General features: G+C 40.4%; 1 protein-coding gene across 1 annotated transcript; it reads right to left on the bottom strand.

Moving 5' to 3' along the window:
* Positions 1-1,049: 1,049 nt before the first annotated feature.
* Positions 1,050-51,603, bottom strand: LOC6540503 (acetylcholine receptor subunit alpha-like). Its single transcript, XM_039373581.1, has 6 exons — positions 51,435-51,603; positions 51,231-51,367; positions 51,028-51,171; positions 45,113-45,232; positions 18,882-19,128; positions 1,050-1,924 (listed from the first exon to the last, which is right to left on the bottom strand). Exons 1-6 carry the CDS (start codon positions 51,540-51,542, stop codon positions 1,727-1,729), a joined length of 954 nt encoding a protein of 317 aa, XP_039229515.1. The 5' UTR covers positions 51,543-51,603; the 3' UTR covers positions 1,050-1,726.
* Between the last annotated feature and the right edge of the window lie 9,345 nt (positions 51,604-60,948).

Raw genomic sequence — 60,948 nt, 5'->3', positions numbered from 1 at the left:
TGACTGCTCAGGCTTTATTACCTGACGGAATTTGTTATGGAAGCAGACAACATTGGTTTCCACGTTTAAATGGATTTTGACCACTGTACCAAAAGACAAAATCAGAAAATGTACCGCAAGAGCGCAGTGTGCACTTTAAGATTTTGTGTGGGAGAGCGAGAGAGCGGGTGCACCGTGCAGTTAAGTACAAAAACAACACCAAACAGCACTACGGACAACGCACGAAAGAGAGAGTAAACAAAACGCAAAGACAGAAAGAGAACAGATTTAATTAATTTATTAAAATAATGCACTTATCACAAAAGATTCACTCGCGAAGCGAACGGAACTTTAACTAGTACGGATTACGAAATTGAATTATTAACGAATTTGTTAAATTCCACCGCTGGATTTAGCAAAACAAAAATAAATTCGGAGCGCAGAAAAAAACACGACCGTTCGCTTTGAAGCTAGAAGTTTCATCTGATACCTGTTACTCAGCTAGTGGAAGTGCGAAGGAGACCGATTTTGTCAGTTTGTGGTCGTTAGAGTGGGCGTTGGACAAAGTTTTTGCAAATCGAGAGATACTTACAAGACTAACAACAATGTGAAAAAATATCAAAATATTTTTCAAAAGTGTGGACGTGTTAATTTTGGTCGGTTTGTGGGCGTTAAGGTGGGCGTGGCAAAAACTTTTTTGACAAATCGATAATAATTTACAAGACTAATACAAAAATGAAATATATCAAAAGTTTTTTGATTCAAAAAATTTTTTTAAAAGTGTGGGCGTGGCAGCTTTGGGCGGGTTGTGGGCGTAAGAGTGGGCGTGGCAACATGGGTCAACAATTGCGCTTCGTCTATGTCTCTGGAGTCTGTATGCTGTATCTCAACTTTCTGGCTTTTTTTAGTTCCTGAGATCTCGTCGTTCATAAGGAAGGACTGACGGACATGGCCAGATCGACTAGGCTATTGATCCCGATCAAGAATATATATACTTTATATGGTCGGAAACTCTTCCTTCTGCCTGTTCATACTTTTCAAGGAATGAAGTATACCGTTTTACTATACGAGTAACGTGAATAACAACCTTGCCTGCGACATCTCGACCTTTATGCAGACTGACAAACGGACACGGCCAGACCGCCTCGGCCAGGAGTGCTGATTGGAAATTAATATACTTTATAGGGTAGAACGAGTTGCCCTGTACCTATTACACTCTACTCCAACGAATCTAGTATACACTTTTCTTTTACGAGTAACGGGTGGTTGCACTTATTCGCAACTGACTTTATACTCTATCGCTTTTCTATTATATATATTGAAAAAGCTGAACACTTTCTGGAATAGTTTAATTGTGTGCTCTTTCCCATATGCAAGATCTGTTTCAATATTAAAATTTTTAAATTTAATCCTTTAATCTCGTACCTCGTACTGGATGGCGATTCAAACAATTCATAGAATAATATTTCAAGAGCTGGCTAATAGGAGTAAATTGGTATAACGTGTTCATTTACAAGGATAAACCAAATGTCGTGATAAAACAAACTATTCAGTTAACGACCCAATAGTACAGATTTGAATATCTAAATGTGCTTAAAAAAATTGGATACTGAACTTGTTTCTTGAAGCCGTCAATACTTTTATGATTTTTAACATGTTTTCCTGCAGAAAATATTAGTAAAAATAATATTATTGTACCAATCTGATAAACCTCCGTTTTAAATTAAATTCCGCCAATATAATAATGTTATTGAGGAGGTCTACAGCGTCCGGCTGATGTTCCCGAGAAATCCAAGTCCTTTTGCTCAATAATTGGAATGCGGTCGTCATATAACGTAGGAGCTTGTAAAATTATTCCAGCGGTCCCAACTACAACTGCCAACGTAAATATCCACAGAAAAAGTCTATCCAGCACCATAGCAACGTATTTCCAATCCTCTTTAACCTTTTTAAATGAAAATGGGGGAAAATTAGCTTAATAAATTTTTTATGGCATATTTAAGTTCTTACAATTAATTATTCTACTTATATTCAATCACGATTTCTTAACTGCAACTGGAACGTTCTTTGAACTTAATAGTTATACTTAAATTTAGGATTTTATCTCCATCTTGGTTTATTTTAAGGATTCCTACCAAAAAGCATGTTATCGAAAACCAATCTAACTCCGTCTCACGGAAAAGAAAACGTATTGCCCGAAGGGCAACGCATGGCCACACAACGAAGTGCACCAATAACAAGGTCTCCTATTACAAAGATTACATAGAAGTCTTTGACATAAACCATACCGGCAAAATTGTGGTTTGATTTATATCAGGGGCAGTTATACCCGTTACTCGTAGAGTAAGAGGGTATACTAGATTCGTTAAAGAGTATGTAATAGACAGAAGAAAATGTTTCCGATCATATAAGGTATGTATATTCTCAATGAGGTTCATTAGCCGAGTCGATCGGGCCATGTTCGTCTGTCCGTTCATTCTGTCCGTCCTTATGAACGTCGAGATCTCAGGAACTATTAAAGCAAGAAAGTTGAGATTCAGCATGCAGCACTCCAGAGACATAGACACAGCGCAAGTAGATTCATGTTGCCTCGCCCACTCTAACGCCCACAAACTGCCCAAAACTCCTCAACAGGAGCAGTATGCACTGGCAGCAATGCCAGCTTGCGGATGGCGCGCTTGATGACGCCTCCTGACGTCCGAACTTCCGCCACACGCACTCTACCGTCCTCGCCTGCTGTTGTTGCCACCACGCGGCCCAGTGGACGACCACTAGGCAACCGACCTCCAGATCGCGGCATCCGACGCTCCATTTTTTGCGCTGCTGCAGGCTGGCGATGTAGTCCTTGGACCAGCTGTCCCAAAACTGCTGCGGACAGCATTCGTCACCACTTCAAATACGCGCAACTGGCCTTGCTGCAAACTCCTCCTGTGCCGGATTCTTGCGGCAGCGTGATCAGAGGCTGCCCGATTAGTAGGTGTCCTGGTGTTAGGGCCTCTCCATCGTTGGGATCGTTGCCCGGCGACGCGATTGGACGCGAATTGAGCAGCGCCTCTACCTCGACCAGGTGGGTGCTCAACTCGTCCGTTGTGAGCTTGGCGTTGCCGACTCCTCGCAGCAACCGGGTTTTGGCGGACTTGACGGCTGCTTCTTAAAGTCCTCCGAAGTGTGGTGACCTCGGCGGTATGAAACACCACTCGACGCCTCTCTGAGCCGCTTATCCGCTCAGCTCGTCCCGACTGCGGTGAAACGCTTCGCTCCTCTCCTTCAGCACGTTGCACGCTCCTACGAAATTCGTGGCGTTGTCGCTGTACACTTTCTCCGGCAGCCCTCTCCTCCCGACGAACCTTTTAAAGACGGATAAGAAGCTGTCAGTGGATAGGTCGACAACAAGTTCAAGGTGAACAGCCTTTGACGAAAAGCACACAAAAACGGCCACATAAGTTTTGATAGGAGGTCTACCGCATACCTTTAAGGACACATAAAATGGACCACAAAAATCTACTCCGCAAACTAGAAAGGAGCGCTCCATTCGGACCCTATCGGCTGGCAAATTGCCCATTATCTGGCTCATCAGCACTGGTTTATACCGGAAACAGTGAACGCAGCTACGGACAATTTTCGTTTCCCCCCCCAACTCGGATTAAGTTGAACGTCACACCTTCTAAATCGCTGGTATGTATAAAAGGATTTAAACGTTGTAGATGTGGGCTTAAACATTCAGACTTCTCCAACTTGACGTATTCTGAACTGAACTCCGCCTTTTGAAATATTTGGACCATCCTAAGAAACAACAACTTCAGTTCGTTAGCCGAAATGACGACCTCGCGTTGACGCTTCTTCCTTTGAATGAATCGATTTACGTAGGCCATGATCCGTAAGAGTTTACTAAATGATGAACATCTTCCAACAAGCTCAATAAAGACATTCGGTTGGTTTTTTGTTACGGAACATACTGCCACGCTTTTTTTGTTCTCAGAAAACTGTAACTCCGTTGAAACTTCAATCTGATGGGACCGAGGCCACTCGCTTGGATTTCGGAGTAAGAACTCCGGTCCATTTTCCCATAGAGTACACCTCAAACCTTCTATGTCTGTTCCACGTGAGACTAAATCAGCCGGATTTTCTTCCGTGGGCACATGACTACATGACCAAACTACATTCTCTGTGAGTTCTTGAATTTCAGAGACTCTATTTGCGACAAATGTTGCTAGAGTTGATGGATCCCTCTTTAACCAGTATAATGTGACTTGTGAATCCGACCAGAAGTTAATGCTTTCAAGCTCCAATTTGTTAAGCAAAGGAGTTACTTGAGACCATAATTTGGCCAGCAGATGCGCTGCACACAGCTCGAGCCTTGGAATTGACTTTGTTTTTAGTGGGGACTCTCTAGACTTTGCGGTTAAAAGTCTTGATAACCTATTTGTCCCAGCCACGGTACGAATATAAATGCAACAGCCGTAGGCGTGGCTCGATGCATCAGCAAATCCGTGGATTTGAACAGTGTCATAGCCAGACAGACAGATATATCGAGGAATGGAGTTCTTGTCAATTGCTAGTAAATTCTGCTTAAATTCGTTCCAACTGGTATGCAAGTTCATGGGAACCGATTCGTCCCAATCTAATTTCTGTCGCCACAGTTCCTGAAGCAGGATTTTTGCTCGTGTAATCAATGGACATAATAATCCCAAAGGGTGTGCTGTGACGGACAAAATGTTGCGTTTAGTTGGTGGTAAGGACTGAAACGAATCCTCCAAGCAATAATGAAACGCATCATTTTGAGGGTTCCATCTCATCCCAAGCGTTTTAACGGATTCAGAAATAAATATAAGAGATTTTTCTGATCCCTGGTTGTTTATCAAACTTGTGTGGTTTGTTGCCCATTTGGCTAGATGAAAACCCCCTAACTCCAAAACCTTCGTCACTTCTTTGCGAATTACCTCCAACTCTTCAATGATCGTCGACATAGAAGTCGCTTGAAATCACCTCTGATGCAACAGGATGTGACTCAGCGTAAATTTTTGATAGCTCAAAGAGGCAGCGGATGGCCAGAAACGGAGCAGAGGCTGTCCCATAAGTGACAGTGTTGAGGCGATAGGTTTGGAGAGCTTGCGTTGATTTTTCCCTCCACACGATAAGTTGGAAATCTCTATCTTCGTTTGCAATGTTAACTTGCCTATACATCTTTGAGATATCCGCCGTCAAGGCATATTTGTGCAAACGAAATCTTGCCAGAATGGCGTTAAGCTCCCTCTGAATAGTTGCACCCACCATTAGAGTCTCATTTAATGAGATCGAGGTTGACGTTTTACTTGAAGCGTCAAAAAAACTCGCAACTTTGTGGTGCTACTAGCAGGTCTCAGGACACATTTATGTGGAATGTAATAGTGTTTCTCTGGAGGAGGTGTTGGAAGCAGTGACATGTGCCCAAGGTTAAGATACTCTCTCATAAACTCCTGATACATGTCATGTAACTTGCGATTATTTGCAAGCTTGCGTTCCAATGCAAGAAATCTGCGCTTTGTCGATTCGAAGGATAAGTCTAAGACACTCGGATCTTTCTTAAATGGCAACTTCACCTCAAAACGACCAGACGAAAGTCTATGTACGGTTTGCTCAAAATGTTGCTCGCAAGCAAGTTGTTCAGCTGTATAAACAGCCTTCGATCTCTCAGGAACGTGTTCCAATTCCCAAAATCGTTCCACAAGAGAGTCGAGAGAACTTACATTTTCATTGCCAAAGACGCTGCATACCTGAGCGTTCTTCGATGCGCGTTGAGTGAACTTTCCCGAAACAATCCATCCTAGTAAAGTTTTCTGAAGTGAAGGATGTTCAGAAAAGGATTCTGCGCCAATCAGTAAGTCCACTTTTGCGGGCTTGTGAAAACGAGGGTCTGCCAGTTCAATGTTTGCCGGGATTTTCCATTGGGCACAATTGACTTCGTGATCGGGTTGATAAGATGAAATTGATCTTAACACCCAAAAATTGGTAGGGAAATTATGAGCATTGACGCGAGAAGTGATATTTAAATATGATTCTTTCCTGTGTAACCGCAAACGCTGTGCTAAGTCCTCTGCCATAAAATTGATTTGAGATCCTGAATCTAACAGCGCTCGTGCTAATTGAAACTGTCCAAATCTATCCCGTACTTTAACGACAGCAGTAGCAAGAATAACTTGGTCAGTACTAGCAACATGACAAGAATGGGCTTGATTATTATGATCAACTGCCACTGAAGGTGCCTGGACATGCACTTGAGGAACTGATCCCGACGAAAATGGTTGCTGCTCCACCCCGTATCTGTGAAGAAATGTGTTGTGAGGCTTAGAGCAAACACGACACTTTGTTGCTTTGCACTTCTTCACTGGATGACCTGGATTTAAACAATTTATGCAGAACCGATTGTGTTTTGTAAAATCGAACCGCTGACAACTGCCTAAACTGTGATTTGTGGCTGAGCAATATTGACACTTTGAATCCGGTATGCGGTAGCGTTTTATAATCAAGCTGTTCTTCAAATCGGGATTTTGTAGTGTGATCTACCTTGGACATTGCAATGTACATAAAAATTGCGTTATTTATGTCCTTTTCACTAAGGGCCGATATTTCGTCAATAAGGAACCTCAAGCCTGGTGCAGATGGTTTCGATACTTGAGGGAGGTCAAACAATTGAGAAATTGTGTCAAAAAAAATCAAGCATTTATTGTCGTAAACGTTTTTCAGACTATCCAATGCTTTCTCATAATTTAAATCCGAAATTTGAAACGCCTTGACAGTTCCCAATGCATCGTCTGTTAGACATGTCAGCAAATGGTTGAAATTTTCGATATTTGTTAGAGACGGGTCATTATGCACTAAGCTCTCGAAAAGACTTATAAAATTTTTAAAGTCGGAATGTTTTCCACTGAATTTGGGCAAATTCATTTTTGGTAAATAGGACGAATGACGAAACCCACTGATATCCCCGTGACTAAGTCTCGGAGCCTCGACTCGACTCATTGCCGACCGATATAAAGCCTTTGCGATTATGCACATATCCTCGACAGACGCTCTTAAATCATTTCCTGGGTTTAGCACATCAATGTCTGACTGAATATCCATTAATATTTCACAATATGTTTCGAGATGTTGCATTCGGTATTCCAGTTGAAAACTATCGAACGAAATAGTTTTTTCCTCAAATGCAGTTTTCATACGTCCAATATCGCTTATAACCCTATCGTGTTTTTGCATAGCCACTATTAATTTAGAATTAAGCTTTGCCGATACTTCCTTTTCTTTTTCCATTTTTGAATGAATTGGAATAAATAAAAATAGTCCAAATACTAGTAAATTTCCGAAACAAGGGTTAAATCACACACGTAAATGCACGCGAAACCAATTTTTAATCGATGCCCAAATATAAAAAACTTGATTTCCAACTTCAAATTCAACAATAAATTTTATTGGGTTATATGAGGGTTAACTGTGCCGAAGAACCACCGAAATGCACAAAATATGTAGTTTGTATGTGTATGTACCGTTGATGGGTAAAACCAAAGCCGAAAATGCACAAAATTGGAATTTTATGACACATAAACTGTCCGAAATATTTAAGCGGATCGGGTTAAATATGCCCACAAACACCGCCGAGAAATTCAAAAAATGTAATACAATTTTATAAGGCCAAATATCTCACTATAAATCGAATTAATGTTCACGCAAATGCATAGATGTACATACAAATGTGAGCAGGGCTTAAGTTCACTGCCGAGTTTTGCAGGAACTTTCCACTATGTACGGTTTGAGAGCCACTGCCACAGTATGTACTGCTGAAAATAACCAATGTGCGAGGTATATATGGTTGGCCACTGACACCGTGTATATAGCAGACAGATAACTGTTCTGCAACTGCACAAAAGAGAAACGAAATTGGCGGCAAACTGGCGTTATGTATTTGTATGTATGCAGGTTTACTGAACTTTTGCAGTTTGACCGTATGTATTTAACGCACATAAATTTCTCCAAATTTCCACAGAAATTAACACCACGCACACAATACACACAAAAAGTGGAGTGCTTATTATTTTTAATTTTTGGCACTGAATACCTGGTTATTATTTGGCATAATTTCCAATGACTTTCCTGTTCCACTCCACTATGTGCGCCAAATCCAAAAAAATTCGCCGAATTCCACCTGCTAGGTTATTTCGCCAACAATAGAGAAAAAACAGAGCAAGTGCCGAGACGACGAAAAATGCACTATTTTGTTCGTTTTTTCGCACGCAAAAATTAAATAAATGTTAGCCGTAGTCCCTGTTCGGGCGCCATGAAAAATCGGAGTAGTTTTCCCGAAGAAAATTTATTATGAAATTTGGACTGGCGGCTAGCAAAAAGAGACGAAAGGTTCGATTTTAATACGTTTTTTTGCGCGGGCGCAGCTAGCGGCTTCGACTTCAATTCTAAGACTGTATAAGCTTCACGGTTATGCTCACGAAACGACTGATCACACGGGCCATACCAAATTTTTCTCTGACCATAAAGCTTCTCAGTAGAAGAGTAATCCAGTGAGCACAACTACAATTAAGCTCTCATGTAAGCTGTTATGCTATGTTTACATTTCATATCTAAGCTTACAAATTACAAGTTTTTCTTTTTAACATAAATTACTGCTCCAACAGCTACGCTATACCCAAATTAGCCAAATCGCAAAACGAAGCTAAAAAAATCAAATGGGCTGTGAACTCATTTTTATAATAATCGCAAATAAAATTTTCGTGTAATATATAACCCCAGCGCATAACTGTAACAATTGACTTTTTTTACATTTTGCTTTGGCTATATATTTTCACAAGCGATAGTCAAATATAGTAGCAACAAAACAAGACTAAGATAATAATCGTACATAAAATAGGAGAGAAGATACTGACCGTTGAAGTTAGAATATGCCACTCGTGTTACAGTTTTGCTCGTCAGTGTAGCAGTTGATTATCCCTAAACACATGTACTTCGCCCCTGCGACGCACCTTGCGGCGGTATCGCTGGCCGTCCAGCACAAACAACTTGGCCCAGCGGTCTTTTTGGCGTCTTTCCGCCTGCAGCTCGCCTTCTCGACCACTCGGGGTGGCCGCTCCTCCCGAGACAGCTCCCTCCACGGGTGCTCAATTAGCGAGCCTGCCTGCTGAGGCAGGGTTGCTGCGGTGGTTAGCGTCGCCGCGAAGTGAGCTGGTGTCGAACGCCCTGCTTGTGAATTGGACTCCGTTGTCCGTGATCATGACCTTTGGAACCTCGTATCTGGCCACTATTCGCTCTCGAACAGCCTTTCGTAGCGTCTCGGTGGTTGCCCTACGCATCGGGGCGATCTCGGTCCATTTGGAGAACCTGTCCACCATGTTCAGTAGCATCGAATTTCCGTGCTTCGACCTCGGCAAGGAACCCACGAAATCCGCACACACGGGGGCCCATTATCCCTCTGGTCCCTCGGTCAGCATTTTCCGGGCTGCCTGCAGCGGGTTAGGCTTGTACATCATACGTGGCTCTCGGCCATGACGCGCTGCCTCTTCCTGGTTGGTACACACAGCTTCCATGACACCACATCCTCCCTGCCTGTTTCTGTACAACCGGCCGGCCTCCTCTAGGTAGTCTGGGAATTTGTGGGGATTCTGTTTCAGTTTCCTCCGCATCTTTTTCGTCCACCTGCATCCCTGCTGCTCGTCCTGGTGCCGTTTTTCTTTTGGTGTTATCCTGCGGCCCTTTCTATACGAGATTTCAAAATCGTACTGTTGGAGTCTTTCAAGTTGCGCTTGTGCTCTTGCAGTGTCCGTTCGATAACTATTATTTCGTTTTGATACTCCCTTAATTGAATGTAATTGATCATTGGCATTGGTTACGCTTCCTTCGCGGACATTACGTTTATTTGGCGGAAGTCCACACACAACCTCCATTGACCCGCCTCCTTTTCACCATTACTTTTGGTGAGCTGTACGGGCTCCTAGACGGCTCGATGCAGCCTTTTTGTAGAAACTCGTCGACCTTGGCGTTGATCTTTACCTGCATCTTCGGGTTCTTCGGGTAATCTCGCTGTTTCAACGGTTGATCGTCTTTCATTGTGAATTTGTGCACCGCCACTGTTGATGTCCCTTTCACTCTCAAAACTCAGTTAACTCCGTCTTCAGGAAGCCGTCAATACGCGAAGTCTATCGCCCTCTCCACGATTACCACTGACAGTTTCTTGCGTGGACTGCTTCGAACCGCCTGCCCAACTGGTAGTCCAGCGCACTCGATCTTGACTCCAACTTTCGTTAGGAAATCCCAGCTAAGCACTAGAGCGTCGATAATGTTATGGAGGATTAGCAGTTGCATTCGTACGATCCTCTCTCCAAGTCCTATTTCCATTTCGAGCAGCGATGTGACCTCCTCATACCGTCCATCAGCCATCCGAAATCCACTCCCCATGCCGCTGCTTCCTCTGCCTGACCTGGTCTGCCAGTTTAGACATAAAGCCCCTGGGCAGGAAGAATTCCTGGAAGCTCTGGATGAATTCTGCCCACGTCTCCCAGAACCTATTGTTTGCGATGAACCACCTTAAAGCCGTGCCCTTTAGCAATGCGGGCATCGCTCGTGGGATCTGATTGATGTCTAGACCATATGTCATTGCTGACCACTCCAGGAACTCTAACGGCTTTTCGTGCCAGTCGTACCGGAAGCTCCACTCCCGCACCTGTTTTAACACCTACTTTCATTGGTTGACTGTCCCAAACTGCGCCGTCCCTTTATAGGCCGCGAGGATCCCGCTATTTCCCTTTTTGCGCACGGCTCGCTCGGGTGCAAGGACCAACTCATGTCCCGTTAGTTCATGTCCTGTTGTGCTCGACCAAAGTCCTCACTATTACCGTTCGACCTCTGTGCCCTTGGCCGGTCTCTCCGCTTTTTCGCATGCCAGCCGTCTTCGATGTTGCTAGGCCGCTTTCATGCACCCGGACGCCAAGTGAGCCTGGGATTCAGGCTTAGCCCTATGTACATGGGTGTGGATACATTAGGGACAATCCCTCTCCGTTTAGTGAGACAGGAGGGCATTCTCCTCCTGGATTGGGAGGACTTTCCCGCATTCAGGGTTCTATTGCATTTAGTTGTCTTTAAATGATTATGGCAGATCCGTCTGCGTGGTAAGAAGCGGTAGCAAGGAATGCGGTGTCGTCAGCGTATGTGACAATAGTTAGGTTCCTGGAGGGAATGGTGGGAAGGTCTGCGGCATAGGGGCTATAGAAAATGGATCCAAGGACGCTAGCCAAGCTAAGCTATTGCATGTAACTTAGAACATTCTACCATTCGAGTAGGATTATAGTAGAGCAAAGTGGGAATTGGGAAGACGGGATTTGATTTTGTATAGGAGTCCAGTGTGCCCCACTTTGTCAAAAACCTGTTAAACGTCCAGCATAACGGCACAGCAATATTTTTTTTTCCTCGAGTAGGTCAACTATAAGAGAATATTTTTTAAAAACCAAGGTGCACGAGTGCAACGCTTAGCAATAGCCAATAAGACGATTATGCTACAGGAGTGCGAGCAGCAAAACCAAACCGTTAATAATGTTCCTTGGACCCCAAGAAGACGTAAAGATCATAAAATATGACCTAGGACTCTTGATGGCCAATAACGAAGAACTCTGACGGTATATTGCGGACTCTGAAAAGCACAAAGAAGACGTACCGTGAGTAAACGGAACGCACAAAGGGCTGAAGAGTCGTTATACGAGACAGATATTAGCCTGAGACTTTTTTTACATTAGGGGAAGACAGCAAGGCGCTTGTTTGGTGTGCTGCAACAACAGCTGTTCCAAAAGAAGAATTTCGATTTCAGAACAGTTCGTTACACATTATTTTGGATGGGCAGATCTGGAAGTACGTGTAAATTGTCGAATCTTTAATGTGGTGAGGCAACTTGTAAATTGTAGTGAGCTTTTGTTAGATTTTTAGATATTAAAATTCATCTCAATTTAAAATAATCTACCATTAGCAGACTAGCCTCAAGAAATATTAATTTTGATAAGAGCTAAATAATTTTTTAATTTAAGAGTTGATAGTATAGGGTAGATACAATGCGTTTACGCCAATTAAATAGAATTCAGAGTCTACGAAGGCAAATATCGTGGTTGCCTAAAGTCGGGTTTCGCAGCCGCCAGCAGTTACTAAATTTATGCGCTTATTTAGTAAACATTTAGAAAAATTCTCAACGAGATCGAAGAACTCGATTTTGACGAAATAGAAAGTAATTTATGTGAGAAGTTTTTTGACATTCTCTTTCAAAGCGCACCTTCTCCGTGTGAGTGTGGCCATTAGCAGCGTCCACTCCGGAATAGGGCGCCGTCGCTGCCCCCTCTTTAGCTTCTAAAATTCGCTGGAGGCAACGCTGATTGGCTGGATTTCTGTTTATGTGTACTAGAATGATCCTGACCTCACAAATATTAAAAAGCTAAAGCAGCTACGATCATGTCTGAGGGATACTGCGTTGGAAACCATTCGTTCACTGGAAATATCGGAGGCCAACTTTGTTTGAGCATTGGATTTCAGGAACACGTAACTAAAATTCTGGGGCTAAGGTCAGTGCAGTTTTAATACTTCGTAAGCTGCTGGATAAATTTAACGCTCATATTCGCGCTCTAAGTTCTTGTCTAAAAGCTGAATATGCTGAGTCAGGGCAAATGGGAGGAGCATTTGGAAAAAATTCCAACGTGGAAATCCATGACATAATTTCTGGAGCAGTGATTTCGGCATGGCAAGCTATGCGCCAGGCAATCAGGTGGTAGGTCCGCCCTTCCCGCCACAAGTCTCGGCCCTTCGACTTGGGCACTCCATATATTATTGTCAGAGCTTTAAAAACCAGACCCCAGCTGAAAATTGAATTTAAATGGATCAACGATATTAAAATGTTATTAAAAATTTCTAACTGCTATGAAACAAAATTCCCTAGGGGATTAAGCTCCAAGACTTTACTTTACTTTACTTAGGCTGTGCCTGAATAAACAAGTAATTAAGCTTTTAATTGAATTATGAATAATCAAAATGTACTACCTATGTACAAGTATGTCTTATGTACTTATCCGCAACGGGACTAATTTTGCACCAACCATGATTGAGAATAGCAGCGAGCCATCCATTTACAGTTCTTCCTTGCTTCGCTGCTTTGCTGATGCTCTTAACAAGCAAGTCTTCGAACAATTCAAGATTAAAACAAGAGAGAACGCTATAGTCGAGTTCCTTGACAATCTGCTAGCCGTTACTTAGCTAGGAGATATTTCATCATTGACAGTTCTTAGCGGTTTGTGAACGTAAGAGTGGGTGTGGCGAAAAGTATTTTGGAAAATCGAGAGAAATTTACAAGACTAACAAAAATGTGAAAAAATATCAAAATATTTGACAGTGTGCGCGTGGCAGTTTTGGGTGGTTTGTGGGCGTTAGGGTGAGCGTGTCAGCATGGGTCAACAAACTTGCGCTGCATCTATGTTTTTGGAGTCTGCATGCTGCAACTCAACTTTCTAGCTTATATAGTTCCTGAGATCTCGATATTCATATATTCACAAAGATGAGATACTAGGTGACAACATGCACTTGAGTTCATCGCCGTTATGTTAATGTTGCTGGAAAACAACATTGCTGCTATTGAAACAAGTAAGGATCCACAAGCGATCAGTGCAGCGACGTCGGGACCATCACCAAAGGATCGTATTTAGTATTCCGCAACACCAATGGTGCATAGCGCGGGAAACGTAGTCCGCTCAGCAGATATGAGCAGTGTATCTAGCAAAACAATCAGTCAATTAAAACTCACTTGCCTACTACCACACATAAAATAAAAGCTGGCAAAACAATTAAACAAAGAATAAGGTAACCGGTGCATTTTTATACCCGTTACTCTAGAGTAAATACTAGAGGTATACTAGGTATACTAGATTCGTTGAAAAGTATGTAACAGGCAGAAGGAAGCGTTTCCGACCATTTAAAGTATATATATTCTTGATCAGGATCAATAGCCGAGTCGATATGGCCATGTCCGTCTGTTCGTTCGTCTGTCCGTCCGTATGAACGTCGAGATCTCAGGAACTACAAAAGCTAGAAAGTTGAGATTAAGCATGTAGACTCCAGAGACAAAGAAGTAGAAATTTGTCGATTCATGTTGCCACGCCCACTCTAACGCCCACAAACCGCCCAAAGCTGCCACGCCCACACTTTTGAAAAATAATTTGATAATTTTTCATTTTTGTGTTGGTCTTCCAAATTTCTATAGATATGCCAAAAAACTTTTTGCCACGCCCACTCTAACGCCCACAAACCGCCAAAAACTGTCAGTGTTGAAGACTCTCCTTCGCAATTCCACTAGCTGAGTAACGGGTATCAGATAGTCAAGGAACTCGACTATAGCGTTCTCTCTTGTTTTATGTGGATATCAGCAAAGACAAAGTAACAGCAGTGACTTTCCAAAGAAGTGTATAGTTTAAGTAATTTGAGAATCGGATAGCGAACGAAGCGTGCCGCAGAAAAACATTCACACCAACGTACGTATATATATCGAGATAGACGACCTTTACTTAGTGAATTTTTTTTGTTTGTGTATATTACGTTATTCTTCGGTTTACAAATTATTGGCGCACGAATGTATATGTATGTATAATTCCATCAGTATATATAGCAACACCCAGGATCCAACGTGTCGAGGTCTTATCGCTCAGGATTAAAGTGGGCGGCGAGTATTCGCCTTGTTTTCGATATGCAAAGACAAGTGTTCTCAGAGCGACGTTTGTAGTCGTGAATTTTTGTTGACGTGCGCACCGTTGTACGGTGATGAATTCGATACTCCCCGTTAAAAATAATTATAGTCAACTTCTCATAATCATTGTATGCTAGCCTTTAATTTTTGTATTACACATGGCTCTAGCCAACAATTAATCAATAATGTTATGCTATTAATTTAAAATTTGCAAAAGGTGCTGACGCGAGAAGCATGACATCGGATGCCCCTCCCTCGTCCTTAGTCCTTACTCGGGACAAGGTACAACAATGTACACAACTACTGTGTAATTGTTATTAAAAATGTTCATTACATATGTCGTTTACAAATCTCTAAAAGACGGCTGAGGAAGTTTTTACACCCATTGGAATTCTGATAAACTGGAATTGACCTAACGTGGTTACAAAGAAATGGTACTTGACTTGTTAACATAAACATGAAAATAACCGTTTTTTAAGTAAATTTTTATAAAGACTAATTCAAATTTACTAGGTTGTATAATACCCTTTCTTAAGCACTCTTCTAGCAACTGCTGAAGCTTTTCGTTTTCGGGATAGGCGAGTCGCCTAGGAGAACAACTAAATCTTACAAGTTTGAAGTGACAAAAAGTGCATAAACAATTATCAAAAGTGTTACTTTTAACATGCAGACGAATCCTTGTGGTTTGTAAAATGTGTTTGTGATCGTCAAATGTTAAAATTACCTGTGGTGTCCCAATAACCTTCTGTAAGTTCTAACCCTAATAAATTACAACTCATGTAGTGTATTTTAATTTTTAAATAGAGCAACAAAGTGAATCCGGCTCACTCCGTCTCTAAAACCTGTTATATGTTGTAGAGTTATCAATTCTTAGTATATGCTATTAGTATAAATGCACACTTTCATCAAAATTTAACTTTTAAGGGTCTAACAAAACAGGGAATTGTTCGAGAAATGGATAACAGAGACGACGAGTAGTGCAAAAAATAATTTTAAAGCTTTAATTCGTGAATGACGATGAACAATAGGTGTGAAACATAAATTAGTTTTACAAACATATTTATGCTATTTTTAAGAAAAAAAGCTGTGAAGCAAGAAGAAAAACTTCTATATTTTTAAAAAACAAGGTTAGCAACCCCCTATTTTAAGAATATATTTTAAATTTTTTAGATCAAAAAATTTTTTTTTGTACACTGAAAAAAAGTTTGTTTTGTTTTTTTTTTGTTTGAAGGCAGGACCTCTCCCATTTTTCCTCAAATATATTACTATTTTTACCATGAACATAATTCAAACAAGAAAGAACGATATAGTCGAGTTCCACGACTATCTGATACCCGTTACTCAGCTAGTGAAAGTGCGAAGAAGAGTCTTCAACACTGACAGTTTTTGGCGGTTTGTGGGCGTGGCAAAAAGTTTTTTGGAAAATCGATAGAAATTTACAGGTCTAATACAAAAATGAAAAAATACTAAACAGTTTTCAAAAGTGTGGGCGTGGCAGCTTTGGGCGGTTTGTGGGCGTTATAGTGGGCGTGGCAAAGCTTTTGGCAAATCGATAGAAATTTATAAGACCAATACAAAAATATCAAAACATTTTTCAAAAGTGTGGGTGTGGCAGTTTTAGGCGGTTAGAGGGGGCGTGGCAACAAGAATCTACAAACTTGCGCTGCGTCTACGTCTCTGGAGTCTTAATATCAACTTTCTAGCTTTTGTAGTTCCTGAGATCTCAGCGTTCATACGGACGGACAGACAGACAGACGGACAGACAGACAGACGGACGGACAGACAGACAGACAGACAGACAGACGGACAGACAGACGGACGGACGGACGGACGGACATGGCCAAATCGACTCGGCTATTGATCCTGATCAAGAATATATATAGTTTATTTGGTCGCAAACGCTTCCTTCTGCCTGTTACATACTTTTCAACGAATCTAGTATACCCTTTTACTCTACGAGTAACGGGTATAAAAACAGAACTCAAATATGTTTCTTCGTTCTCGAGTTATTAATTAATTCCACAAAAAGTGGTCGTTCGCCCCATAGTGTAACGTTTTGCTAGTCGTCCACATAGTTTATTTTATACATCTCCTTGATAGTCAATTCTCTTTCATCTAATCCCTGGCTAACGTTGCCTTTATGGGCTGAATTACTTGTTTCCTTAACTTTACTGACTGTTTAACCAATTTGACTAACTGTTTTGCAATCTTTACTAACTGTATCACTAACCGTCGTAACTGTTTCAAAACCTTTACTAACTATATCCCTAAGCGTACTGTTCCAAAATGTATACTAACTCTATTACTAATCACCCAGTATTAAAACGGCTTACGCGATTTTTTTGTGGTTTATTATTGATTTCGATAGTAAGTTGCATGAAATTGCATTATTATTTTCCAGCCCAAAATAGTTTTCGGTAACCTTTCTATATGAATTTCCTTTGCTTATGTACTTAGTTTTGTAAACAAGATTGGTCTCCAAAAAAAAAAATTTTAACGTATCTTATTAGTTGTTACTAATCACCCTGTATTAGAACGGTTTACGCGAGCTTGTGGTTTATCATTGATTTCGAAAGTAAGTCGCATGAATTTGCATCATTGTTTTCCAGCCCATAATAGTTTTTGGTAACCTTTTCTATATGAATTTCATTTGCTTGCTAAAAACGTTTTAACGTATCTTACATAATTAGTTGTATTTGCGCTCTTACGCTCTGGGCATTGCCCGAGGAAGTGCTCAAAGGTTCCGCAAGCGTAGCTAGATTCGCGCTTTCTTTTTGGCTTGCGGCAATCCCTAGCGTAGTGTTCTTTGGAGTTAGGGCACCGCGCATCCTTCCTAGCTTCAAGCGTCTCCGTTGTATGTTGATGTAAGTTCGATTCCTGTTTCCGTTAGAGCAGGCAAACTGCCGCTATCGCTTTAGGATCTACCCTATTTGTTTGTTTACGTCCGTGATGCGGTGTTAATCATCAATGTCTGTCGTCTACTTTCTAACTCTAAACATGCCAATTTAAGCGCGAAGTTTTATGCTGTTAACAGCGTCGCTGTTAGCGCAACTTTTAAAGTCGTCGGCCTTCTGGAAATTTATGTCTGTGGCGACATGAATTTGGCATGCGCGTTTATGCCTGTTCTTGGTGGCGTCCTCGATCCTCGATCTCGGCATTAAGTGTACCACTTACTTTTCGCAATCTCCTCTTTTTTTTAAATTTTAATATGGCTCTTTCCGCCTCTAATTTGTACAGCTGTTCCATTCCGAGTTGACCTCCCTTCAGCGACGTAATAGAAGCTAATTCGGAAATATTTTGAAGATTATCGTAATTCGACTGTTGTCCCAGTGAAAAGGCTTCAGCCGAATCGACCAAGGCCTGTGTAACTTTTCCTTTTTCGTTCCATTGTGGCTGCTTTTCTTGCGAATTTGTTAAATAGTGTTGCTCGTTGCCGCGTGCTTCTGGTGCCACTAATTCGGCTTTTGAGCCTAAAGCTTGCAGTCCGAGAGCTGCCAGCCAGGTTGGTACATACATACATGACAAAACAATATTTTGCTTAATTCTAAAAAGGATTTGTGCTTATTTCTCCGTTGCTTCTTATTCTATTTTACTACAATTGTGTACTTCGAAGTCCCTAACCAACATAATATTCGCAGAAAATATGGCTGATTCGGGACACTGACATTGAGTAATTAAATCTTTTCTTCAAACTACCAATTACGGATTATTTTTCGTTGTGTGGAGCAGCTATTATTCCAAGCTGAAGACATTTCCGAAATGGGAGTATCACAATTAAAATGCCATTTACTCCAAGTGCCTTAATGGTGTATTTTTGAATAAGCAGCTATGGGGGATCTAAGTTTTTAAATATGGCTGCCGTATTGTACTGTAGAAAGTGGATGCGGTTCACAGCTGCAACTTTGAATGAGTATGCTTGCTTACCTTTAAATTTTATTTCACACAAATTAATATAAATTAATATACGGGCACGACCACTCTAACGCTTGGTTTTATCAACTAACTGTTGATATTGATATATACATATGTATACTTTATATCCCTTCTCTTATGTTTTACAAACTTCAGACACTATACCCTCTGGTATACATATCGAGTGTAAACGAGTCAAAAATGATTTGTTTCAGGTCAGTATTTTAACAAATAATAATATTTAACTTACTTTAGTTGAGTCTTCTTGCATTTTTGTATGCTCTGCTATAAAGCGCACACAAAAGCAGCTTTTGTGAATTTTTGGAAGGCATTTGGAATGGGAAAATGCTGGATTGTTTAAAATGGGACTTTTCATTCCAAAAGATCCTATATCCATATCCGGGACGGCAGCTATTTCGTCTGAACTACAATGCGTGAGTGGCGGAACTGGACCATGAACCTGACAGCTTCCTCCAAATGGTCCATTCGCCGTAATGCTGAAAAAAATATATATTTTGATAACAATTTATTGAAATACGAAGTTTAAGTTCAATTCACTTAATTTATAAGGATATTAATGTTTGCTAAATATTTTGACAAGAAAACTTAGATTTATTTTTTTAAGAACTAAAACTAAACCATTTCTAACAATAAACAAGTGGGCAACGAAAAAAATTGTTGAAAAATATCAAAATTAGACTTTTAAAAGTACTGTATAAAACTTTTAAAAAAGTCCACCCTAAAAAAAATACCCATTCGGCATTTTTGTATAAGTTTAAGTTGGTGTGAGGAGTTAAAACTCCGTATAAATGATCGCATGAGGAGGGCCTGCCGTTGCCAGTTACGCAACAAGGCAAAGCGTAGTAACGGCAGTGCGAAGCCCGGAGAAAGAGAGTTTGGAGACTCTGGGCTGGAGAAAGAGAGTTCGGAGACTCTGGAAGAAGAGAGCTTGGAGACTCGGAATATGGAGAGAGAGAGAGGGTGGAGACTCCGGACTTATTGAAAAGAGAGTTTGGAGAATCAGCAAATAACGGGACAAGTCAAACTTTGGACCGGGCCAACGATAAAATCGTGGATTTTGGATCCGGTGACTGGAGACCAAAGGGATGAACCGTTAGAGGAGGCCTATATAAACAGGCCGAACGCTGGAAGCGGGACAGTGGAGGAGAGCAAGGGTACAAGTCAACAACGTTAGAACGAAGTCAGCAGAGGAGCTACAGCCGTGGTAGTCAACAAGGAGCAAGATCGCTACGTCAAGACGTTCGGGACGAGAAAGTCTCCAAATTCAGACGCAGGTAGCTGAGGTCCAGTACGACGAAGCACGGGTAGCCCAGAGGCATCCAACAGGCGAAGCCAAACTAAGTAGGCTGCAGGATAACAGCAGGGATTTTGGTGTAGATTCGGTGAACTCTGTAGGAGACCGCGAATTTGAACCAGGCGATCGCCTAGGTGTGTCCGTGCAATCCAAAAAGGCGTGATACCGGCGTTGACGTATTGCTGTTCCACAGGCGTTTGCCTTGGGGATTACAGCCGTTAGCTGCCGTGAGTCTGCGTAAGACAACAACTTTCAGCCCAAGTGACGAGCGCCCAACAACGAAGGTCCGCGCCACTCAGGACGACAGGAGCAGCGAGACAGCGGAACGAGGGCGGTGGACAATCCATCCAGCACTACGGTCGGATAATCAGATTTCTTTGTAAGTCTAAGCACGAATAAAGACCCAAGAACGAAACTGCAAGTGTTATAACTGGTAACCGGGTGATCACGTTATTCCATAAATTTGGTGGAACGAACGCATAAACTCTACTGAGCTAGTCGCACGTATTCCGTAGCGAGCAGACAAAGAAAATCAGTTCGTTACATTGGTTATATCAATTTGATAAGTTGGTTGTACAGAGATTGAACAATTTTAATGCCGAAATTTTGGATTTTACCGTTGCTGTTCAATGATGCTTAATTTTGCTTTAAACCAACACATCGCTTCTAAACATTAAGAGAAAACGACAATGAAATTTTCTTCCCACTGAGTTATGAGCTAGCATCATCGCGATGGCTGAGATAACATTATTTATTATACCCGTTACTCGTAGAGTCAAAGGGTATACTAGATTCGTTGAAAAGTATGTAACAGGCAGAAGGAAGCGTTTCCGACCATATACACATTAACAGCGGTTCGTGGCCGTTGGAGTGGGCGTGGCAAAAAGTTTTTTTGCAAAACGATAGAAATTTACAAGACCAATACAAAATTGTAAAAATATCAAAACATTTTTTAAAAGTGTGGGCGTGGCAGTTCGGGTGGGTTTGTAGGCGTTAGAGTGGGCGTGGCAAAAAGTTTTTTTGCAAAAGGATAGAAATTTACAAGACCAATACAAAAATGAAAAAATATCAAAACATTTTTTAAAAGTGTGGGCGTGGAAGTTTTGGGCGGTTTGTGGGCGTTGGAGTGGGCGTGGCAAAAAGTTTTTTTGCAAAACGATACAAATTTACAAGACCAATACAAAATTGTAAAAATATCAAAACATTTTTTAAAAGTGTGGGCGTGGCAGTTTTGGGTGGTTTGTGGGCGTTAGAGTGCGTGGCAACATGAATCGACAAACTTGTGCTGCGTCTGTGTCTCTGGGGTCTGTATGCTTAATCTGAACTTCCTAGCTTTCTCTAGTTCCTGAAATCTCGAGGTTCATACGGACGGACAGACGGACGGTCAGACGGACATGGCCAGATCGACTCGGCTATTGATCCTGATCAAGAATTTATATACTTTATATGGTCGGAAACGCTTCCTTCTGCCTGTTACATACTTTTCAAAGCTGGTAGATGCACATGGTAGCCGGCAAGCCAAAGCCCGACGCCGCCACGTGGTTTTCCACCTCGTGTCGGCCGAAGGCGACAATGCTTGTGCGGGCAGAGCGATCGGCGGCAGAGACGGGTTGCTGGTCGAACCGCTGCTTGCTTATCGGGGAGTTGAATTTTGATCGCCGAGCTGAACGGATGCCTGCGGGACCCAAAATTTTTCGGAGACACCAGTGACCATGTGGACAGGAGGGGGACGCCGACCGCACCGACAGAAAGATTTCAGGAGGATCAGGACACCAGAGACTGGCAGCCAGCATGGATGGGCTGGCCACCAGCCCGGAGGAGTGAAAATGGGGGAGCCGGGCCTCGGGCCGACCACCCTGGCGGGGAAATGTGAGTGTGTGTGTAGGGAAACTAGCCGCGAATTAATTTTAGGCTATTGTGAATTCATGAGACCGAAAATCGGACAGTTTCAATCCTTCATTTCCTAATTCTTCTTTCCTTCCCCCTTGAGCCCCGCGCATCGCAGCCGTTTCTCCGCACGAGACTCCTTTCCCCCCCATTTCGAGCCCCGTTCAGGAGCGGCCCTGCGCATCGCAGCCGTTCTCCCGGGCGAGACCTTTTCCTCTTTGCCCCGTTCGGACCCGCGTACCGCAGCCGTTTTCCTGGGTGGGACAACATCTTTGCAACGCCCCAGCGGCAACCCCATCTCCTACAATCCACCTGATCTTTATATTAAAACCTTGGCCAACAGGCCCCTTTTAGACCGCCTGTCCCACATATAAATATTTCTGTGAAGGATCCTGGGCTGGCGACCGAGCAGGGACCAGGATAAAAAGGACTCTAACACCCATCGTAAATTAAAGCCCCACAATTAGAAAAAAAAATAGGGACAGAAAATTGTAGGCTAGGGACGAAGATTTTAAGGAGCACACGGGTGCAGAAGCCGCACAGACACAGACGGGGATTGTCGTCGCCGCGACACGAAACAATGGCAAGACATAGTTTCGGACACGAAAACAAAAAAACACGAAGTTGGACAACGAGACGTGCTCGGACACGAAGAACAGAATACGAAGGCAGCAACGACGCCACATTCGACGTTGCCGCCACCAGCCAGCATAGTTCTCCCATCCCTCTCGCACCCACCGTTTCTCTCCTGGGGAGGGAAGACAGGGACCGGCCGCGCCCGCATTTAAGTTTGACGCCTATCAATATTGGGGACAGTCGTTCACCAGCTCCCCGCCGAGCGACACCAAGCATATAGACCTCCAGCCGGGCAACCCCCTGAACAGTCCTCAACCAGCTCCCCGCCGAGCCACATCAATTTAATAAAACTCCAGCCGGACAACCCACCTGGACAGTGATCCATCATCTCCCAGACGAGCCATTTCTCGGGAAACCACGTGGACAGTAACATGGGGGTCACGTGGATATCATATTGCAAGAAGCACGAGCTCAAAGCCGAAGTCCGCCGAGAATTTTAAAAATTTTTTTTGCCATCCCGATATTACCAACGTCTGGAAGACAAAATCCGGACGCATTACCAGAGGAAATAGGAGCCATTCATGGTATACCTAGTCGACTTCCGACTAAAGATGCGACGCGCCAGACTTTCTTCGGAACAAGAGCTGGAACCCATATATGAAAATATGCTCCCGGAGTACCAGATACTTTACCAGAGCTGACTCAACTCGTGGTGAATTTCGAAGTTTCGCGCAGCCGCAGAGGCCAAGCCATCCGAGGCTACTCCACTGGCCGAGCGGAGACGGAGAGTTCTTCGGGCAACCATATCCCACGGAATCGAGGAAATCAAGGACACGCACCGTCCGCCGCGGTACAGCCGCCACGACCTCGGACTACTACTACCGACGTCGCCCGCTGTGACCCGAGTGGAAATCCCTCCTGCCGGAATTGTGGACGGACCGGACACTTCGCTGCAGAATGTCGGAACCCCTGGACATTATTCTGCTGGGATTGTGGACGACCCGATGTACAGACCATCGAATGCTGCCGGACTCCGACGCAGGGTCTCGAGTAACCGGGAATTACCCGAGGACCCCAACGAATGCCCAAGGAAACTGAGTATACGTGTTGGACGATCTTCTGCTTGGCATAGATTTCCTGTGTTACGGAGCAGCGACGCTCCAATGCGGTTGGCTAGAGCTCACACTCCAGCCATCCACTAGGGATCCAGGGCCGAACAGACGGGAAGCGCACACACGGAACCCCGTCCAGAAGCCGCCTCACCGGCGCACACTGAGCCACGAGGATCAGAAGCCGACTTCCAAGCACGTCCTGGGACTCCACACGGGCGCAACCTCATCACATCCGCATCATGGTCGGGACGCAAACCCACCCGTGCCTCTCAGCCACGGAGCCACCACCACGCGAACACCACGGGTTGACGAACACACCACATCGAGCTGGGCCGACGTATTGCCGCCTCGGACGCAGCCACCGTTCGGCGGAACCCTTTTCGCCGGGCCGAAAAGAGAGTCCGATTCCAGAACCCGGAATCACCGACGCCCATAAATGCGCCCGTGAATGCACCGCGTTCACCGTCCCCGTCCCGAATGGACGACAAAACAGGAAAAAGCCTTTCAAGCCTTAAAGGACCTACTCACCGAAGCAACGGTACTCGAAGAGACATTTATATTGCAGACGGACATTGGTGCCGTACTCACCCAAACAGAGGGACAGGAACGTGTCATCGCATACGCCAGCCGCCGGCTGAATACTGCCGAAGGGATCTATTCCGTCACCGAGAAGGACTGCCTGGCAATAGTTTGGGCAGTCCGCAAAATGCGCTGTTACCTCGACGGATATCGGTTTGAGGTGATCACTGACCACCACTCGCTCAAGTGGCTAAATTCTATTAACAACCCCACGCGCCGGATCGTCGGTGAGCCCTAGAGTTGCAGCAGTTCCAATATGGTGTCAAGAACCGACGCGGGGCGCAGAATCTGGTCGCCGACGCGCTGTCACACCAACCGCTGGCCACAGTACGACAGGCACAGGTGCAGGACAGGTCCTGTAAGTGGATTAACAAGATGCTGCGGAAAACCCACCAGGAACCGACGAAGTATCCAGATTTTCGGGAAGAGAACGGATCCCCGTACCGACGCATAGGACTCCGCCCGGAGGAGGAGGACTACACCCCGTGGAAGTTCTGCGTGGGCACCAACCATCGAGGACGGGTATTGGAAGAATGCCATGACACCTGGGCGTACGCAAAACGTGTACGCGGGTGGCCCAAAAGTATTACTGGCCCGGATGGTTCAGGGAGGTAGCGCTCTACGTACGACGGTGCGCAGCTGCCAGAGGTATAAGGTAAGCCAAGATAAGCCAGCCGGGAGAATGTTCACCCGACAGGTAAACGAGCCTTTTTAATGGGTCGAACTCATCCCCATGCGCCGGTCCACATAGCTGGAACGAGCCTTTCGGGAATGTGTAACATATCTACCCTATAAATATACTAAATTAATGGGTACAACATATCTTCAAAACATTGTGACACTTTGTCATAATAAACATAACGTTCCAAAAGTACCCAAAAGACCACCAACAAATACACAAGTGTTCCGGCGCTTAAGTAATATGATCTAACGCTTATACATAAGCCGATCGCGGAGCGTGGGAATGCTAAGCATGCACTTTGCAGCTTAAGTGGTCAGACCATACATGACATATGCATGCCTTCTGCATACATATGTATATGTATATGGAACTATATATATATAATAATAAGTACTATATATACGGGTCAGCTCAGCCCAAGTTGAGCGCTTAAGAAACATTCGAGCGGACGCTCTAACTCTAAAAATACTGAACCTTTTTTGGGATCCTTGCGAACATTATATGGCGACCGTGACAGGACGTCAGGACCTCAGGACGTAAGGACTTTAGGACCTCAGGACATCAGGACATGAGACTAAGTCTCGCCTCCGCCTGACAACAAATTCCTTGCCACCTTGCCAACCAAATCACTGATAAAATTTGTGCAAAAATAATAACAACAACACGCAACAATTAATGGCAGAGGAGGCACAATTTTTGAACGCGCAGCCCACGATACAAAGGGACTTGCCAACGTTAGAAGAAGCTCTGCAGCAAAACCCTGCAGATGGATCACGCCCACTCACAATAGCTGAGTACCGGGCAAGGCAGGAAAGGAAGGAACCAAAGAAGCACAAACGCTCCGGAAAAAGGGTAAAGCTTCTACAACAACGCCGACTGGTCAAGGAAATGACCCAGTTGGCCAGAGACGAGACATCCCGGCAACGCTACAAAGAGCGTCTGGAAATAATTGAAAACAAGCTTTCGCAAGGTGCGAAACAACGCAAGCGGGCTGCATAAATAAATGCCAATTTGCCTTAGTTTTAATTTCTAATTCCAAGCCGATGCGGGAAACCGCTGCTTGAAAAACACTAATATCTGTTAGGCTTTTTGTTAACAATGCGGTTGGACAATTTTTTTATTATTGTAAACAAATGTGTGAGCCAACCACATTTATTAACAACTAATATTTCCACGTCTGCAAAATTTTTTTTAAAAAATGACAAAATATAACAATTCTTAATTCTTAAACGTAAAAATTTTTATTTTTGATTTTCTAGAAGAAGAAAATAATATAATAATTATGAGAAAAATTCATTAATAGAAAATCTCACTTTTTCCTTTAAAAAAACGTTTCATTGAATATAAACTAAACAAGAGAGAACGCTATAGTCGAGTTCCCCGACTATCTGATACCCGTTACTCAGCTAGTGTAAGTGCGAAGGACAGTTTTTGGCGGTTTGTGGGCGTTAGAGTGGGCGTGGCCAAAAGATTTTTGGCGAATAGATAGAAATTTACAAGACTAATAGAAAAATGAAAAAATATAAAAACATTTTTCAAAAGTGTGGGCGTGGCAGCTTTGGGCGGTTTGTGGGCGTTAGAGTGGGCGTGGCAAAAAGTTTTTTTGCAAATCGATAGAAATTTACAAGACCAATACAAAAATGAAAAAATATTACAACATTTTTCAAAAGTGTGGGCGTGGCAGTTTTGGGCGGTTTGTGGGCGTTAGAGTGGGCGTGGCAAAAAGTTTTTTTGGCAAATCGATAGAAATTTACAAGACCAATACAAAAATGAAAAAATATTAAAACATTTTTCAAAAGTGTGGGCGTTGCAGTTTTGGGCGGTTTGTGGGCGTGGCAACATGAATCGACAAACTTGCGCTGCGTCTATGTCCCTGGAGTCTGTATGCCTAATCTCAACTTTCTAGCTTTTGTAGTTCCTGAGATCTCGACGTTCATACGGACGGACAGACGGACAGACGGACGGACAGACGGACATGGCCAAATCGACTTGATCCTGATCAAGAATATATATACTTTATATGGTCGGAAACGCTTCCTTCTGCCTGTTACATACTTTTCAACGAATCTAGTATACCCTTTTACTCTACGAGTAACGGGTATAAAAATGGGATGGCTTAGCGATTCTAGGGAGGCAAAAGACAATAGTGCCAACGTAGTTAATAACGTAAAAATTATAGATCACACAGACGATATAAATGCGTTGTGGATCTTATTGCTGATCATTACAATAGTGCTAATTCGGCAATTTCTGCTTACAATTTATGTTAAGCATAACAAAATCATCAAAAAACGAATAGGGCAAATCGTTTAGACCTGATTAAAATAAAAAAATTGAGTAGAAGAAAGCTTCATAAAAGCTTTTTTTTTACGACAAGAATGGAATGGAGCGAAATAGCGATACAAATAGACGAATTTCGCTACAGGTTTGATAAGTCTTATAAATGTATCAATAGATATGCAGTAATAAAATCCGAAACTTTGAAAAATCATATAGAGATAGTTGTAGGAGAATATAATAATATTACATTAGTAAATAAATATGCAAATAGACTCACATCTGAACATAATAACACATTTTTAAGGGTTATAAAATCCCTAACCGCAAGATTAAATAATATCAGAAAAAGAAGGCATATTCTGATAGATGTACCAGAAAGTCTAAGTCAATTGGTTGAATTCAACCCAGACCATTTCAAAGAAAGTCTGATAGTGACGTTGAAACACTAGAATGAAGCGACCGAATTGAATTTAAATCCGAAACAATAACAATTTCTGAAATGGCACAGACAGTGACAGACTTTATCAGGCTAGACAGACAAAGGCCCTTGAAGGTGCCTATGACACAGAATTGCTCCAAACATGAATGACGCCATCTCCAAATTTGTAAACAGTTATAAAATCCGAGTTAGAGTAACACTGTACTCTATTATCGACGAGGTGCAAATAATAATAATATAGGAGTCCGAGGTTATAATCGTGGATGAAATAACTACCACAGCAATTACAACCGAGGTAGCAATAACATCAACAATAATAACTTTGTAACAACCCGCATAAATGAAACCAATTGCTTGTTTATTCACTTGTTTTCGAACACAATAACACGCGTCCGTATCTGCCGGTGATCAAGTTAATACTACTCATCATCGGCTTTCCTGAGAGAGCAATGGTCTCTCTCACTGTTTGGCTGGCCGCTCTCTCGCACGGGTTCCCACATCCCTCCTTTGTTTACCAGCTTAAGCTGGTGTTGAGGTGGAACCTCTACTTCCGTGCCTGTTGGCGGTAAGTCCAGAAGATCGATACTTTTCCTGGCGTCTGGAATCTTTTTAAGATGGCTACCATCTCTGATGATTGTCTTTCCCCCACCTGAAATCTTAACAATGTTACCCTTACGCTCTAAAACTTCATATGTGGTTGTGTCATAGTTGGGTGTTAACTTGTTTGGAAAAACAACATTCTTCATTAACACCTGATCGTTAGCTTCAATATCTACCTCTTTCACACCTCTTCTTTTTTCTGCATCTACTTTTCCCTTATGTTTTTGCATACAATCATTTTTCTCTTGAACCGTGGACTTCGCCCAAGATGTCTTGGATGTTAGGAATTTTGTCTAGAATCATACGATTGAACATAAGTTCTGAAGGAGAGGTCCCTGTTGTGCTATGTGGGGTGACATTATGCATTAGCATGAAATCCTGAATCTTTTGTTGAAAATTTTCCCTATTCAGATGTGCAATTTTTAGTCTCATATTCTCGACCTCGCCGTTCGCTTGAGGCCAATATGGAGGAGTCCTTATAAGTGTAATGCCATTCGTGTTGCAGTACTGTTCGAAAACCGAACTAATATATTGTCTTCCGTTATCCGTCCTTAGATACATTGGGAAACCCAGTCGGCAAAATATTTCTATCATGGCCCCGATAATTGACTCGGGCGATATGGACTGTAGGAATTTTAGTTCCATGTACCTGGAAAAATAGTCGATAAACACGAGAACGTTTTTTCCGTTGGGAAGTGGACCTAGTAGATCACTAGCTATGGAACTCCATGGGCTCGTCGGAAAAGCTGTTCTTTGCATCGGAGCTGGACGTGGTGGTTGAGAAACAAGCATGCAATCTTTGCATGTTTTTACAAAGTTTTCAGCATCTCGATCGATATGCGGCCACCACACCTTAACTCTTAGTCGTCGCTTCATGGCCGACTCGCCAGGGTGTCCTTCATGAGCCAATTCTAGAACTCTTTTTCGTAGTCCTTTCGGAACAATTAACCGTGTGCCTCTCAAAAAAATTTTCCCGAGCATTGAAAGCTCAAAACGAAATGGGTAGAAACTGTTTGATGTACCAGTATCCCACACGTTAGAATCCAAACAAGTCATCGCGTCCACGATTTCCTCATCGGCTGCGCTCTCTTGTGCGATTTCCGAAATAGTTAATGATGTTGGGACTGTGTATTCGACAACCCGAAATAGGTTAAATTCGGTTTGGCGCCAGCTAGAATTTGTTGATGGAAAATCGCATAGTCGGGACAGGGCATCTGAAATATTTTCCTTACCCGCTCTATAGATGACTTTGAATTTAAAGGCTTGTAAGCGTAAAAGCCATCGCTCAATTCGAGCCGGAGGTTTAGAAGTTGGCTTGAAGATGGTCTCCAACGGCTTGTGATCAGTGACCAGTTCGAATTCCAGTCCAGCTAAATAAAAATAGAACTTTTCGACTACCCAAACAAGTGCTTAGCTTTCTTGTTCGGTCTGCAAGTAGCATTTTTCTACATCCGATAGGCGGCGACTTGCAAACGAAATGATCTTTGGTTCACCGGCTGTGTCGAATTGCAATAGTACTGCTCCTAGTGTCTTATTATTCGGGTCGAAATATGATAAACCTGGAATTTTCGCCAAATGGTGCTTTAGGTGTTCAAAAGCTTTTGTTTCTGTCTCGCTCCAGTTAAATTTGCTTTCTTTTTTTAGCAACCGTCTTAACGGATCAGTACGATTGGCCAAATCGGATATAAATTTCCCAACATAAGTAACAAGTCCCAAAAAACTGCGTGTTTCCTATTTGGTTTTGCGATGTCTGAATGAGAGCATCCTTGTCACCTTCTCCGGGTCTACTTCGATGCCTTTTTTCGATAGTATGTGTCCCAGAAATTTAACTTGTTGTGTTTTCCAAATACATTTTTCCTCATTCAAAAATACGTTATTTACTTTTAGAATATCTCTGATCTTCTGAACGGCGTAATCGTGATCTTTTTAATTTGTTCCAAAAATAATGATGTCGTCAATATAATTCATAACGTTTTTGCATGGTGCTAACAGCTCCTCCAGTCTTCTTTGAAAAATTTCAGCGCCAGAATTAACTCCAAACATTAATCTTTTGTACCTGAACAAACCCAGGGGTGTAATGAAAGTTGTTATGTATCGGCTGGATTCGTCTAGCGCCAATTGATGATATGCGCTTTTTAGGTCTAAGCGGGTGAAGTATTGTGCGCCCCTTAGTTTCGTCATAAACGATTCAAATACAGGCAGCGGATAATTTTTCCTTAAGATTGCCTTATTGGCAAGCTTCAAGTCTATGCATATCCTTAAGTCGCCATTTTCTTTAAACGCTATGACCATGGGTTATATCCAGGGAGAATGCCCTATTACTGGTTCGATTATATCAAGGGCAACAGCCTCTTCCAGTTTAGCAATTACTTTATCCTCAAGTGCAATTGGTATCTTTCTAATTGGTTGCTGAAAATCGATATTTGTATCAATTGATAATTTTACCGGCGGCCCCATCCATTTTGGAAACGGAGTTACTGAATCGATTTTCTTAACTTCCAGTCCGAGGCGTAAAACATTAAGTTCCAGTGCCGTGTCTTTCCCCAGCAGTGATTGTGTTCCGTTTAAAAACGAAGCCATCACCTCAGGGTTCAAGCCAATGGATATAGGGGCTTCAAACACACAAATTACATGAAGCAATTCGTGTGAAGCATATCCTCTAAATTTATTATTTGAATTTGGTCGAACGTTGAATAAAACTGTCTTTCCTGTCTGGAGATATGACCAGTCTTTCGGGCTTATCAGATTGAATTTGGAGCCCGAGTCAATTACTAGGAAAACTTCGCGCCCACCAATTCGACATTTAATAAATTCATCCTCCTCATCACTCTGAATTTTAAAACAACTTTCTTCAGATTTCACATCGCGTTCTCCCTCTACCCGACGTACTTTGGTGCGTTGGCGTTTAAAGATTTCATTATGCCCTTGGGGTCTCTCGCGTTTTAAGTTTGTTCTGCATTTAATGGCGAAATGACCAATTCGTGTGCACTTGTTGCACTTTTGATTTTTGGCTGGGCACAAAGAACTGTAACTACTGCATTCGATGGATTTATTAATGTTCATGATTCCTGTTGAGATTTTTCTTATACTCTCGGCTTCTAGGTTTTTACTTGTCCCCAATTCTGGGTTTGATCGCATCATTTCCGATTGTTTATTAATTTCCTCATCGACTTGACAGGCATCTAACATTTGAGACAAATTGTATTCTTTTACCCAACAATTTCTTTTTAAGATCTACTCCAGCCCAGCTGTCAATTATTTTGTCCTTTAGACAAATCTCCTCGACTTCTGCTTTAGTAGCCCGAAATTACACTTCTGAATTTGGTGACGTAGCCTTAATACAAATTTAGCAAAAGTCTCTCCTTCTGATGGACAGAGATTCCTAAACAGATGCCTTTCAAAACTGGAGTTCTGCTTTGGCGAGATGTATGCATTCAATTTTTCAACAAGGACCTTGTATATATCTATATTATTATCTGTGGCATTTTCTAACACCGCATCGCGTAATGTGAACGCTACCGTCTGAAGTTGTGGTTCTCCTACATGAAGTAGTTTACTTCTTTTCCGAATAGGTGTGTCAATTTCTTCAGCTATGAGATAAATTTCGAAGGCTCTTAGCCACTTCTCCCACTCGATACGTAAAAGAGACTTGTCAATAGTCTCGCAGAGAAATGTCTTGATTACATTTTCACCCATTGTTATCGGTGTACCTGAAATTAAATGCAATATCGTTATTACTGGCAAACTGCCTCTGACTTAGTCAGATCGTGATTTTAGATTCAGTCATAAATATTTGTATATGTTATACATATTATATATAATATATATATACATTCGCCACATACTCATAGTACTGGCCCTGACTTACAGTCAGAGTTTTTTTCTAATCGCCATATACTAGTAGTACTGGCCCTGACTTTGTAGTCAGCTTTATTTTATTCTTTTTTTTCAAATCACCACATACTCTCAGTATAGGCCCCGCCTCGAAGTCAGCTTGATTCTTCTCTTTCTCTCTTTTTTTTTTGTTTGCGTGTGTGCGTTGAATATCTCCTTATGCCTCTTACGCTCTTTCACGCACATTATGTGTGCCAACACATGTACCTTTCACGTGTGTTCTTTTTACACTCTCTGTTATTTTCTCTTTCCTTTTTAAACATTTCCACTCATTCGACGCTCTCACGAGCTCACTCATCGGTGCCGCTGTTGCTCTCCTTTTTCATACTCCAAAAAAAAAAAAAGAGAGAACGCTATAGTCGAGTTCCCCGACTATCTGATACCCGTTACTCAGCTAGTGGAAGGGAGAAGGAGAGTCTTAAACACAGTTTTTGGCGGTTTGTAGGCGTTATAGTGGGCGTGGCAGAAAGTTTTTTGGCAAATCGATAGAAATTTACAAGACTAATAAAAAAATGAAAACATATCAAAACATTTTTCAAAAGTGTGGGCGTGGCAGTTTTGGGCGGTTTGTGGGCGTTAGAGTGGGCGTGGCAACATGAATCGACAAACTTGCGCTGCGTCTATGTCTCTGGAGTCTGTATGCTTAATCTCAACTTTCTAGCTTTTGTAGTTCCTGAGATCACATCGTTCATACGGACGGACAGACGGACATGGTCATATCGACTCGGCTATTGGTCCTGATCAAGAATATATATACTTTATATGGTCGGAAACCCTTCCTTCTGCCTGTTACATACTTTTCAACGAATCTAGTATACCCTTTTACTCTACGAGTGAGTAACGGGTATAACAATAACGGCACCAGTGAACGTGAAGGAAGAATGAGGGTGGAAAGACGGATAACATGTAAATAACGGCACACAACGAAATTCTTCTTGAGGTATGGAAGTACATATGTGTGCATAAATATTTTAACATACTACTTTTTCATTTCTTCTTTTTGTTTTTTATATATTTTTTTTAATTTTTACCTCGTCGCCACTGTAACAACCCGCATAAATGAAACCAATTTCACTTCAGTAGAACTTTATATGTAACTGCTTGTTTATTCACTTATTTTCGAACACAATAACACGCGTCCGTATCTGCCGGTGATCAAGTTCATACTACTCATCATCGGCTTTCCTGAGAGAGCAATGGTCTCTCTCACTGCTTGGCTGGCCGGTCTCTCGCACGGGTTCCCACAAACTTTAATAACCGTGGAGGTAGAAGAGGCCAAAACCAAGGGAGAGGCCGCGGAAACTACTACCAGGGTAATAATAATAATAATAATAGCAATGTGGGAATCACGCAAAATACGTCGGAAAACTCACAGAACCCTTTAGGAAACAACCAATAAATGTTAAAGTTCATTCCATCAAATATAGTCTTAATATATTTGTAACTTTCCATAATCATTCAACTGAAAATAAACTAACATTTTTCATTTATACTGGTGCAGATATCTCACTTTTGAAGGTAAATTCTGATAACTTCCAAATTCAACCAGAAAAAATAATAAACATCGAAGGCATAGGCCAAGGTGTGATAAAGTCTCGAGGAACAACCTCAATAGAACTCCAATCAACAAAATATATTATTCCACATAAATTTCACTTGGTAGACCCAAATTTTGCAATACCATGTAATGGAATAATAGGCATTGATTTTATAAAGAAATTCAATTGTCAACTAGATTTCAAACCAAGTGAAGACTGGTTTATAATTAGACCCCGAAATTTAAATTATCCAATATATATATGTTCCGATAATATATAGCGCTGGCAACAATACAGTTCTTGTGCCCGCCAGATCACAAGTTATTCGGAAAATAGACATTAATGCTGTAAATGATTACATATTTGTTCCTAATCAGGAAATACACAATGGGATTTATGTTGCAAATACAAAAGCAGCATCCAAACATTTATACATTCGACTTTCAAATACAACTAATTTCGACCAATAGGTCAAAGTAAACAAAATCCAATATGAAAATTTAAAAGATTACGACATTCATAATACCAACACTGAAAATAGAAGCGAACAAGTACTTTCAAAACTAAAGAAAAATTTTCCAGACCAATTCAAAAATCAATTAACTGAATTATGCACACAGTATAGTAATATGTTCGGACTGGAAACCGAACCCATATCAACAAACAATTTTTATAAAAAAACATTAAGACTTAAAGATGATGAACCCATTTATATAAAAAACTAGAGAAGCCCGCATAGCCATATTGAAGAAATTCAAAAACAAGTAGGGAAATTAATTAGCGACAAAATCGTCGAACCGTCTGTATCCGAGTATAACAGCCGAAAAAATCATTACCAAATTCACAAAAGAAGAAATGGCGATAAGTAATTGACTATCGTCAAATAAATAAAAAACTACTTTGTGACAAATTTCCACTCCCTAGAATTGATGACATTTTAGATCAACTAGGTCAAGCTAAATACATTTCATGCCCTGACTTGATGCCAGGCTTCCACCAAATAGAACTTGAGGAAAACTCAAGGAATATAACATCTTTTTCAACGAGCAATGGCTCATATTGCTTCACGCGATTACCATTTGGTCTTAAAATAGCACCAAATTCATTTCAGAGGATGATGACTATATTATTCTCGGGTTTAGAACCCTCTCAGGCATTCCTTTATATGGATGACTTAATGGTGATAGGATGTTCAGAAAAACACATGATTAAAAACTTAACTGACGTTTTTAATGTATGTAGGAAATATAACCTAAAGTTGCATCCAGAAAAATGTCAATTTTTCATGCACGACGTGACATTCCTAGGTCACAAGCAGTCTTATAGAAAACAACTTTACGATAAGAAAACTTCAGATTTTCAATTAAAAATAGGAGATAAAGTTATACTAAGGAACGAAACGGGTCATAAGTTAGATCCAGTATATTTATTAATTATATATATTTATTAATTAGCGACAAAATCGTCGAACCGTCTGTATCTGAGTATAACAGCCCACTCTTGTTAGTTCCGAAAAAATCATTACCAAATTCAGAAGAGAAGAAATGGCGATTAGTAATTGACTATCGTCAAATAAATAAAAAACTAATTTCTGACAAATTTCCACTCCCTAGAATTGATGACATTTTAGATCAACTAGGTCGAGCTAAATACTTTTCATGCCTTGACTTGATGTCAAGTTTCCACCAAATAGAACTTGAGGAAAACTCAAGGAATATAACATCTTTTTTAACGAGCAATGGCTCGTATCGCTTCACGCGATTACCATTTGGTCTTAAAATAGCACCAAATTCATTTCAGAGGATGATGACTATATCATTCTCGGGTTTAGAACCCTCTCAGGGTGATAGGATGTTCAGAAAAACACATGATTAAAAACTTAACTGACGTTTTTAATGTATGTAGGAAATATAACCTAAAGATGCATCCAGAAAAATGTTCATTTTTCATGCACAAAGTGACATTCCTAGGTCACAAATGCACAGACAAAGGAGTATTGCCAGATGACAAGAAATATGACGTCATCAAAAATTATCCTGTCCCTCATGAGCGCAAGACGATTTGTAGCATTCTGCAACTATTATCGTCGATTTATAGGGAACTTCGCCGACTATTCACGGCACATAACTAGATTATGTAAAAAGAATGTCCCTTTTGAATGGTCAAGCGAATGCCAGAACGCATTCGAATATAAAGAAAATCTTATGCACCCCACATTATTACAATATCCAGATTTTCGCAAAGAATTTTGCATTATAACGGATGCTAGTAAAGAAGCTTGCGGACCAGTTCTAACTCAGAACGGGATTCAGCTCCCAATAGCTAATGCATCACGTTCATTTACAAAAGGAGAAAGCAATAAGAGTACAACGGAACAATTCGTTGGGCAATTACCCATTTTAGACCATATATTTATAACAGAACTCAAAGACATGCAACATAAAGTCCTGAAAGTCACTACCGGGTAACAAAGTAGACAAAATAAAAACTGTACAGTAACAAATAAGGAACTATTGCCTAGGCAAAGTACCCAAAATGTATCTAAGCCCGACGTACACGAAGTCAACAAATGATGAATTACGAAAAGTAGTGACCTTGCGAATAACTGAATCTATTTGTTTACTAAAACGAGGAAATAAAATTATTGCAAGAATTGATGTTGACGAATCCATAGGCTTGAAATGCATGTCGGTATACTAAAAATCAGCCAACTCAAATTGGCACCGAGTGAAAAAATCTTTGAAACCATTTCAATAGATAATTTCAAAAATATGGGCAATATAAAATTGAAATCATTAAGAGTAGCGCTACTCCAGCCGTTGACCATTATAAAAACTGAAAAAGAGATACAATCAATACTGTCTACATTTCATGACGATCCAATTCAAGGAGGTCATACAGGCATTACAAGAACGCTAGCGAAAATAAAAAGACACTATTATTGGAAAAATATGACTCGTCATATAAAAGAGTACATACGTAGATGTCATAAATGCCAAATGTCGAAAACAACGACACATACAAAGACCCCAATGACTCACACAGAAACCCCAAAAAATGCTTTTGATATAGTGATAGTGGATTCGGAAACTACCGAAATCAGGATATGGCAACGAAGTATCTAGTAACCATACCGGTTGCAAACAAAAGCGCAAATACTGTCGCAAGAGCTATATTCGAAAATTGTATACTAAAGTACGGTCCAATGAAGACGTTCATTTCGGACATGGGTACCGAGTATAAAAATAAAGTAATTTTAGATATGTGCAAATACATGAAGATAGAAAACCTAACATCTACCGCATATCATCACCAAACTTTAGGGACAATAGAACGAAGTCCTAGAACATTCAATGAATACATTCGTTCATACATCTCTGCAGATAAAACTGATTGGGACGTTTGGACACAAAATTTTACATATTGTTTCAACACAACACCATCAGTCATTCATGATTACTGTCCATATGAACTAGTCTTTGGAAGATTACCAAGGCAGTTCGCAAATTTTAATAAATCAGATAGAATAGAACCTCTGCACTATGGGGCGAACGACCACTTTTTGTGGAATTAATTAATAACTCGAGAACGAAGCAACATATTTAAGTTCTGTTTTTTGATTTACGTTCATGATAAAAATAGTAATATATTTGAGGAAAAATGGGCGTAGTCTTGCTTTAAAAAAAAAAAAAACAACCCAAATTTTTTTTCAGTGTACAAAAAAAATTTTTTTGATCGAAAAAATTTAAAATATAATCATAAATTAAACCAATAAAGTAAGAAATGGGGGTTGCTTACCTTGTTTTTAAAAAATATCGAAGTTTTACTTCTTGCTTCACAGCTTTTATTCTTAACAAGAGAGAACGCTATAGTCGAGTTCCCCGACTATCTGATACCCGTTACTCAGCGAGTGGAAGGGAGAAGGAGAGTCTTAAACACAGTTTTTGGCGGTGCGTGGCAGAAAGTTTTTTGGCAAATCGATAGAAATTTACAAGACTAATACAAAAATGAAAAAATATCAACACATTTTTCAAAAGTGTGGGAGTAGCAGCTTTGGGCGGTTTGTGGGCGTTAGAGTGGGCGTGGCAAAAAGTTTTTTGGCAAATCGATAGAAATTTACAAGACCAATAAAAAAATGAAAAAATTTCAAAACATTTTTCAAAAGTGTGGGCGTAGCAGCTTTGGGCGGTTTGTGGGCGTTAGAGTGGGCGTGGCAAAACGTTTTTTGGCAAATCGATAGAAATTTACAAGACCAATACAAAAATGAAAAAATATCAAAACATTTTTCAAAAGTGTGGGCGTGGCAGTTTTGGGCGGTTTGTGGGCGTTAGAGTGGGCGTGGCAACATGAATCGACAAACTTGCGCTGCGTCTATGTCCCTGGAGTCTGTGTACTTAATCTCAACTTTCTAGCTTTTGTAGTTCCTGAGATCTCGACGTTCATACGGACAGACAGACGGACGGACAGACGGACATGGCCTGATCGACTCGGCTACTGATCCTGATCAATAATAAATATACTTTATATGGTCGGAAACGCTTCCTTCTGCCTGTTACATACTTTTCAACGAATCTAGTATACCCTTTTACTCTACGAGTAACGGGTATAAAAATAGCATAAATGTGTTTAAAAACTAATGTTTCCCAAAAAACATAAAATTCAAGGAACTAGAATTTTATTGTAATAAATATTTTTATGTTTCACATCTATTGTTAATCGTCATACACGAATTAAAGCTTTAAAACCATTAAAAACGGCGTTATTTTTTGCATTACTCGTCGTCTCTGTTATCCATTTCTCGAACAAATTGCTGTTTTTCACTTTGAGGTTAGACCCTTAAAAGTTAAATTTTGGAGAAAGTGTGCAAAAGTGTGCATTTATACTAATAGCATATACTAAGAATTGATAACTCTACAACATATAACAGGTTTTAGAGACGGAGTGAGCCGTACTCACTTTGTAGCTCTATTTAAAAATTAGAATACACTACAAAAGTTGTGTTTTATTAGGGTTAGAACTTACTGAAGATTATTGGGACACCACAGTTAATTTTAACATTCGAAGATCACAAACACATATTAAAAACCACAAGGATTCGACTGCATGTTATAAGTAACACTTTTGATAATTGTTTATGCACTTTTTGTCACTTCAAACTTGAAAGATTTTTCAGCGATTAACAAAAATTCGGTTATCGGTGTGCCAGCGCAAACGAAACAGCTGACTAAACAGCTGTTCACTGAACAGTGGCGCCCTCTTTTAAAATTTTAAGTACGTAACATGATTGATTGATGTTTTTTAAATACATTTCAATTTAAAAAAAAATTTTTAACGACTTTTAAAAAATAAGTTTTTTCCACATAAGGTGGTCGTTCGCCCCATAGTGCACTGTATAATGTAGAATATTACTCTAAGGAAATAAAATTTAGATTACATATAGCCCCCTTAAGAAACCTTCAGATTTTTAATTAAAAATAGGAGATAAAGTTATACTAAGGAACAAAACGGGTTATAAGATAGATCCAGTATATTTAGGTCCTTATACTGTAGAAACCATAGAAGACAGAGATAACATAGTAATTAGAAATACAAAGCAAAAGAAACAAAAAGTACATAAGGATAGACTAAAAATATATAATCAATGAAACGTTTCATTTCACTTAAGAAAAGGTCTGATCAACCAGAAAAAAAAAAGCAAAACAAAAAAAAAAATGTTTTTCCTTCTAAGAAAGGTAAACTTAAAACAAAAAAAAATAACGTACCAGAGTGTCATGGGGGCCACTTGATGCTGGGCGCGTTTAGCCAACGTCCCCACCCCCCTTGGGGGGAAAGAACACTAACCTGGATTCCCTTCAAGCCAGGGATTGCCAACCATCGGGTCAGCAAGGAGCTACCGGAACAATGGGCGTCCCGCGGCGCCACCGATCGTCTCAACATCAGCTTGGGACAGGCACCCAACGCCTATCGGCGTCGAAGCGATAGCCGTCATCGATAACTTATCGATCATTCGACTACTCAATCGCCGAGGGTGGTCCGATCGCAGCGGTGGGTCCTCACTTTGAATCTGATAGCCAAGCAGCGCGAACGTGAAGAACAAGGAAAAAAAATAAAGATGGCAAATCGCAATGATCCCCGATGGCGGTCATTACCGCCACCCTTAGTGCGGATTGGAGCGGACGCAGGCCCAGCAACTCCACCTGGAGTACCCCCAACAATCCCACCGGGAGTAACCCCAAGAACCCCCACCGGAAGGACCCCCCGCAGTGGACAGCAGCTCTCTCCTTCTCCGCCCCTCATGGTCGGAGGGGATTGAGCTCGGGGTCATCTTGGTGACCATCCGGGAGGAGGAGGAGGTGCCGACCGACGCCCGGTTTACGAGGACATCTCGGACGGTGAGCTGGAGCCGGTCCGAACGACGTTGGTGGCACCCAACGCCATTTTCGACGACGAGGGCCAAAGGTCCCCGGAGCGCCCCCTCGCGATCGACCAGCCCCCCTGCGTCGACCAGCGCACCCCTGGCGGCAACCAGCCGGTCACACCCGAAGGTCCGACAACCTCGGCCGCCGCAAAGCGCGCGCCGCCGTGGACGGACCCGCCCCCTTCGAGCCCCGTTCGGCAGCCGCCCGGACTCGCGCCCTGACCCCGCCCGGCGACAAGCGAAACCCGAAGGGCAACGCCCGCGCGACGTCACCAACAAGACGCGCTGGCAGTTTTGGCCGGAAGGGTCGAAGTGGTGAAGCGCCCGGTGGCCAAGGTGAAGCCACTGCCCGCCACCAACGAGTGGCGATAGCGCTTTAGGCTAAGCCCGGGATACTGGTGAATGGGCGCCAATCGCCACCCTCGGGTTCCCATTCGAGGACGACCTAGTCCCCGAGGAGACGGAGGCTTCCGACGACCACGACCTAGAGGAGGAGGGAGGAGGGATATCCCGTGACGGCCTCTACATCCGTGTTTCCGACCACCCCCGAGGAAGGGATGGGATGTGATCCTTGTGACCCTTTTGGTCCCCACACTCTATTGTTAGGGTTAATTGGTAGGATTATTGTTAGGGTTAAATTGGTAGGATTAGTGCTAGGGTTAATTGGTAGGGTTAGGATAATTAGGATAGGATTTGGCATTAAGAGTAACCTATAAACAAGAATAATATAATAGAGAAACCCATGAAGGGCACCTAGATTAAGAACCCCCCCCATACACACACCCACCCGCGGGCCCACGCAACACCCGCAATACGGGCACAGCAACATCAAACCCCGCAACACCGGCGGCCAAGACCGCAACACGGGCCCAGCAACACCGCATCATCAGGCCCGCAACATAAGTGGCTAAACCCCGCAACACGGGCCCAGCAACATCGGCAGAGCAACCAGACGCAACGCACGACATTCTCGGCAGAGCCTACAGCTGCGTTCACTTCGTATGAATGAAGCCAATGAATTTTCAATAGAAATTCAGACATTCAACATGGTTTTCCACCTCGTGTCGGCCGAAGGCGACAACGCTTGTGCGGGCAAAGCGATTGGCGACAGAGACGGGTTGCTGGACGAACCGCTGCTTGCCTATCGGGGAGTTGAAAGTATGCCTGCGGGACCCAACATTTTTCGGAGACACCAGTGGCCACGTGGAGAGGAGTGGGGCGCCGACCGCCCCGACAGGCAGCCAGCATGGATAGGCTGGCCACCAGCCCGGAGGAGTGAAAATGGGGGGAGCCGGTCCTCGGGCCGACCCCCCTGATGGCGAAATGTGAGTGTGTGTGTAGGGAAACTAGCTTCGAAATTATTCTAGGAGTTAAAAATATAAATAAAGTATTGTGAATTCATGGGACCAAAAACGGGCCATCCATTTTAAATCCTTCCTTTCCCAATTCTCCTTTCCTTCCCCCTCGAGCCACGTTTGGGAGAAGCGCCGCGCATCGCAGCCCTGTTCGGGAGCGGCCCTGCGCATCGCAGTCGTTCTCCCAGGCGAGACTTTTCGCCCCGCGTCCCGCAACATCTTTGCAACGCCCCAGCGGCAACCCCATCTCCTACAATCTTCCTGATCTTCATAATAAAACCTTGGCCAGCAGGCCCCTTTTAGACCGCCTGTCTCACATATAAATATTTCTGTGAAGGATCCTGGGCTGACTGAGTATATATCCTGGCCCGTGATTAGCATCCTAACAGACTCTCCTTCGCACTTCCACTAGCTGAGTAAGGGGTATCAGATAGTCGGGGAACTCGACTATAGCGTTCTCTCTTGCTATACCCGTTACTCGTAGAGTAAAAGGGTATATTAGATTCGTTGAAAAGTATGTAACAGGCAGAAGGAAGCGTTTCCGACCATATAAAGTATATATATTCTTGATCAGGACCAATAGCCGAGTCGATTTGGCCATGTCCATCTGTCCGTCCGTGTGTCTGTCTATCTGTCCGTCCGTATGAACGCTGTGATCTCAGGAACTACAAAAGCTAGAAAGTTGACATTAGGCATACAGACCCCAGAGACATAGACGCAGCGCAAGTTTGTCGATTCATGTTGCCACGCCCACTCTAACGCCCACAAAACGCCCAAAACTGCCACGCCCACATTTTTGAAAAATGTTTTGATATTTTTTCATTTTTGTATTGGTCTTGTAAATTTCTATCGATTTGCCAAAAAAACGTTTTGCCACGCCCACTCTAACGCCCACAAACCGCCCAAAGCTGCTACGCCCACACTTTTGAAAAATGTTTTGATATTTTTTCATTTTTGTATTAGTCTTGTAAATTTCTATCGATTTGCCAAAAAACTTTCTGCCACGCTTACTATAACGCCTACAAACCGCCAAAAACTGTGTTTAAGACTCTCCTTCTCCCTTCCACTAGCTGAGTAACGGGTATTAGATAGTCGGGGAACTCGACTATAGCGTTCTCTCTTGATTTTAACTAGTTTTTTGTCGAAATGCATTTTCTTTGTGGCTAATTGATGCCAATAACAGTTTTAGAGTTGGCGAGGCTATATTTGTACCTGGTGGAAACTCGACGAGTTGGCTGGATGCAACTGTCTGCAGCGGGAGACAGCGTAAGGAACGACGGAACTGGAGGATTTTTATAATTGAACGTTAACATGATCTAAGGCTTACATTAATTAAATTTAAATTAACAGAATTAAGCACAAATGGAAAGAAATATGTGTTTGAAAGATGACTGCTTGCTGACAATGGCTTACTTTCTGATAAAAAAAACAAGAGAGAACGCTATAGTCCAGTTCCCCGACTATCTGATACCCGTTATACCCGTCCGTTCATACGGACGGACAGCAGACGGACGGACGGACAGACGGACATGGCCAATTCGACTCGGCTATTGATCCTGATCAAGAATATATATACTTTATATGATCGGAAACGCTTCCTTCTGCCTGTTACATACTTTTCAACGAATCTAGTATACCCTTTTACTCTACGAGTAACGGGTATAATTACGAAGTGATCAAAATTGAAATACTTTTTACAAATTCAAATAAACGAATCTTTTAGTAGAAATGGATAGTGGATTCAACATTTACAATTCATTGGACTTAACAAACATTTAAAATTCAAGTAGGGCTTTCCAAAATATTTTGTATTAGAACGTTTGCATAGAGGAGCAAATATTTTCTATGGAAAAATTGCAAATAGTGCTAGAGGATGTCGTTAAGAACGGCTTGTCAATCTATTGGGCCAAGTGTAAATCCTAATAAAACAGAAAACACAAAAGTAGAAAACATTCTAGTCATGGCTAAACCTTTGTCAGATTTATTAAGTCCTTTCACAAGGAAAGAGCAGTGTAAGAAAAATATCAAATCCAAAAGGAATCTGACAATGGCCAGTTACATTCCTTTAATGTGTATGAGTCGAAAAACAAAGTTTTGTTATGAACTGTACAACTGAGGACAAAAATGCAGCGTTGACAATGTGTAATTGTCCTGGGAACTTGTCACAGATTGTAACGCGTTTGCTAGGACGTAGAATTAGAAAAAAAATTTGTTGCCGATTTCTGGGTAGGCAATTTTTTCAGATAGCCTATGACGAAGAAGAACATCCATCCGGTACATAAATTATATCCAAATGTAAACTAAAACAAGAGAGAACGCTATAGTCGAGTTCCCCGACTATCTGATACCCGTTACTCAGCTAGTGGAAGGGAGAAGGAGAGTCTTAAAGACAGTTTTTGGCGGTTTGTAGGCGTTATAGTGGGCGTGGCAGAAAGTTTTTTTGGCAAATCGATAGAAATTTACAAGACTAATACAAAAATGAAAAAATATCAAAACATTTTTCAAAAGTGTGGGCGTAGCAGCTTTGGGCCGTTTGTGGGCGTTAGAGTGGGCGTGGCAAAAAGTTTTTTTGCAAATCGATAGAAATTTACAAGACCAATACAAAAATGAAAAAATATCAAAACATTTTTCAAAAGTGTGGGCGTGGCAGTTTTGGGCGGTTTGTGGGCGTTAGAGTGGGCGTGGCAACATGAATCGACAAACTTGCGCTGCGTCTATGTCCCTGGAGTCTGTATACTTAATCTCAACTTTCTAGCTTTTGTAGTTCCTGAGATCTCGACGTTCATACGGACAGACAGACGGACAGACGGACGGACAGACGGACAGACGGACGGACAGACGGACATGGCCAAATCGACTCGGCTATTGATCCTGATCAAGAATATATATACTTTATATGGTCGGAAACGCTTCCTTCTGCCTGTTACATACTTTTCAACGAATCTAGTATACCCTTTTATTCTACGAGTAACGGGTATAATGAGCAACAAAAGGGCGACAAACACACATACGTTCGATGGAGATCAACTAACAGAAGTATAATCTTATCTTAATAATCGTAGATACATATTTGTGAACGTTTAAATGTATCCAACACGCAGTACTGGAGAATACTGCGATCGGCTTAAGTGTCAGCAACAGTTCAGCATTTATAGATTGTTGGTGCGAGAATGGAGCGGGCACAGGAACAGGAAAGTTTCTGTGCCCCAATCATTACCGGTATTATGCCAGGGAAATGGTTTAGGGATCCTTTTGGTTCTTTGAAAACATATGCGGTAGCTGCATTCTATGTTATATTAAGTTTAACTTCTCAAGCATTAAAGCATACTGCACCTCTCTGACTGCAATGCAATCAAAACCTTCAAGCCTTATACTGGGTGTGGTCATCACTATTTTAAGATCTAAAAGATCTTCAAAAAGATATAAAAGTTGCACTGTCTGCAGTAGTCAAAGAATCTCGAAATCAAAGTTGGAGACAAGTTGTGGCAAATTTGACGATCCTCCAATCTATGGAAGTCTAACCGGCATCGGATTGTGGCCGTTTTACAATTAAGATTTCTTAGATTTCAAGACGCAAAACGAGTTATGAAGATCTAAAAAATCTAAAAACTGTCGTTTAACGCGGCAATAGCGAGATGTTTTTTCGAAAGTAATTTTGGGATTTGAAAAACTAACACCTCATGGAAATTGACTGGCACGGGTAAATGCAAGTTTAATATATATACCTTCACCAACTTAAATCGTTTTATATACCACAAGTTATTAATGGTATTACTGTAATAAAAAAGCAAATTAGTAATACTTTCCTTTGCGATAACTCTTCCTTTGGCAGACTATTGTTGTATCCCGAAGACACGAGTCGATCAATATTTGTCGCAGAATAATAAGGGTAAAAGCAAGCATGTGTGTCCTTTAAAAGTAATTTACTGAAAAAAATATTGAACATTATTTGTAGATGGTAAAAGTTTAGGAGATATGAAAGGAAATGTGTCGAAACAAAGACATTAGAATAACAAGGTGTTTAACGCCATACAATTTTTTTGCACTCGAATTTTTTGTGCTGCAGCAACTCTCTTGTATACACAGTCGACCAACGCATGTGTGCACCCGTATGCTCATGCATTGTAAATTTTACAAAATGTGCCCTTCTTTTTACAAGTTCTTAGATTTCGAACCTATATTATTTTTAATAAATAGCTACCACGTAAAAACTCTAGTTTTGCCTTTACACAAAATCATGGAAATACAGCACAGATATAATAATACACAATTTCATAAATGACATTGATTTTAAATAAAACCGCTAGTGTTACTGTTTAGTTTATGAATTGGTTAATTTCAGACATTTGAAATTATTATGTGGACACCGATGCGTACGTTTTTATTGAGAGGCACAATGTGACTAAACTAAGCTTTGAATCGCCATATGATTATACTAGCTTAAGATGTAAACAAGTTACAGTTAGAAGTTATGGAAAAGTACTGGGAATGCTCGCGCAGCGGTGTCTCGTTCCCGAACATACCGGCCGCCCTGAACGATTGTTCAGCACAGAGGCAGCGCAGTGCAATAGGGCGTTTATAAAAGCCGTGGGCAGTCTTCACCGTTACGATCTGGACCCTGTCGTCTAATCCTGCGTGCACTTCAGTGATCCGTCCAAGGATCCATTTAGAGGGTCCTAGAATAGGATCCTTGAGTATTACCAGTGTGTGGATTTTCAAATTGTCGGTTTCCAAATGCCATTTTGTGAAGAGATGTCAGGTATTCCATATGCCACCGTTTCCAGAAACCTTGGACCAAGGCTTGCAACTGATTCCACCTCCCCAATCGATTGATTTGCATATCCACGACTGGGTTCAGTCAATTCAGTGGATCCAAAGATTTATCTCCATTTGGGCACAGAGGGCGGGAATTCAGGATTGTTTCTATTTGGTTCAGAACAGTAGAGAGCTCCTCACACGTTAAAGCCTTGGATCCAAGTATCCGTTTCATAAGGAAACTTCTTACATCCCTGCAAAATGGGGAGCAGATGAGGGTATAAAGTGCCAAGAAATCCCTTCATTGGCGAAGAATCCTGCCAATTCCTTATTTTTGACTTGTTGAATGGCCACGCGTCTCATGTCATCCAAGGTTGGCTTGCCTCCATGAAATGTGGTTCCGTTGTCCGAATAAAGATCAGTAGCTTTTGCTCGGCGGGTGATGAATTGTAGAAAGGCTGCGATGAAAGTCTTTCCAGTTAACTAACAACCTCGACATGGAGTGCCTTCGTGGTGCATGCCTTTCCGATGCGTGGAGTTCGTCCTTAGGATCTATGATGGCGATCGGTCCAGCGTAATCCAGCCCTGTATGTTGAAAGCACCGACTAGCTTAAACTCGAGGAATTGGTAGCTCACCAATGATCTGGTTACTGGTGCGTTTGCATTGAAGAAAGCTGCGTTTGCATTGGAAGACAGCCTTTCTAATGAGATTGCGGGCTCCCAGAATCCAGTACTGCTGACGGAGATTGGTAAACGTTGCATCAACTCCAGTGTGAAGATGGGAGACATGAAAATGTAGAACAATTAGTCCAGCTAGTTGCGAATCCTTGGGTGTTTTGCATTTAAGTTTTGCGTAGATTGGTCGATTCTCCCACAGACTCGCATTATTCCAAAATAATGCAGGAACGGAGATAACCCGATTAGATGCGATTTAGCGTTAAGCTGGCGTCGATTCACTAGCTGGGTATATTTTCTGGCCAAGCATTTCTGTTGCACATGTCGAATGAGTCGGCGTTGTGCGGCCAGTAGCTCTTTAGAAGTAAGGAATCGTAAAGAAGTCAAGTGTGCATACTTTTGTCATCGAAATTTGAAGATACGCTGAACTTGTTTGTAAAATGTGGCCTTTCCACCACAGTCGATGCCCCAGAAGCTTTGACAGATGAAGTCCTCGAAAAGAACAATCCGCAGGATTGTCTTCCGTGCGAAAATGGTTGCAGGAGTTGCGGGGAAAGTCGTTTAGGATCTCAGCCGTTTAGTTGCACATACGCACAGAGGCGCCTTAGATACTTTAGGGTTACATATCATAACTCTTGAACCAGTTGAGATATTTTCATAATTTGTTATAATTTTTCATTTTTTTTTTCTTTTTTTTTACAAATAATTCATCTTATTCTACAATATTTAATAAAACAGAACAATTTATCAATATACATTCATTTAAAATCATTACAAAGTACGGGATTGAAAAATAAGACGCCATTACAGGGAAAAATGTATGCCCGCCATTAAATTTCGTACTGCGCAGCAACTGCGCTTATAGCTGAATTTGCACTAAGCCGCGCGTTTTTTACGCCGAGTTGAAAGTATCTTTTGCCTTTGAAATTCGGGGTGGGACGTCAGGGGACCCGAATATGATAAAGAACATATTCAAGAACAACACCTCATCCGCCAAATCCGATTTAAATCATTTTTGGAATCAACCCTTTTGAATTATTACCTGTCGAATGCAATATCCGATGCAACGATCCGTTGTCATCAAAAATTAGATTTTTGTATAGTATCTGTATCTCTTGCGCCATTGTGCAGCGTTTTTTTATCGCTTTCTTTGCCTTTTCTCGACCACCATGCGGAGTGTGATTCAACAACGAAACTTTTGCAAAGGCCAAATCACTCGCATTGTTAACAATAGTTGTACGCCTGGTGCAACTACAGAAAAATTATTTGCGGTTTGTACGGCTCTCGGAAGAGCTGTATGCCTTTCAATCGGAAGCCGATTGGGAGTACCCTGACGACGAACTGGACGCACATGAGGAAAAACACTACGCTACATACCCTATTCTTAGCAACAGGCTGGAGGAGTTGAGACGGGATGTCAGTGCCGACAGTATCGCGGCCACTGCTTAAGCCGCAGACACAACCCAGAGAAGCCGAGTTGCTATTTAGTTCGAGAGAATCAAACTTCCGACCTTTTTTGAGACTTATGAGGACTGGAAACATTTTTCGGACTTGCTTATAGGATCATTAATTGTTCGTTCATTCATTGAAATGGACAGAATTCAACCTAACCAGGCTCTCTTGAACGCTAACGATCCTAGGCTTGCATTGATTTCGCTGACAACCGAACAGACGTGTGAAATATATGTACATATAAGAAGACTATGATTCTAGAGTTGTGTCCGCACTTGTTTTATTATTATTATTTATATTTTTTAAATGTACTTTTATTTAGACAATCTATGTTTAAATAATTTACTTTGTATATTTTTAATTATTTAGTATATTTATTAAGTTAAATAGGTAGCATGTAAATGACACATTTTTTTAACTTTCAGTATTTAAAATGCAAATAAGATTTAGTTTAATTATTTTGGTATATTCTAATTCTAATATTCTAATATTTTTAAAAGGGCGCAATTTGGGTGGGCAGAAAAGCCCACGTTTGGTAGCTAATTCGAGCGACAATCGAATATTATTTATAATTCTATAATATTATTAATAATTTTACTATAATATTTTTCTTTTTCGTGTCATTATTTTAATTGTCATGGCATAAATTTTTTAATAATATTTTATTAGATCATATTAAAATGATCAAAACATTAGTCAGGCTTGATTGACTTCTAGCACAAGCACGCACACAAGCAACAAAATTATATTTTTAGATTCTTACGCTCTTAACTTTACGCGAACGGAGAGTGAGCAATTTTGGCCTTTGTGCAAGACCAATGTATGGCCGTTACGCATCCTGTTATTCCAATGTCTTTGGTCGAAAGATAAAAAAAGGAGGACTTGTGAAAAGAAAAGAAAGTTAATTAATTCAGAGGCCGAAGTTTAGGAGCTTGGACAAGTGATGAAATAGAAATAAGAGATTTAATCGCTTCTCTGGTAATGAAATGTGCTAAGTATTTAAAATATAAGTAAGTTGACTATTTCTGCTCTATACTTTAAAAACAGTTAAATCCAGCCGTGATAAATGAATAAAGCAGCGATAACAATGTTTGTTGATGTCAACGTTTACTACTGATCCTATATTTACATTCATGTGACATTTACGCAAATACTCTTGACGGCAAACCAACCAACCAACAACCAGTATATTCCGAGATACCCATTATTCAATTTGCCAATGATAGGAGGTTATCAAATGAATACGGCATACAACATACATACATTACACCCCTTGGGCATAAATCGTTTTGACGCTTTCGATCAACGGCATCCTAGTTAAGCATTTCACAAGTATTTTAAGTTCAAAACTTTCAAGCAAAGATCCAACCTGTGTGCCCATTTGTCAGCGCAAAGGCTTTGTCCACCCCTAATAAATTAAATGCAAGATGCATTCTGCATACCCATTCATCAGAACACAATTAAGACCAATCGAACTCTATTGTCATGTTTTCGGTAGCGATGATTACGTGATGTTTTTCATTAGCGATGAACAGTTCCGGGGAACAACACATCTTTTTCATCAACATTCTTAAATAAAGAAAAATTCTAAAAAAGCTTCAGTCCGAATCGGTTTTTTAAAAAGTATTAAATAATGAATTACTGAAGTCCATTGGACTCATATTGGTACCCAAAAAATACAAATTAGAATGTCAGTATGGCTATTGATTACAGAGGACTGTCCATAATAAATTTTGCTGTCCGAACATTGACGAAATATTTGACAAGTTAGGTCAATTTTTTTTCTTCAACATTACATTTTATTAAAAGGTTTCATTAAATTTAAATTGACCAAGTCTTTATTCAAGAACCTGAATTCCTATTACGAGCCCCAAACTATGAAACTTAAAAGCTGGAATAGCTAAGTTTTTTTTCCAGTGACAAAAAATCAACTCTAATGCATTTTCTCTGAAAGCTTACTGAAAGTATGAAACAGGTAGAAGGAAGCGTTCCCAACCATATAAAGAACATAGAGAACATAAGACATATGATGTGTACGATGATAAAAAATGTATTATATTTCCAACAAAAACAAGAAAGAACGCTATAGTCGAGTTCCCCGACTATCTGATACCCGTTACTCAGCTAGTGGAAGGGAGAAGGAGAGTCTTAAACACAGTTTTTGGCGGTTTGTGGGCGTTAGAGTGGGCGTGGCAAAAAGTTTTTTGGCAAATCGATAGAAATTTACAAGACCAATACAAAAATGAAAAAATATCAAAACATTTTTCAAAAGTGTGGGCGTGGCAGTTTTGGGCGGTTTGTGGGCGTTAGAGTGGGCGTGGCAACATGAATCGACAAATTTCTACTTCTATGTCTCTGGAGTCTGTATGCTTAATCTCAACTTTCTAGCTTTTCTAGTTCCTGAGATCACAGCGTTCATACGGACGGACGGACAGACAGACGGACAGACGGACATGGTCATATCGACTCGGCTATTGGTCCTGATCAAGAATATATATATCCATATAAAGGGTCGGAAACCCTTCCTTCTGCCTGTTCCATACTTTTCAACGATTCTAGTATACCCTATTATTCTACGAGTAACGGGTATAACAACTATATGATTAAAGCGTACCTGTATTTCAAAAAATTAACAAAACAAAAGCAACCAACATAACAGAATCATTATTTTAAAGATCAAAGTTAACATTTTATGTATGTACATAGAAGAAAACGTACCCCATTTTAAATGAAATTTTTAAGTTTAGCAAAAGCCCATAAAGCTATATTTCTAAAAAATTTATATATAACTTGTTTCCATTCGGTCTCCTTTGTAAATTTTTTTTATAAAATTGTTTACCTTGTTTCGAAGTTGTACGTCGGCCTTTTAATGAATAAAAACGCTGGCAAAAAGTCAATAAAGACGCGCTTAACCCAGGGTGCCATTTTATGAGTTTGAGGTGAACGAAAATGAACGTTCAAAACAACAACCGTCACGCAGATACTTTAAAGAAATTTAAAAATATTACGTCACATTTTATTTACAATTTAATTCAATATTACCTGATGGACACAAGTATCATGGCAAATATAAGGTATTTTCCCAGCAACGGAACAACCAATGACGTCGGCGGTATAATTTCAACAACCAAAAGAAAGAACACGTGAAGGCTAATAAGAATAGAAATAGATAGAGTAACCTGAAACACATAATTATATATATATATTTTAATTTTAAAAGGAATATGTTTACACATCTTTTATTACCTTCTCTCCACTATCCGATGGAAGGTAAAATGTCAATACAGTTAAAAAGGATATTCCCATGCACGGTATTATTATATTAACAGTATAAAAAAGCGTCTTCCTTCTCATTGTTATATTAAATGTGATGTCCAAATATGGTTCGTCGCAACAAGTATAAAACTTTTCATTCCTGAAATTTTGTTAATTTGGTTTTTTTTTTACTATTATTGTGCTTCTTGCTTATTTTAAGCGATGATTACTTTTCTATTTTTTACATTTAATTGTGAAAATGTAAGAACCGAAAAGTTATATCAAAAAACTGGTGTATTGCTAATAATAAATTTATGACTAAAATCGGGTCTTGCAGTTGCCAGTAGTTCCTATATTTATTTTTTTTTAACATGGCAACTTTAAAGACAAAATTAAGCTCTATAGCACCGCAGCTGTGCAATAACTTCGTTCGTTATTTATACAGAGAAGCTGCTGGAGCATCTAAGCTCGCCTCTCTCGCGATAGTTATCAATCTGGGATCCAAGTGGAGGGTAAATTATTGTGGTTTACTTACAAGTTGTGCGTAAATTGTAACGTTAGTAAAGTTGTAGGAGTATTTTAAAAATGAAACGCCCGATTTGTTTTATATCTCTTGCGATTAGTGATTTGTTCGCCGGTGTAGCCAAAAGATTATTGCTTGAGCCATCACCAATGTGTGCCAAATAAAATAATTGTTGCCCTCGACGCGTTTAGTGTTTAATTTAAACATATTCGTGTCGGTCTCGTAACAGACTGATCCTAGTTCCTTATTTTTGCTGCCACCATCAAGAGACCTTCACCGTAAAGGGCAGTGGCTCATAAAAATACCCTAAGGAAACCAGAGGTATTTGTGCAAAAATTGATAGTTGGAGCTCCCTTGCCTTGTTACACCTAGCTTTTAATTCTTGGATGCATAGCTGCAATCAAATTATTCAATTTATATTTTCTTTAAATACATAAATTAAACCGCTCTTGGACGACGCAACATTTATTTATTGAAAATTATTATTTCGAAAACTTTGTTTTGGCCATTGTATTTTAATTTTATATAACAAATTAAAAATATTAGTTAAAAACAAGAGAGAACGCTATAGTCGAGTTCCCCGACTATCTGATACCCGTTACTTAGCCAGTGGAAGAGCGAAGGAGAGTCTTCAACACTGACAGTTTTTGGCGGATTGTGGGCGTGGCAAAAAGTTTTTTGACAAATCGATAGAAATTTACAACACAAATACAAAAATGAAAAAATATCAAAACATTTTTCAAAAGTGTGGGCGTAGCAGCTTTGGGCGGTTTGTAGGCGTTAGAGTGGGCGTGGCAAAAAGTTTTTTGACAAATCGATAGAAATTTACAGGACCAATACAAAAATGAAAAAATATCAAAACATTTTTCAAAAGTGTGGGCGTAGCAGCTTTGGGCGGTTTGTGGGCGTTAGAGTGGGCGTGGCAAAAATATTTTGGCAAATCGATAGAAATTTACAGGACTAATAAAAAAGAAAAAATATCTAAACATTTTTCAAAAGTGTGGGCGTGACAGCTTCGGGCGGTTTGTGAATCGACAAACTTGCGCTGCATCTATGTCTCTGGAGTCTGTAATCCTAATCTCAACTTTTTAGCTTTTGTAGTTCCTGAGATCTCAGCGTTCATACGGACGGACGGACAGTCGGACATGGCCAGATCGACTCGACTATTGATCCTGATCAAGAATATATATACTTTATATGGTCGGAGACGCTTCCTTCTGCCTGTTACATACTTTTCAACGAATTTAGTATACCCATTTACTCTACGAGTAATGAGTATAATAAGCCAAGAAACGAAAAATAAATTGTTCTGAAAGTGCTGAAAACCAAGCTATGTACATTCGCCGATTAATCGACGGGATACACCAGGGAGCTATTGTGAATTTAGAGGAAGCATTTAAATGTCGATTCCAAAATTTAAATGCTTCAATTAAAAGGGAAAATCAGTTACAAAACATAGATTGTGTCGTTGAATTTGGAGACGAGTTGGAAGAACTTTTGTATAGTGACTAAAAATAATGTCTCTGGTATCTGCCTTAAAGACTGCAAGCGTTAGCGAAACTTTGTGATCAGCTGCTGTAGCCCCAACTCGTGTGCGACTTCAAAATTTGGCATTGCCAAAATTTAGTGGAGATAATTCAGAGTTAAAAAATTTTATCACACTTTTCGAAACTTGAATTGATAAGCACGCCAGCATTCCAGTTATCGAAAAATTTAACCACTTTGAATTTAGGCAGCCGTTTAAGTCTGATCCAAATGAGTTTGGCAACTCCTTCGAGGTTGCAAAACTTATGTCGCCTACAGACACTCCACATTATGTGTTTCCCCATCAATGCATGTTAAGGCCCTAGAGTACGTCGACAAAGTTGCTCGTCGGGTTCAATGCTTCCTGTAAAACATCGTCTCAGGTGGCCCCAAAATGACATCCTGATTGTGGGACCGACTATTCAAGAAGAGTTGTACTCCACGCTACTGTGCTTCCGGCTGCACACGTATGCCCTGATCGCCTACTAACAGTGTGGAGCAAAGAATCCATCTGAATCCTTGAGATTATACACGCTTAACACCGTTACATATTGTACTGGACTAGGCCCATATATAGCCATTCGGTGTTTCAAAAGGTTGAGGGGATTTTCATTCACTAGAGCTGCCGAAGTAATTGGATTTGATAATTGATAATTGATAATTGGATAAGATTGGGATGAAACGATTCCGATACATTTGGAAACAGCTTGAAATGTGCTAAAAGGCACTCTGTCTCAACTGGATGAGATATCTATTTCTCACTTCGTGTATATCGACCCGATGTCACCGTACAGTTGCCTCTGCCGACGCATCCATGATAGCTTATACAGCTTGCGTTCCCAAGGCTTGAGTTATGTGCCGCTCACCTTCTCGCAGATCTCTGTCATAGAATCAAACCCTTACTAAAAGTCTCTATCGAACAAGTTGTTTATTGGTGGGATTTTGAAGTTATTCTTCACCGGAATCGATCTCAACCATCTTCGTTGTCGACATTCGTTCGAACAGGGTAGCGGAGATTCGAAAATGGTGAAAAGAAGTTACATGGCGGCATGTTTCCACAAAGCAGAAGCCTCGACTGATTCACAAATTAAATTAACCTGCAGATAGATTCCATGTACTCCGCCCATGGATTTTTTTTGGCCCGGTCTATTAATCTCGACTTGGAGATTGTATCAGATCTAAGAACTAATTATTTTTATTGGCTTTTCAAAGGTTTATTGGTCGACGAGGAACAACACGAAGAACATCGTCGGAGCGAGTCGCCACTACCAGGCTCTTCGCTAGCGGATCGATGAGCAGGCGGACGCAATTCGCGAATTCGCATCAAAAAGAGGGTGGGAATATGCGTAAACCCCTCTCCGTGCTCCGCAGATGCGCGGGCTTTGGGAGGCATGTGTTAAAACTGTGAGCAGTGGGCAGCGCGCTCCTCAACGCGGAAGAGCTGGAATCAGTCCTCATCGGGATCGAGGCCGTGATGAACTCGCGTTGTCTCGGAGCTCTCAGCCAGGTCCCAAACGATGGAGAGGCGCTCACTCATGGAAACAGGCTTCAAACCGTCAAGTGCAGACGCAACCTCTTCGTCGCCTCCGGAAATATGATTTTTTTTTTGTAACCAAAGTTATCAGTTTTTTTAATTAACTAATTAAAAATTTCAAAGTGAAAGCGGGAAGTACTTAACAACAGCGCAACCTGCAATATTTGCAGGAAGTAAGAGCGGTAATACATCAAACCTTTTGTCGCACTTGAAAAATAGGCATCAAGATGCCTATTTAAAGTGTGTAAAAGTAAGTGTAAGTAATTGCATTAGGAGTTGCATTAGCTTGAGAGCGCCATTTTTGTGTGACTGATTTTACATTTGAAGACAGGATTAGGACTGAAATTTTTACCGTAAATAAATCCAAAGCTAGCTGTGGGTAGTTGGCATCGGCGTTGGCAGAACATTGACGACATCGCTGGTGGCAGAACGTATCTTGGAATCGCTCGTTTTAACTGGATTAACCCAGCATCCAGATTATTGCAGACTATTCAGATTTTGGTTATTGAGAAGACCGTCGCGGTAGATGTTTAAAAATTCGTGTTTATTCTGCAATACTTGTTATTCTTGTGCGAGGGATGTATGCAAAGCTTGTAGAGTTAACTTAACATAGTCTAGAAGTGCAATTTCACAATTTATAACAAGAGAGAACGCTATAGTCGAGTTCCCCGACTATTTAATACCCGTAACTCAGCTAGTGAAAGTGCAAAGAAAAATTTCAACACTGACCGTTTTTGGTGGTTTGTGGCCGTGGGCGTACTCGTAGAGTAAAAGGATATACTATATTGGTTGAAAAATATGTAACAGGCAGAAGGACCATATAAAGTATGTCGTATATTTATTATACCCGTTACTCGTAGAGCTCCTTAGCTTCGCACTCTGAACGTCGGGGTACGTTACTCGTAGAGTAAGAGGGTATACTAGATTCGTTGAAAAGTATGTAACAGGCAGAAGGAAGCGTTTCCGACCATATAAAGTATATATATTCTTGATCAGGATCAATAGCGAAGTCGATCTGGCCACGCCCACACTTTTGAAAAATGTTTTGATATGTTTTCTTTTTTGTATTGGTTTTGTAAAGTTCTATCGATTTGCCATAAAACTTTTTGCCACGCCCACTCTAATACCCACAACCCGCCCAAAGCAGCCACTCCCACACTTTTGATAAATATTTTTATATTTTTTCATTTTTGTATTGATCTTGTAAATTTCTATCGATTTGCCACAAAACTTTGCCACGCCCACTCTAACGCCCACAAGCCGCCCAAAGCTGACACGCCCACACTTTTGAAAAATGTTTTGATATTTTTTCATTTTGCCAAAAACTTTTTGCCACGCCCACAAACCGCCAAAAACAGTCAGTGTTGAAGACTCTCCTTCGCACTTCCACTAGCTGAGTAACGGGTATCAGATAGTCGGGAAACTCGACTATAGCGTTATCTCTTGTTTTAATTTCAAATATAACGACTATTTCTGTGACTGTGTGTTTGCTTATTTTGCTTTGTATATTATTTGAATACACATTGTCTACCTCCTGGGAGCGTGGCCAATAACAGTTTAAGTTTCTGGGTCGCGGGCGGAAGTAAGAAGGAGAGAGAGATATAGATATAGATATAGATATAGATATAGATATAGATATAGATATAGATATAGATATAGATATAGATATAGATATAGATATAGATATAGATATAGATATAGATATAGATATAGATATAGATATAGATATAAATAGATATAGATATAGATATAGATATAGATATAGATATAGATATAGATATAGATATAGATATAGATATAGATATAGATATAGATATAGATATAGATATAGATATAGATATAGATATAGATATAATATAGATATAGATATAGATATAGATATAGATATAGATATAGATATAGATATAGATATAGATATAGATATAGATATAGATATAGATATAGATATAGATATAGATATAGATATAGATATAGATATAGATATAGATATAGATATAGATATAGATATAGATATAGATATAGATATAGATATAGATATAGATATAGATATAGATATAGATATAGATATAGATATAGATATAGATATAGATATAGATATAGATATAGATATAGATATAGAATAGATAAAAAAATAAAATAGATATAGATATAGATATAGATATAGATATAGATATAGATATAGATATAGATATAGATATATATATAATTAAATAATCGCAATACTCATATGTAAAAAAATATAATTTTATTTTACTGAATGATTACAATTTTTTTAGTTGAGAAGAACACCGACCGATTATAATTAGGTCTCAAACTGAACTCTGATAATTACTCTGATTTGATTGACGTTCAAGCCTCGGTTTCGAGCTTTTCTAATATGGACTTTAGACTTTAGGGTTCTGATCAAATGAAGAGAGAAAGCTTTGGAGTTGCTGACTTTAATAGTCTTCGCATTTCTCTTGGATTCAAGTGCATTCGCTCTTGGATACAAGTGCTCTTAGATTCTTATAATTTTGTTTATTGAAATCTAATACTTCTGTTTTTCGGGATTGCGAGTCCGAGCTTTAAACGTGGGAACGGAACGATGATGCGAGGGCTTAAGCATAGATTGTTTAAATTAGACAACGGATGTTTAGTCTACCAGTGGGTGACTTATCAGGTATCTGGTATCTGTTGGGTATCTGTTGGGTACATCCAGAGTTGTGTTGGGTGTGTGGGTGTGTTGGGGTGTACATGTTGTATGTGTATTAGTGTGTAGGCATGTGCTTAAGTCTTAGGGACTTATGGATATGTCACTCCCCCAATCATTGAATTTGGCCTGTCCTCAGGTCGTTAAATTTGGATATATCATAACATTGTTTTCTGGTTGAATATTTTCCTTGACATTAGTTTCAAGGTGCGGATGTTCTTCTTTTTGTTTACAATATTTGACAATAATTTTCTTAGGTATATTTTTAAACTTATATGCTAAATACAGAGTCAAACTAATTATCATGATGACAAAAGTTGTAATGCATATAATTTGGAAAAAGTTGTTGTGTTTTACATGCAATTTTATCATTTCTTTTGTTTCTAAGTGATTTATTGGTTTTAAGCGTGTAACATTGTTGGTTATATAAATCGTTTGTGTAAAATCTGCTACATTATTAGAAATTAGGAATTCAACTATTTGCATGGTACAATTTTTAATTTTAATGATGTTGTTTCCTGATATTAATATTTTGTTGTTTGTACAATCTTGGTTGACAACTGTTTCAGGAATATTCCATGTTAAAAGTATATTTGGTTCTATATAATTTATTTAGAAATTTCTTTGGGTTTTAATGTATTTGCATTGAGTTTGCTCTTGTTTAATAAGTCCAACAATACATTTGTCGAATATTAATTTATCTGTATCTTTATGAAATACTTGGTTATTGAATACATAAAACTTATCGAATATTTGCTCGGTTAGAATATAGTTATGTTCATCTGGGTACGGAACTATTTGAAATATCGGAACTTTAGTGACCTCGCTAGGAACGTGGGATATAATCAAAATTTCGTTCGTGTCTGTCTTGAGCCAAGTTGATGTTTTTATCTTTAGCATTTTCTCCGAATTTATGTGTTTCAAATAATCATGTTTTAGTAATTTTGGGTTAAAGATCCCTAATCTGGTTAATTGCATACCTAACTCGATGTTTCTATCTATTCTGTAAACTGCTGTAGGTTGAATATCAGTATCGCAATTTGTTGGTTCTGTTCTTTTTCCACCTTGAGTCTATTAATTATGTCTATACCGCTGTTAATTATGTCGATAACCATATTTAGATCATGGGTTTTAACGGAGTCTTCTGACATGTTATTAATTTTTTCCTCTAACTCCTCCCTATCGTCTTCATCTAATGTACCAAATAAGTATTTATATGCCTTCCCTACTACATTCAAGAGACCTCTTTTGCTTCTGTTAATAATTCTTAATCCATTTATTTCCCGTTTTAGTTTATCGACTAAATATTGTATCTGAGGTACATTGGGATAGTCATTTGCTTCAGTTACTAGATTTTCGAACATAAGCATTGTCTTTGTTATGTTTATACTCAAATAGTGGTATTCGTAGCTGGTTGGAATTTCCATCGTTCCGGTTTGGAATACAAGGTATCCATTTTTCGCACTTATTGGGTTTACTTCGATGTTGCTGCATTTGACCATAGTGATAAGTGATAAGATGCAACTAAGCATTATTAGAAATATATTGCGTACTTTGCGCTTCTCTGGCTGGTCTGGAATTATCGTATTTGCTCTTATTAATCTTTTTTTGTTTCTTGAATTTTGATTTATAATGAACGATTTTCCTGCCGCGGTTTGTTTCCTCAAAATGTTTACTGTCTACTTGTTCAATTCTTCCTGTCTTTTTAAATGGATTGGTGATTTTACTCTTCACGAGTGGAGCCTGTTTATATTTTATATCAACTTCAAAATCATGTCTATTCTTATTAAGATATTCGATCTTATCGATTTTGTTTTGTTGTACGTTAAAGTCTGGGCTGCCTGCATATGGAAAAATGTCTGCCGGAGATCGTTTTGTACTATTATGTTTAGTTTTATGATTATTTATTTATATAATTATTATTTATTATTTTATATAAACCTATCTTCGATATTTTGTTCACTACCGATGATTCTTAGCTTTTTGTTTACGGTCTTGTGAAATCTTTCTATATCGGATACACCATTTTTGCTGGTTGTTACAGAAATTTGTACGCATTCGGATCTTAACCAATTTTGCAAAGCTATGCACATAAATGCTGAATCTTTGTCGGCTTTAATTTCTTGTGGCTTTCCCATATCATTGAATATTTTAGTAATGGCTCTTTTCGCTTCTAGCCAATCTCTACTTTTTACTTCAACTAGTGAGGCAAATTTTGAATAAATATCAATACAAGATAAGAAGATCTGGTTACCCGTGAGATAAAAATCTATCACGTATTTTTCCCTTGTGTTAAATATTTCTGGTGTTGTTTCAAATGTCAATTTTGTGTCTCTATGTTCTGTTTTTGCCAGATTACAGATTTCACATTCATTAATAATATTTTGAATTAGCTTTTGACTATCTGGGTAATAGTTTTTTCTTTAAGCCAATTAATGGTTTTTTCTATTCCTGGGTGTAAAACTTCCTTATGTCTCTTTAGGATTAAATCCTTAAATTCCGCATAAGATATTATATCAATTAGCCGTGGTACATCTTAATAGTTTTGTGAAATTGTTAGGGCTTATGATTTCAGTAAATGCCCTCTGGAAGATCACAAAATCCTCATCATTAGGGAAGTAAATTGCGCTTTTCTTGGTGCACACATATTCCTTAATGATAGTTTTGGCGAGTTCAAGTGTCATTTCTTTATAGATTATTTTAATCTTTAGTCTTTGAAAGTAGTGGCTTACACTTGTTGTGTCATTGTCGCCTTTTTCTATCTCTATTTGTCTAGAAAAGAAATTGATTGGTCTCTCCGTTATGGATATATAATTTAAATTATCTTCATTAGCACTATGTATAGTTGCGTCTGCGCTGTTTGCGACTTCGCCAACCATGACTTCTTCTATCTTTGTGCGGGAAAGAGCATCCGCGACATAGTTTTCTTTGCCTGGAAGATATTTTATTTTATAATCGAATTCATTAAGTTTGATTTTCCACCTTTGTAATTTCATGTTCGGCTCTTTGATATTATTGAGCCATACCAATGGCTTGTGATCACTCATTATTTCAAATGGCCTGCCGAATAAGTATGACCTGAAATATTTTGTCGCCCAAACTATAGCTAACAATTCTTTTTCAATGGTAGCATAGTTGATTTCGTGTTCGTTCAGCGTTCTGCTGGCATAACAAACGGGCTTATGGTTCTGTGAGAGCACTGCACCAATAGCTACATTACTCGCGTCAGTTGTTA

The sequence above is a fragment of the Drosophila yakuba genome, chromosome 3L (assembly GCF_016746365.2).
Source record: "Drosophila yakuba strain Tai18E2 chromosome 3L, Prin_Dyak_Tai18E2_2.1, whole genome shotgun sequence".
NCBI lineage: Eukaryota > Metazoa > Arthropoda > Insecta > Diptera > Drosophilidae > Drosophila > Drosophila yakuba.
Note: the sequence above shows the minus strand (reverse complement) of the source record. Positions and strands in the feature narration are given on the sequence as shown.

What these genes read in the sequence shown, in the direction of transcription:
- LOC6540503 (XM_039373581.1), bottom strand. Translation starts at nt 51,542, where the DNA reads ATGAGAAGGAAGACGCTTTTTTATACTGTTAATATAATAATACCGTGC. An exon ending in CATCGGATAGTGGAGAGAAG is followed by an intron (nt 51,368 to 51,434) that starts GTAATAAAAGAT and finishes TATGTGTTTCAG; the next exon opens with GTTACTCTATCTATTTCTAT. An exon ending in ATGATACTTGTGTCCATCAG is followed by an intron (nt 51,172 to 51,230) that starts GTAATATTGAAT and finishes ATTTCTTTAAAG; the next exon opens with TATCTGCGTGACGGTTGTTG.